Consider the following 71,674-nt stretch of genomic DNA (forward strand, 5'->3'; position numbering starts at 1 on the left):
ATGGTCTTGTTGCTGAGCACCTGCAGAAGCAGGGCTGCTTGATAAGCCTTATTAGAATTTAGTGTGACATTCAAAAGCAGTGCAAAAGCCAAGATCAAGGAATTAATGGCTAAAATCCTAAAACGTTTGGTTCAGAACATGGAGTCTGTTGTAGTTAAAATGGCTCCCAGAGTCACAAGATACAAAGAAACTGATCTCTCTATATTAGGAAAGATGTTTACAAGTCCGGAAATTGACGTTATTAAGTAATATCAGAAAGGAGGGGCAGGTGGGCACCTGACCTGCGGTTAAGTATGATTCATAGATGAAAAAAAAATTAAAAAAAAAGTCTTTCTCCATTGAGTTGTATGGACTGCAAATGCTATATAAGGACTGTGCATCTGAGCTAGAGTCGGAGTCCTTCCCCAACGCGAGTTGGATGACGGCGAAGCTACGGTCCGTTGAACCCAGGATTTGACTGATGTGTGCAATAGCTGGCAGTTTCATTTGGTGAGAATAAAGACTATCTTTATCACTAAACTTCTCCAGTCTCAGTTTCAATCTCTTCCTTCTCTTCAAACTGTTTCACAGAAATACTATACACATAAGTAAATTATCTCTCACTCATAGACTTTATGTGTGAACATAAATGGCCAAAGATTCACCTAGATCCTAGAAGACAGAAAGTTGTGGTCATGGGAATTAAATTTGAACTGCGCCTTCTGTCACCCCCCCTACATCTCCGTGTCCGAAGGCACTCCTTTGGACCCCGATTCATCTCACCGTGGAAAGGGGTTCCGCGGAGGTCTAGAAGAGGGGTGGATAAACCAACTCCTAAAAAAACAATGGGCAGTATTCACAATGGAGAAGGGTAGTTAGTGGGGTTCCTCAGGGGTCTGTGCTAGGACCGCTGCTTTTTAATATATTTATAAATGATTTAGAGATGGGAGTAACTAGCAAGGTAATTAAATTTGCTGATGACACAAAGTTATTCAAAGTCGTTAACTCGCGACAGGATTGTGAAAAATTACAGAAGGACCTGGGTTAATGTAACATCTGTACACGCAAGGGACATAAGATTTCTTGATGAAATCAAGGACAGCTTCATGGAACAGCTAGTTCAGGAGCCGACAAGAGAAGGAAAAATACTAGACTTAGTCCTTAGTGGTGCTCATGATCTAGTGCAGGGGGTAACGATACGAGGGCCGCTTGATAACAGTGATCATAATATGATCGGTTTTGATATTGGCATTGAAGGAAGTGAAACTAGGAAATCAAGTACGCTAGCGTTTAACTATAGAAAAGGTGATTACGACAAAATGAGAAAAATGGTGAAAAAAAGACTGAAAGGAGCAGCTCGCAGAGTAAAAAACTTGCATCAGGCGTGGATGCTGTTTAAAAACACCATCCTGGAGGTTCAGGACAAATATATTCCACGTATTAGAAAAAAGGGAAAAAAGACTAAACGTCAGCCGGCGTGGCTAAACAGTAAGATAAAGGAAATCATTAGAGCCAAAAAACAATCCTTCAGAAAGTGGAGAAGAGAACCAACTGAAAGTAACAGGATAGATCATAAGGAATGCCAAGCCAAATGCAAAGCGGAGATAAGGAGGGCAAAAAAGGACTTTGAGAAGAAATTAGCGTTGGAAGCAAAAATACATAGTAAAAATTTTTTTAGATACATTAAAAGCAGGAAACCGGCCAAAGAGTCGGTTGGGCCGCTGGACGAAAATGGTGTTAAAGGGGCGATCAAGGAGGACAAAGCCGTAGCGGAGAAATTAAATGAATTCTTTGCTTCGGTCTTCACCGAGGAGGATTTGGGGGGGACACCGGTGCCGGAAAGAATATTTGAAGCGGGGGAGTCGGAGAAACTAAACAAATTCTCTGTAACCTTGGAGGATGTAATGGGTCAGTTCAGCAAGCTGAAGAGTAGTAAATCACCGGGACCTGATGGTATTCATCCCAGAGTATTAATAGAACTAAAAAATGAACTTGCGGAGCTACTGTTAGAAATATGCAATCTGTCCCTAAAATCGAGTGTAGTACCGGAAGACTGGAGGGTAGCCAATGTTACTCCGATTTTTAAGAAGGGTTCCAGAGGAGATCCGGGAAATTATAGACCGATGAGTCTGACGTCGGTGCCGGGCAAGATGGTGGAGGCTATTATTAAGAATAAAATTGCAGAGCATATACAAAAACATGGACTGATGAGACAAAGTCAGCACGGATTTAGTGAAGGGAAGTCTTGCCTCACCAATCTAATGCATTTTTTTGAGGGGGTAAGCAAACATGTGGACAATGGGGAGCCGGTTGATATTGTATATCTGGATTTTCAGAAGGCGTTTGACAAAGTGCCGCACGAAAGACTCCTGAAGAAATTGCAGAGTCATGGAATCGGAGGTAGGGTATTATTATGGATTAAGAACTGGTTGAAAGATAGGAAGCAGAGAGTAGGATTGCGTGGCCAGTATTCTCAGTGGAGGAGGGTAGTTAGTGGGGTCCCGCAGGGGTCTGTGCTGGGTCCGTTGCTTTTTAATGTATTTATAAATGACCTAGAGATGGGAATAACTAGTGAGGTAATTAAATTCGCCGATGACACAAAATTATTCAGGGTCGTCAAGTCGCAGGAGGAATGTGAACGATTACAGGAGGACCTTGCGAGACTGGGAGAATGGGCGTGCAAGTGGCAGATGAAGTTCAATGTTGACAAGTGCAAAGTGATGCATGTGGGTAAGAGGAACCCGAATTATAGCTACGTCTTGCAAGGTTCCGCGTTAGGAGTTACGGATCAAGAAAGGGATCTGGGTGTCGTCGTCGATGATACGCTGAAACCTTCTGCTCAGTGTGCTGCTGCGGCTAGGAAAGCGAATAGAATGTTGGGTGTTATTAGGAAGGGTATGGAGTCCAGGTGTGCGGATGTTATAATGCCGTTGTATCGCTCCATGGTGCGACCGCACCTGGAGTATTGTGTTCAGTACTGGTCTCCGTATCTCAAAAAAGATATAGTAGAATTGGAAAAGGTACAGCGAAGGGCGACGAAAATGATAGTGGGGATGGGACGACTTTCCTATGAAGAGAGGCTGAGAAGGCTAGGGCTTTTCAGCTTGGAGAAGAGACGGCTGAGGGGAGATATGATAGAAGTGTATAAAATAATGAGTGGAATGGATCGGGTGGATGTGAAGCGACTGTTCACGCTATCCAAAAATACTAGGACTAGAGGGCATGAGTTGAAGCTACAGTGTGGTAAATTTAAAACGAATCGGAGAAAATTTTTCTTCACCCAACGTGTAATTAGACTCTGGAATTCGTTGCCGGAGAACGTGGTACGGGCGGTTAGCTTGACGGAGTTTAAAAAGGGGTTAGATAGATTCCTAAAGGACAAGTCCATAGACCGCTATTAAATGGACTTGGAAAAATTCCGCATTTTTAGGTATAACTTGTCTGGAATGTTTTTACGTTTGGGGAGCGTGCCAGGTGCCTTTGACCTGGATTGGCCACTGTCGGTGACAGGATGCTGGGCTAGATGGACCTTTGGTCTTTCCCAGTATGGCACTACTTATGTACTTATGTACTTATGTACCTTACGAGACTGGGAGACTGGGCGGCTAGATGGCAGGTGACGTTTAATGTGAGCAAGTGCAAGGTGATGCATGTGGGGAAAAAAGAACCCAAATTATAGCTACGTCATGCAAGGTTCCACGTTAGAAGTTACAGACCAAGAAAGGGATCTGGGTGTCGTCGTCGATAATACACTGAAACCTTCTGCTCAGTGTGCTGCTGCGGCTCAGAAAGCGAATAGAATATTGGGTATTATTAGGAAAGGTATGGAAAACAGGTGTGAGGATGTTATAATGCCATTATATCGCTCCATGGTGCGACCGCACCTTGAGTATTGTGTTCAATTCTGGTCGCCGCATCTCAAGAAAGATATAGTGCAACTGGAAAAGGTGCAGCGAAGGGCGACTAAAATGATAGCGGGGATGGGACGACTTCCCTATGAAGAAAGACTAAGGAGGCTAGGGCTTTTCAGCTTGGAGAAGAGACGGCTGAGGGGAGACATGATAGAGGTATATAAAATAATGAGTGGAGTGGAACAGGTGGATGTGAAGCGTCTGTTCACGCTTTCCAAAAATACTAGGACTAGGGGGCATGCGATTAAATTACAGTGTAGTAAATTTAAAACAAATCAGAGAAAATATTTCTTCACCCAACACCTAATTAAACTCTGGAAATCGTTGCCGGAGAACGTGGTGAAGGCGGTTAGCTTGGCAGAGTTTAAAAAGGGGTTAGACGGTTCCTAAAGGACAAGTCCATAAACCGCTACTAAATGGACTTGGGAAAAATCCACAATTCCAGGAATAACATGTATAGAATGTTTGTACGTTTGGGAAGCTTGCCAGGTGCCCTTGGCCTGGATTGGCCGCTGTCGTGGATAGGATGCTGGGCTCGATGGACCCTTGGTCTTTTCCCAGTGTGGCATTACTTAAGTACTTATATTTGTATTTATATTTCTGGACTCTGGGGCGGATGGAAGCTTTATAACTGCGTCTCTGGTCCATCCATTCCCACACAAGAACTACCTAAGACCATCCCGCTCTTTTCAGTGTATGGAAGTATTCAAGGATATGTAAACACTCAAACGGTTCCCGTGAGCTTACAGATTGGCGATCACAGGGAGGATATCTCTCTATATGTCCTTCCTTCAGCAGTACAGCCCATTGTTTTGGGTCTTCCCTGGCTACAGAGACACAATCCGATCCTGGACTGGGAAAAGGGTGAGATCGTGAACTGGGGCGAGTCGTGACGAAAACTTTGTTTATTCCCTGACACCGATAGTGTGGTTGGTGAACAGCCGGACCAGGACTCAGATGCATGGACGGATATTAGTGACTCCCGGGACTCTACAACTGTTACGAGGGGAATGACCTGCACATGTGCATTACCCCCGATCAGCCAGTGCCAAGCGGAACTTGGTAATGTGCCCGGGCCCCAGGGTCTGGCCAGCAGGAGTTCTAAGACGATGCCTTGGGGCCGGTGGTCCCGCACCTTATGTAAGAAGCCAACCTCAGGCCCATAGGCGGTCGGTGGCCCAACTGTTTGGGGAGGCTAAAGGGGGCGGGGTTAGGGGTGGGGGCAAGGGGCGGGGCTTACATCCATAATTGTCTGACAACACTGAAAAAAATAAGTAAAAATAAGTCACAATTAATACCTTTTATTACATTTAGATATTAAATATGTATCATATGTCAAAGAATAAAGTGGTTGCTCAAAGCATGTACTAACCACAATTGCTCAACTGTAAAACACTATGCACAAATTTATGCAAAAACACACTCAGAACCTTACTGTACCATAACACTGGGCAGACCCTAATAAACCAGTATACCACCCATACGGAAAATGCAGACCGTCAACAATATGAAACAAGGGATCATAATATCTCAATTCTCATGTAGAGCCACAAAACACCCTTTTAGGGTGGATAGTGTTCACAATGAGCTCCTTTTATGAATGACTATATGTAGATCCTTCAAGAGGTAGTGTGTCATGATTTAGGCTCTAAAACCCTTTCTGATGTTTTGGTGCCACCTCAGTGAGGCCAATACACAATCTCTCCACTGCAAAACACTATACACAAACTTGTGCAAAAACACACTCATAACCTTAGCAAACCATAACAGCACTAATTCCAAGGACAGGAAAGGCAGCACTGTAATTACACTGGGCTCTAAAACACCAGTACACAACCTAGTGAAACAAAAAAAAACCCAAAATGGGCTGTAAATACTACACACTAGTAGAATACTGCACCTTGATTACACATGAAAACCACATGACACAACAGATATGAAGGCAAAACTGGAAAGTTACCTCAAGAAGTCAGACTCAGCATGGAGCAATACTAGAAAAATTGAAACTTACATGCAAAATATCACAGATGCACATTTCCAAAAGCTGACATATTCCAGTTAATAAATTCTGAATAAAATACTTTTTTCTACCTTTGTTGTCTGATCATTTAGTTTTTTCTATTCGCTTTGGTCCCAGTGTCTTCTGTTTTATGCAGTGTCTTCTTTCCATTTGATATTTTTTCTCTCACCATGTCCACCATCCTCCTGTGTCCTTATGCGTCCTGTCTACCATCTGTAGCCCTGTCCCTATCCTTCAGTATCCCGATCCAGCTCTTAAATTCAACAGTTTTCCCTCCATCCATATCCAGCATTTCTCCTCACTCCCCTCCATCCATGTGCATATACTTCCCTCCCCTCCATCCATGTCCAGTACCTTCCCTCTTTCTCTCCTACCATTCCATCCAGTGTCATCCCTCTTTCTCTCTCCATCCTTCCACCTATTATCCTCTCCCAATCCTTCCGTCCATTGTCTTCCTCTATCTCCCCTTCCTTCTAGACAGTTCTCTCTCTTGACCCTTTTCCATTCAGCATGTCCTCTCTCACCCCATCCTTCCAGTGTCTTTCCTCTTTCCCTCCCTACCAGTTTCTTCCCTCCTTCCAGCATTTGTCCTCTTTCTTTCTCCCTCCTTTCATCCAGCCAGCATTTCTCAGTCTGACAGCTAGGGTCTCCCCCAGTTTCTCCCCAGCAGCTTCTCTCTCTCTCTCTCCTGCCCATGTCCCCTCTTTCTCTCCCCATCTCTTTTTGGCTCTCCCCTGCTTTTTTCCATGTCCCTGGCTCTCCTTTGCTCTTTTCCATGGCCCCTCTTTCTCTCCCCATCTCTTTCTGGCTCTCCCCTGCTTTTTTTCCATGTCCCTGGCTCTCCCCTGTTCTTTTCCATGGCCCCTCTTTCTCTCGCCTCCTTTTTTCTATGTCCCTGGCTCTCCCCTGCTCTTTTCCATGGCCCCTCTTTCTCTCACCATCTCTTTCTGGCGTTCCCCTGCTTTTTTCCATGTCCCCTCTTTCTTTCCCTATCGCTCTCTGGCTCTCCCCTGCTCTCCTTCTCTCTCCTCCTACCGTTTCCACACGTTCTCTTCTCTCCCTCTGGCCCGGGCTTCTTTACAGCAGCGCTGACAGAAGAAGAAAAAGAAGCGCAGGGCCGCAGCAGCGTTCAGACATGCGCTGTCGGCTCTGCCGGTCCTCTGCTCCCGGAACGGGAAATTGACATCACGGGGCAGAGACCGGCAGAGCCGACAGCGCATGTCTGAACGCTGCTGCGGCCCTGCGCTTCTTTTTCTTCTTATGTTATGCTGGCTCCGAGAGAAGCGGCTGCCGCTGCGCTGCTCAATAGAAGCTGCGGCAGCAGAAGATTTCATCGTCGGGAGTCTGGGGGTACATTTGGAGAGGGAGGCAGGTGGGGCCGCTGTGAAGCTCACAGCTGGGCTGGGGAGGCTTAGCCTCCCCAAGCCTCTTATACAGGGCGCCTATGCTCAGGCCCTAAGCTTCAGGACAATCCGTAGAATCAGAGATCTAAGAATCAGAGGACTAGGTCGCAGCAAACCATGGTCTGTACCTCTACTCCAGCGCTGGGCATTCAACCCAGCTCTGTAGACCAAGCCCCGTCTCGCCCTCAACCAGCCATCTCACATCCCGCACCTAATTCTATGGACGTTGGGGACACGCCTAAACTTGTCAGCCGAGTCCACCAAGAGGATCCTAGGAAATCCAGACCACCCGAGAAGTCCGGGGAGGCCTTAAGAGGGAGGTACTGTCATGGTTGTGCCCAGGTTCCTTGCTTACAGACACCTTGGCCCCCCGTGGTTAAACCTGGCGGGTGCTGGGAACTGATGGCTTACCGTTTCCCATGTTCCAGAGGCGGGATGCACCTGATCCGGTCTGGATCTTCCAGCCTTCCAGAGTGTTTTGGGAGTTTTTTTGAACCAAGCAGTACCCATACTTAGTGAACTCCCTTGTAGGTTGCCTTTATTAACCACCTGGGTAGGTCTCTAGTTTGCCTTGCAACAGAGAGGTGTTTCCTTTGGTGACAGTTGTTGCAGTGCATCTGTCTCCTGGATTATTCTCCTGCCTGCTGCCTGCCCAGACCCGGCTTGTTTCTGGACTATTCTTCTGCCTGCTGCCTGCCCAGACCCGGCTTGTTGTTGGATTATTCATCTGCCTGCTGCCTACTTGGGACCCCAGCCTGTTTCTAGTGTGACCTGCTGTTTGTCAGCTGGCTGCTGTGTCCTGCAGTTCCGCCTGCTTGTCCTGTCCAGTAAGTCCTGCCAGCCGCTTGCAGCCAGGAGCTCAACTCCTGGTGAAGGGCGGCTAAGTGTAGGTGAAGTCTTCCTCCAGTCCACTGTGTGCCAGTTCCGCTTGCCTTGTTTTGTGTTTGGGTGATTCTCCTGCCGCTGCCGCCTCTCAGCAGTGGTCCAAGGGCTCACTATCCAGAGGTTCGTTGGAAAACCTGACACCTGCCCCGCACCCAGCATCAATGTCTCTCTTTCATCCCCCATCTCATTCCCCATCCAGCATCATCTCTTAATCTTCCTCCTCATCCAGCTTCCATCTCCGCTTCCATCATTATCCTGTCTCTCTCTCCACCCCCCCCCAGCATCATTATCTCTCTTCTTCTCATCCAGTATTTCTCTCTCTCTCTCTCTCTCTCTCTCTCTCTCTCTCTCATCCAGCATGGTGAAGTCTCTGCCCCCCCCAATCAAGTATCACCCATCTCTCTCTCTACCTTTACTCTCCCCTCTCTTTCTCTGCTATCCCATCCACCATGGTGCAGTCTCTGTCCCCCCCCCCCCCCATCACTCTCTCATCAAGCATCACCTGAATCCCTTTTGTCTGTCTCTTCATCCCAACATTCAGCGTCATCCCCTTTTGTCTCTTCCCCTTTCTCTCCTGATCATCTTATTTAACGTGTTTCAAGTTCGGCGGAAGAGCAGCATGGTAGCAGTAAAAACTAAGTGAAGGATATGCTGGAATCCAGCCCCCCCCCCCCCCCCCACCGCGTTGCATCTTTCATCTTCTCTTCTGCCTGTCTCTCCTGTCCGCGTGGTAACTTTTTACTTTTCTGAAGCCTTCTCCCTCCTGCGTAGCACTGCACCAGCGATTCACAGTCAGCCTTCTGCCAGCGTCGGTGCCTCTCCTGAGGTGCATCCCGCCTACTGTATTGCAACTTCCTGTTTTCCGCAGAGGTGGGACGCGCCTGAGGAGAGGCCCCGATGCTGGCAGAAGGCTGACTGTGAATCGCTGGTGCAGTGCTACGCATGAGGGAGAAGGCTTCAGAGAAGTAAAAGGTTACCACGCGGACAGGAGAGATGGGTAGAAGAGACTGGAAAAGATTAAGGGCCAGATGCATCGGGAGGGAAGGAACAGATGCAAATATTTATTAGCACAGGGCGCATAGGCGTCATTTTTTCAAAACAGCTGTTTGGGGGAGCGACCGCTCCCCCTGCGCCCCACCTAGCTACGCTTCTGTACAGGGCATATGGGGGAGGTGTACGATTAGCTGCATGTGCACACTGCATCACTCTATGTGCAAGAGCCTGACTGCAGCCGGTTGGGCTGATGGTTTTGCTAAATGAGAGGTAGAGGCAGAGCCTGGATTCTCTGCATGCTTGCTGATGGCTAGGGAAAAATGGGGAGGGGGTCGCGCTGGAGGATGCAGACCTAGGCACAAACTCATGGGCTTCTGCCTGGAAAAGGAGGCTACAGACAGAGAACAAGGTGGGGGCCAGTTGGAGAGATGCAGAGAGTGAGAGGTTTGCTTATCTGTAAACGTGAATGTCTCCAAAACAGGAAAGAGGGAATAGGGGAAGGAGAGTAGGGGGAGGCTACTGCTTAAGTACACACTTTGTTGGATGAGGCAGAGCCAGAATTCCCTATGCTAGAGGAAAGGGGGAGTGGGGGAGGCTACAGACCCCCTATTGATCTCACACAGAGAACAGCTCAGAGCTGGGATTCCATGTATTTAGTTTGCTTTTGCCAGGTTTTGAAAAAAGGGAGGTAAACTGGCTTCTGCCAGTGTGAAAGGTTCTGAAAGTAAAATCAGCTTTGTTAGGATCTCTCTATAAAAAAAGTACATCTGCCTTAGGGCTATTACTTCTTGTAAGTTTGTTGCTAGCTAGGGGAAGGGGAGGGAGTCGCAGGGAGTGGCAACAGACTGATCTCACACAGACAGACAGAACAGCCTCGCTGCTTACTGAGGAAAAGCAAACAGGCTACAGACCCTGCATTTTTAATGTCTCACTGCAGTCGCTTGGGCTGCTGATTATACGGCGGTGTGTGTGTGCACGCGTGCTGTCACACTGTTGTCTCTTGAAAAAGGAGGGGGCTGTGGGTGGATCTATAGTGAGAAGGAGGGGGGCTGTGGATGAATGACTAGAAAGAAGGAGAAGGCTATCGGTGGATAGCTACTACTAGTACTAGGGGGGGGGGCTGTGGGTGGATGGCTAGGGAGAAGGGGTGTGTGGGTGGATGGCTAGAGAGAAAAGGGGGCAGTGGGTGGATGGCATTGTCTGTTTCTGAGGTGATTGTGTCTGAAAGCAAAATCGGTGTTGCTATCTCTCTAGTCCTCCCTGTTATTCTTAAAAGTAGACAATCTAGCTTAAAAAGCTGTCCTTTTTTTTTTTTTTGAAACAGAGCTGGGATTCCATGTATTTAGCTTGTTTCTTGCTGAAAAGGAGTAAGAAACCAGGACATAGTCTCATACAGCTGTGTGTGTGTGTGTGTGTGTGTGTGTGTGTGTGTGGGGGGGGGGTTACTCTTAAAACAGCTTGGCTTTTATCTTTAAAGTGAAAAGGAATTGCTAGAGAAAGCAAACAGCTCCTGAAAAAAAAAAAAGTTTGCTCACCTGTAACTACTTTCTCTAGATCTGAGGAAAAGTTAATCTGCCTTCGGGGTTACTGCTTCTTGGAATGTGCAGAGCTGAGATTCCACTGTAAGTTTTGTTGCTAGCTAGGAGAAGGGAAGGTGGTCATGGGTGGTGGTAACAGACCCTATTGATTTCACACAAACAGTGTGAAAAAGCAAACAGCGGGCTACAGACCCAATCTCACACAGAGAATAATTTGGTTTGGTGGACAAAAAAGCAAACAGCTCCACCATTCTTAAAAAGCACATGATCCAGTTTAAAAAGGTAATTTTTGAAAGAAAAATAACAAATAAAAACAAATGCCTATTTTGTCTGTGGCTTGTTTTTTTTTTTTTTGAAAGAAAAAGAAAAAACAATGTCTATATTTCTTTTCTGTGACAAAAAATGGTTAAGGTACACATGCGCAACTAAATTCTGCCAAGGCTGTAGGGGGGCAGTGTTTTTTTTAATGTCACTTCCTGTCATATGACCCCCATCCAAGATGGCAACTAGTAATGGAAACAGGAAGTGATGTGATGCATACAGTAGTGACTGCCATCTTGAAAAAGGGGCAAGGCTGTAACATCACTTCCTGTGACCACTAAAGGGGTGGAGTTTGGGGGAGGGGCTAGGTAAATAGGACATGGCAAGGGGCATAGCTATGCAAAAGGGGTGGGGCTTGGGCAGGGTCAACATGACATGTGCATTGATATCATCCAAGGGGAAAGGAGCAGGCGTGTTTTGGGTGTAGTTTTGGTGGCGATGTCATCAAGGGGGTGGGAGTAGGCACGCTTGAGCATGTCTTCTTTTCTGATTGGCTGAAAACCCAGAAGTGGGTGTGTCATCTGTCAAAATCAATTAATTTTGATAAATGCCTTTCAGGAGGAAGAAGTGCCAGTTGCCCAGCAAATCTTTTAAAGGGCAGGCTCCCACACACTTGCTTGGGTGGGTACTCTTGCTGACTCTTGCTGCTAGAGGAAAGAGTTTTCATTGTTCCACTGGGCTGATTGCTTTTATTTCCTGTCCTTTTTTGGCATGATAAAAAGGGGGGGAAAAAGAAAGGAAAAACAGTGCTATTGTGCCCAGGGACATAGCTAATGCTTGTCTCAAGGAAGTCACCACAGACCCATTTCCTTGTATCTCTGCTCCCTGCAAAGAATCCTTTCTTCAACAACCCTAACGCCAGGTTTCCAGTGATAAGGGCGTTCTTGTTAAGGGTGCTTTTCTTTGAGGATTGGGATGAATTACCAATAGCCTAATTTAAATGCGATTTTCATGCTATCCGCACTAGTCTTTGGTGTGCTCGTCTGGCGCTAATAGTCTCAAGCGTCCACATTTGCTTCTGAGCATTGGGGTCACAGTAGGGTTACCATACGTCCGGATTTACCCGGACATGTCCTCTTTTTGAGGACATGTCCGGGCCGGTTTTGCCAGTCCGCTCGTTTGTCCGGATTTCTGGACAAATGGGCGGCCGGGTGGCGGGCCTATCCTAGCCTCCCCTCCCCTTTCCTTACTATCTACTGCCCTGGTGGTCTAGTGACCTCTTCGGGGCAGGAAAGAGCCCCCTCTTTCCTGCCCAGAGTGCTGCCTTGCCCTGCATTCTGTTGCTGTGATGGTCACCGAGAGGTGAAGCGACCTCGCGAGACTTCAACTCTCGGTGGCCATTTTGAATCCTGAGACCGTCACAACAGGATGCAGGGCAAGGACAGAGCTCCGGGCAGGAAAGTGGGGGCTCTTTCCTGCCCCGAAGAGGTCACTAGACCACCAGGGCAGTAGATAGTAAGTATGGGAAGGGGAGGTGACGGGGGGGGGGGGGCATGGGAGGTGATGGGGGGCAGGGGAGGGGAATATGTGACGGGGTGGGGTGAGGATGCAAAAGAGGCTGGTAATGGGTGGGGGGGGGGCGGGACATGTGTCCTCTTTTTCAGAGGACAAAATATGGTAACCCTAGGTCACAGTAACCTATGGAACTTTGTAAGTCTAGGCTGCCATAGCAAACTATGGGGTCTTTTTACAAAGGTGTGCTAGTGTTTTTAGCGTGTGCATTAAATATGTGTGCGCTCTATGGGCGTCTCTAGTGTTAGCATGTGCTAAACTCTAGCCACCTTTGCTAAGCACCCTTTCCATTGGCTTCCTTTGCAAAGTGGGCGGGGGGGGGGCGTGTCACACAGAGCGCACGCGGGCTTAATTGTGTTTTGAAAATGAGCCCCTAAGTGTATCTGATGAGCAATTGGAGAATATTTCATCCTTTGGGAGCTGTCGTATGATATCACTTATTTCTTGTCCTAGGAGAACCTCATTCTCCTCCGACCCTCCCATACTCCTCTCAGGTACGTTGCGGCTAGTCACTGGTCATAATCCCAGTCTGGTGCTCCGCCCCGCGTTCATAAACTCCGGCCACCCCTACCCCTTCGTTCTTCTCTCTTTCTACCGAGACGAGTGATCGACATGAGTTCAGTCACTCCTCTACCCATTTTCTCGCACGGCGAGGACTGCAAACCCTGCTGGAAGGGGGCGAGCGCCGGCTACGATGCGACAGACACGCATCTGCAGATCCTGGGCAAGCCGGTGATGGAGCGCTGGGAGACCCCCTACATGCACGCCTTGGCCTCGGTGGCCGCCTCCAAAGGTAAAGTCACTGCGCAAAACTCTTTTAAATGCCTCTTGGGGGAACAATCTTTTTCTTATTCAGATTAAACACTGCCTCCCGCACCTGCAAACTTTCCGCGCACGGGATTGACTTTCTCTCATTCCGGACTTTCACTGGGTTCTTCTCCGTCAAAGGGAACAATCCACAATACACTTTTCTAGGGCTGTGGCGTTTATTCAATATTGGAAACAGTCGAGCACCTATGGGAACCGGTGTGCGCCTTCTCATAGCCAGAACCATAGGGGATTGGATAGGATTTATCTTTAAATTTGTTCACGATTCTTTTTGAAGACGAGTTATGTTCGGATTTAGGAGGTATTTTCTATCCCCGGATGGCTTATAGTGTCTACGTTAAACTTCATGCGATACTGTGTTCATTGGGGGGGGGGGGGAAGAAGTGAATAACAACAGATTGCAAACCATTCCCGCTTTGTGCCGAGGCTGTTTGGAAGTTCTATAATTAACTGTCATTACATAGAGAAACTTTACTTTTTGTTGTAAAGAGATATTATTGGTGCCTTAAGTATTACTTTAACTTTGTCTCCATATCCGTTTGTAGTTTAATCAGGGCCTAGACTTAGTTCAACCACACTCATTGCCCCTGTCAGTAACGTGTTTTAATAAAACAATGGATAGATTTAAATAAATTGGATTTGTATTGCATATACATGTTTAAAAAGTGATGTTACTGAGACCTAGCACAATTGGTGTGTCAGAATGGGACCCCCCCCCCCCCCCACACACACACACACACACAACAAAACAGAAAAATAGACGTGTTAGGTAGAATTTGAATACAGCCAGGGGGAAAACAAACAAACAAGAAGCATCAATTCAGGAAAGCCATTCCAGGCAAGGTGTGTGCACAGAAAATGCAGAGTGTGGCATTTGCAGTGGAGGGCACAGATAAGAGAGCAGCTTGCTTGATTAATGAAGATCAGGAGGGTGGGGGAGAAGAGATGAGTAGAAACTGGTACAATCTCAAAATGACCCTCCTCCACCACTTCAGTTTTATAGTGATCTGGCAAAAGTAGTGAAGGCATTCAGGGAAGGAAAGGAGGAATTTATTCTCTGGCCTGGTGGAGTCAGGATTAGGCTCCTACAGAAGGGAGCAGAGTCCATGCTGGCCCTTGAAACAGCCAGGACCTTGCACCTATGAATGAGATTTGCTAACTATAGCAAGAGCACACCTTGTTGCATAACTCCCTCTAGGGAATGGGACTTTAAAGCCTTTCTGTGATTACAATTAAAGTAGTTTTACTTATTATTATACAGGTACTTATTTTGTACCTGGGAGCAATGAAGGGTTAAGTGACTTGCCCAGAGTCACAAGAAGTTCCAGTGGCAATCAAACCCAGTTTCCCCGATTCTCAGGCAGCTGCATTAACCACGAAGCTACTCCTCCCCTCCTTTGCACTTACATTGCAGATTTCCACAATGATTGGATTGAGAGAGAACTAACTAACTTGTCCCAATTCATGGCCTTATTGACTTTTAATCTAAAGCTTCTGATCTGTATGAACTACACTGTAAGCTCAATGGGGCAGGAACCATTTCTGTGTATGGAACTTTATAGTGTTACAAAAGTGATTGATTAGGTGCAATATTTGTATTAATGTGATGTTGGGGAAGGTATAGTATGTCAGACTATTACATTTTGTTTATTATTAGGATCATTTACTAATAGCACATAAAGTAAAGTGGGATATCTCTGTCAAAGGGAGAGCAGAAAAAATTCTGGACTAGAGTTAAGAATAGAAATGTAAGAGTAGCTGCTGTACTCATGTCACATAAGAAACTTTTCAACAGCTGCTAGTAAACCCATGAAAAAGTATCTTCTCAAGGAAGGCACAGCTGAACTGCAGCCATAACAAGGGACTTCCCTGCACTCATCCTCTGCAGGAAGAATTTAGCCAGGGTCTAGCAGGATATCTCAAATCAATGCGTGCAGTGACCACTACACCTTCCTTAATAAAATTTTTAGATCTTTTGAGGACATCTGGATTGGCAGATAGTATATTCCTTTTTGCTCTCTGGCCAGCCTCACCCGAGCTTGGAGCTTTCATGCAGCCTCATTTGCCTGCAAAGTGCACCTTCACTGTCCTTCAACCCTCTTCACATACTGGCTGGTTTTACCAATAAGAGCTCGGATTCCTTAATGCAGCAAAATGTGAGAATTAATTCTCTAAAGTACTGTTAGTATTTTCCATCACTTCTGAAAAGCCAGAAGCTGAAACTGTGCTCCTGAGTTTAAAAACAGTTTAATAACCACGAGCTAAGCTAGATGAGAGCAGTATTGCCCTTAAGAGGGATAAATTCCACAAAAAAAAAAAAAAAAAAAAAAAAAAAGAAACCCACCAAAGTGAGGCTGTAACTACATTTAAACCACAAAAAAAATCCACTCTATAGCTTGGTAGATTTCTGTTGTAGGTATCCCTCAAAAGGTGTTAAAAAAAAAAAAAAAAAAAGTTTTAGGAAGAGACCACATTGCAATATATATATGGGGAATATGGTAAAAACCACTCTCCCAAAAAGAAACCAAATGGTACTTGTACTTTTTGCTTCTGGATTGGCTTCTACTACATACACCATCATCGGTTACAACCTGTGTGTATATGAAAGCGTTTGGTGAACAAAATAAATGTCCATAAAAAGTCAATTAAGTGTTTATTTGATAAGATTTCCTTGTGGGATATCGTAAAGAACAATCATGTAATGCCAGAGTATTTAATAGCTTCTCAAAGCCAGTCTTGAGTGTATAACATCAGGAATTTGCAAAATACAAACAGGCACATATCTTAGGTGCTCCATTCAATCTGTCCAATCTGAAGGGGCTCAACAGAAACATTTACATTGATTGTAAACCGCTTTGATGCATAGTGAAGGGGTATATCAAATCTAATGTAAATGTATCCTTTTCTTGGTCTTGCATCTTGGGCAGAGGGATGGATAAGATCGCCTTGCTGCCTCCATTGTTTGATCAAAACTACATATTCCAGAAGCAGGAACTTATTGTTTTGCTGTGCCGTATTTGAAATGTTTTTAGGATTAATGAAAATAAAAGGGAAGCCATATTCTACATAACAGTAGTAACCGATATGACTTGTGCTCAAGAGCAGTCAAAACCCACACAGTACAGTGCTGCTTGGTTATTTATTGTTTTGTACCACAGGTGGACGGGTGCTGGAAATTGGATTCGGTATGGCCATTGCAGCCACTAAAGTGGAAGAGTTTAACATTGAGGAACACTGGATTATTGAGTGCAATGATGGAGTGTTCCAACGTCTTGAGGAATGGGCCAAGGAACAACCACACAAAGTACAAGCCACAAATGCCATTTGGTGCTCATAATGTCACCTAGGATTTTTTTTTGTCAGTAATTAATACATATCGCACTGTTGATCAGTATTAACATATCCTGTTACATTTGTTTTCTAGTTAATGAGATCTGCTTGGCTCTTCTTTACCTTTGCCCAGTATAACTAACCCTGCTGGCCTAGCACTAGCCTCCTGCTCTGTCACAGAACCTGCTTCTGCTTAGGATCCAAGCTCTATGTGAATTTCTTCCATGCCTCTCATAGAGGGTAGTAACTTGCCTTCTTTTTGAACAGATTGTTCCCTTGAAGGGATTGTGGGAAGATGTTGTACCAACGTTGCCAGATGAACATTTTGATGGTAATGTAAATAAAAGCCCATACTATATACTTGGAAAAAAAAAAGTAATCCCCCCTGAAAAACAAGAGAACAGAATCTTAAAAGTAATAGGCAATGAACATGAGAAGTAAATCTGTCATTGTGCAGGGATATAGGAAGGAGCAGCAGCCTGGGCAAAGTATCAAGCTGTAGAGGGTTGCAGTATACTAGGTCCCAGGTATAATATGGGAGTGGAAGAGAAGGAAGGATTCTCAGAGTAGAATGTTCCTCTTCATCGTGCGGTGATACTATATAGAGATATGATATAGCTGTCTATTATAGATACAGATATATACAGTGCAATCCGCTTAAGTGTAAGGGTCTGGGACCAAAGAAATGCATGCAGTTAACTGGAGCATGCACTTACTGTTGTGACCCAAAGAAGCTTGACATCTGATAAACATATGTACAGTACATTATAGTACAGTATACAGTCTATGTTAACTGACAGGCTTACTTGAAGTAATCAGTTATAGTCCTCTGTACACTAATGGGTCTGTGAGTTCCATAGACTATGTCTGCCAGACGGTAAAAACTGTCATAGCACTGACATCAAGTGGCCTCCAGATAGGTCCGCACGGTGTTGAGACTCTCCAGTGCTCTTGCAAAAGTGACAGGTGGAGGTTGTTGAATTTCATCAGCATGTGCCTTGCTGCTCATTTCATAATCAGCCGTTGTTGCCTGCGTGTAGGTGCATATCTCTACATCAGTGCTGTCGTCAGCTGTTTGTAGATCATAATCAACAGCTACGTAGCGATGAAACTCCTTCAGTAACACCGGCTGGGATGTCAATAACCTGTTCATCTGACATGTTTGCAACAGCTGCATCTGTTTCATCCCTCTCCACATCTTTAACAAAGCTTGCCCGCTTGTAGCAGTTCACAATGGTTGCCTATGTAACATGATTCCAGGCTTCTTTCTGTATATGTAGGGAATCCAACAGTGATAGATTATGAGCCAGTTCAACACAATTATCCTTGCCTGTCTGGTCATCCATAACGCTCATCAGACGACGTAGCACAAGAGCCTGATAATGTTGTTTGAAATTGGCTATTATGCCCTGATCCATAGGTTGGATCAGAGATGTAGTGTTTGGTGGCAGGAAGACCACCTTGACGTTAGACAGCCTAACATCATCCCTGTGTACAGCACAATTATCACAAAGCAACAAAATCTGACGCCTTTGTGCCTGCATTCTAGTGTCTAACTTCTTTAGCCACTGCTTCCAAATTTCCCCAGTCATCCGTGAATTTGCATTAGCCTCGTATGACATAGGAAGTCGCTTAACTTTCTTGAAGCAACGGGGCTGTTTGCTCTTTCCAATGACGAGGAGGTTCCAACTTCTTACTCCCATCCATATTGCAGCAAAGGAGGATTGTCAGTCGGTCCTTCGACGTTTTACCTCCAGTAGTTTCAGCATGTTTTTTTTTTCCATATTTATTTTTATTGTTTTCAATAATAAATGGAATGACGACAAGAGCATTACTAACATATAAAGCATAATATACAATATCCATTCTTTAACCTATTCAAATGCTCCCATCTCTTCCCTCCCTTAAACTTCCGCCCCTCCCCCTTCACATCTGTGTGTGCCATTAGCCAGAGGTGCCCTGGGAAGATAACCATTGTTCATAAAGATCCCAAGTTTTATAATGTTGCAATAAGTGTCCAGTTCGTAAGGCCGTAAGTTTTGACATCAAGTAGATATAGTCCAACTTACACAGAATCATTCGCCAGTAGAGACCGTTTTTGTCAGCATTGAAAATGTCACGAGGTGAAAACTCATTCAAGATGGTAGGAAGAACTGAAACAACCCAATTTTCAGCACCAAAGTCATCAGCGTCTTGTTTCACACCATGCTGTTTCTTGAATTTTATGTTCCTCTCCTTCCATCTTTCCAACCATCCAACAGTGGCTTTGAATTCAGTTAGTCCAAGACTTTCTGCTAGCTGGTTAGCTTTCTCCATAAGCAATGGACCACTGACAGGAAACTGTCAACTCCTGACTCGAGAAACCCACTGAAGAAGAGCATCTTCTACCTCCTCAGCTTTTCCCGCCTGTTTTCATTTCTGTTGTGGATTTGTATTGTTTTGCCAGTCTTCCAGAAGCTGGTCTTTCTGCTTAAAGACACGTGAAGTTTGACTAGGATTGACACCATATTCTTTAGCAATAGATGCTTGACTTTGTTTTCTAATTTTTTAAGAACTTCTATTTGTTCAGCCAGTGTTAGTCTTACAGTTGCGTGATGACGACCCCAGTGTACACTCTAACAACATTCTTTCACTTATTCTGCCTGTGGCAGCTAAAGGGGTGGTAAATTTGAAATCTCGTTGGTTGTCATGTGCCATCAGCTTGCACTTATCAGTGGCTTAGTAATGTACTGAAGAATCACAATATACCATATTATAATACTTTTTCTATTGCTAAGCTGTTTATGATTAAACCAACAAAGTAAAAAAATATATATATGTATTTTTTTTTACTTTGTTGGTTTAATCATAAACAGCTTAGCAACAGAAAAAAATTTAATAATATGGTATATTGTGATTCTTCAGTACATTACGAAGCCCCCTCCAAGTTCCATCGCAACTGGAAAAATGTTAAGGAGCCTAAGAAATCCCTTCACAAATCAGTCCTACACAGTCCATCAGTCCCAATATTGTTTATATCCACGTCCTAAAGGGCTCCCACACCTTGGTAAATAGCTTGCATTTGACTCCACTAGAGAGCTGTCAGCTTGGTCATCAAGTATATGTATTGCAACTTGGCTGTCACATGAGCCTGGGGAACTATCATTTTTGATGCTACACTGGGCAGAATCATTATGGAACTCCTACCTTCAGGAAAATGAAGCTGAGGTATTAGGGCCCCTACTGGTGTCTACATGAGACTTAAGAGGTAGTAGGGTGTTTTGACTGGTACTGTAGTGGCCTTTGTGCCTATCTCTGGTGGGACCCAGCAGTTGTGGTAGGTGGCTCCTTAACATGATTTTGCCAAGAATAGCAACAGCTAGTGAAGTCCTATATGTCTGGTTTTGGGTTGATAGTTGCCATACATATAACAGCTACTTTTCTCTCTTTCTCTGAGCAGGAATCCTGTATGATACTTATCCTCTCTCAGCAGAGACCTGGCACACTCATCAATTCAACTTTATTAAGGTATACAAAATCTACGTTTAAGACAACTGGGCTGTATGATGTAGAATTTGTTCTCAAGGGAAACGCTTAGTTGCTGTAGTTACCAAGAACTAAAAGCCTAACCACCTGATTTTCAAAACCATGCTGTATGACTGAGAGAGAGAAAAAAAAGAGCTTACACCTGCTCATTTTCTATTGATGAATCCTCACCACCCCATTCCAAGAGGTGTGGGTTTACACTCTCCCACCAGCAGCTGGAAACTGAGAATCACTAGTTTGATGGTATCACCCCAGTACGGATACTGTGCAGTCCGCAGCTAGCCAGTATTTCTGTAAGAAAGTAACAAAAATTCTTCCCCTAAAACCACTATCAAAAGGGCACTGCCCCCTTTAACCATCAGTGAGCGATAATAAACTTTGAAAGAAAACAAAGGGGTCCTGTTGACTAAGTTGCACTATAGGTGCGCTAAAACTTGCAAGTGCTAATAAGAGACACACACATTCTGCTGGGTATCTAGTGAGTGATAATTTTTAGCATGCACTACAGCTTAGTAAACAGAGCCCCAAAAGAATTGTAGTGCTACCCCCACCCCTATTCTTACCACTGCCTCCCGTTTGCTACCTCAAAATGCAGAAGGTTTTGGACTGGCCTGGAGCAATTCAAGGAATGAAAATCTAAACTATGCCGGACCAGATCAACACTCTGCAACTATCCTGAGCCCAAGAAGTTTGCACGCTTGTGAAACGCAGCTGAAGCCCCCTGCAGTAGCACTTGCACACTGTATGTTGAACTACTCATTAGCAGCTGTGGCCGTTGAGATTGCCTCTCCTAGGACCTCTGAACGTGAACAGATGATATGACTTCCAAAAATCTTGGGTCACTCAAGTACCTTCAGTCCGTGTAACTTTCTGCAACCCAAGGTTCTCTCAGAAGATGAAACACCAGCAGTAAGACCAACTTGATTAAGCTGGAAAGGAAATAAGTTGGGCAAAGAACAACCTTTTCCTGTAGGCACGTGGAGCGCTGAGATCCTTCTGGCTGCGTAAATTGCAACCAGAAACACTGTCTTCAGTGTGACATCCTCAAGTGACACAGCCCAGAGAGGCTTGAATTTTATTTATTTGCTACATTTGTACCCCACATTTTCCCACCTATTTGCAGGCTCAATGTGGCTTACATTATATTGCAAAAGATATAGTTATGAACAGAGTAAGAGGTTTGTTCTACTGGCATCATAACTAAAGTGGAGAGTACCAGAGGAAGGTCCCAAGGAGGTACTAATGGCCTCTTGGGGGGCACAAATGCTTCATGCCTTTTACACCTCCAGGTATGCTAACAAGGGATGACCTTGGACAGGATCACTGTAACAGGCAACAGCTGCTACATGCACCCATAATGAGTTTACCAAGCCCTTGACTAGGTCTTCCTCCAAAAAGGGCAAAATATCCAAGAGGAATTTTCAAAAGCCATGGTCCCTATACTGTACCACAAAAATCTGTGAAACTCAACTATGCACAAGGGAGGTGGAATTTTTTTGTTCTTTTTTGTAGACTGTCATACCCTAGTGCTAATTTGGCTGGAGTAACTCTTCCTCACCTTTTGCCATTTAAACAGACAGACTCTGACAGAATGGAGATATCTGGCATTTGGATCAGTCCTCAAAACAGGTAACCCTCCAACTGGGAATATGTCCAAGTATCAAGGCCTCCTTGGCCAATCTGGAACAACCAGAACTACTGGGCCTGGGTGTTTCTCCACCTCCGGAATTACCCTGCCCAGTAATGGCCAGTGTAAGAACTCAGAGCAGCCCAGTCTAGGACCACCACAGGCCCAGACATTGTCCATCTGAATGATGCTGCTTATTACAAAACTTTATACATTACCTTCTCTTGAAAAGAGTTTAAAAATTGATACTGAATAAGATTGAGAGAACACAGAAATGGATGGCTGGAGGCTCAACCATTGACCTCTTCCCCAAACACAGGGAAAAGGCCAGCCTGAGGTGAACCTTCACCATGTTGCCTCTGTTTCCACTGAATCCCTCGAAAGGTGAACTTATACCTGCTCCCTACCAATTTTTTGAAAATGAATATAAAAAATTCTGTATTTATAAGAAATGATATACTGTTCTAACTGAAGGAAGGTTTTGGCCCTCAAAAGCTAGTCAAAAATTTATTTAGTCCAATAATAAAGTTTATCACCTTATTCTCTATATTTTTGTTAACCTTTAGAGTGAACTAACATGGTAACATGGCTCTACATTATTTTATTCTAAACTACTTTTTTTTCTTAATTGGGTTGGTCTTAGTCTCTGGTTCCTGCTGCCTCTGTCTTCCCTTAAACCTCATGCCTGTGTTTCCTATGCATTTTGGGGTTCCCCCCACCCCCCTTCTCCATTCTTCTGTACTTCCTTCAGATTTCTTTCAATGTCCCTCTTTTTACTGTCTAGCTACAGTTTTCCACTTTCCCTCACCGTGGCTCTCCTATTCTCCTTCCTCTTATTCCTCAATTTCTCGCTAACTCTATCCTCTTCCTTCCTCCCTCCATCCAATAATCTCCTCTCTCTTGCCCATCTTTTCCTTTTCCATCCAGTCATTTTCCTCTATCCCCCCCCCCACCCCTTTCCATCCAGCATCCCTTGCCTTGGAACCAGAAGTAGCAGAAGAAAGAGTAAGTCACAATCTTCAGCCTCTATGCACCTGACTACCACAGGGCTACTATACTACTTAACACTTCTATAGCAATACAAGGCATGTACACCATACATGAAAAAAAGACAGTCCCTGCTCAAAGAGCTTACACTCTAAATAGGACAGACAAACAGACAGGGCTAGAACCGACCCTTCCTAAATAGGAAGTCTGTGTCTTGAGGGGGCAGTGCAGACTGCATGCATGGAAGCTGAGGCCCTGTGACTGTTCTGTTTTGCTGCTGAGATCAGCAGTGGCTGTGGCAGCAGAAGGGAGGTACAGAATGTCATGGCTGGGGCTACTAGGTGTCTATGTCCATGCAATTGCCTAGTGAAGGGGCCAGCTCTGTGTTTGGAAGAAATAGTAGGCCTGGTCATGTTTTAAATCTAGTTAGAGAACTCGCCTGCTGAAGATAGTGCCAAAATAGTGAACCCTGCAACACAACGCAACCAAAGCACGTAATGGACATAACACAACTCTTTTGCTCTACGATTCCCTAATGTGTCTGTTCCACATGAACCTTTCCACAACATCACTTTGTATTTGTTCATACCGGAGTTGGCGAATGCCTCTCCGGTACTATGTAAGCCACATTGAGCCTGCAAATGGGAAAATGTGGGATACAAATGTAATAAATAAATGAAATGGAGAGTTATGAGCAACAACATGGTCTACTGTGCTGGAGGAATAAATAAAAGCTAATAATCCTAAGCCCATGATACCTCTGAGGACAGAGTCACCTCACCCAGCCAATACCCCCCCTTTCCCCAGGCTTGCATCTGTTGTGACTGTAACCCCTTCTTGATCCTCCAAATCCACTGGTGCTCAAGCTGTTTTCTTCCTTTAACAATCAGGCCAGGCTCGATCTCCTTTCTTTCCAAAGTAGGATGAACTGCACACCCAAAGGTCCCAAGTCTAAGCTAAGCTCAACCTAGCATGCCATATCTTGAGCTCCTTAGTGGGTGGAAGTAGGTTGAAACTATTTAAGATTCACCTCACTGGGCTAGCCAGGAAGCCCCTCTGCAGCAGTACACAAGCCGTTCTCTGCTTGTGAGATTCTTGATCTTGCTTCAGCATTGGGGGCTCCCTCACAAAGTTAGGGGAGGCATACAAGAGGCACCTCTGCCACTATCCTAGTACCACTCAAATAGGCAGAGGGTAGGAAGAGTTGGGGAGGAGGGACCTGGCATAACTGGGTTCTGCACCCCCCCCCCCCCCCAGGGCATCCAAATCATCACCACCAGGTCATGCTCTCTGATTCCCTAACAGCACTATCCACCACCCAGAATCAAAGTTTCCCCACAACACTTCTATAACAGCCAGACTGTATAAGCTTATGTCCTTCCACCTAACAAAAAAAACAAAAACTGGCTAGTTGTAGACTACACCGGATCAATATCAAACTAGTGTTTTTAGTCTCCAGCTGCCGGTAAGAGAGCATAAGCCTAGACAGTGGACTGGTCCGGAGGGATGATGAGAGAAGATTTTCCCCAACTATCTTCTCTCAATGTCTCAGAGAGCTGGGAACTAATCCTTCCCTCCCCCCATCTTTGCTCCTGCAGGACCATGGTCACCGGCTGCTGAAACCCAGGGGTGTCCTTACGTACTGCAACTTGACATCCTGGGGAGAGCTCCTCAAGACACAATACACAGATATTCAGAAGATGTTTCAGGTAGGTCTGAGATGGAGTTGCACCTGCCATGAACTTGGCTGCTTTTTTTGAGCCATTAGCCTTTCTCTTTTTGCTAGAGCTGCAGGATACAATATGCTAGTATGCAGAGACAATGCCTGTTAATTTATAATAAACATGAATCCACTTATCAGTCTGCAATCTTTTTCTCTCACAGGAGACCCAGACTCCACACCTTCTTGAGGCTGGCTTCAAGAAGGATGCCATTAGCACTACCCTGATGGACTTGCTTCCACCAGCAGACTGCAGATACTATGCCTTCCCCCAAATGATTATACCGACAATTGTAAAACATTAATCAGTTCACAGCATCGAATGAATAATCAACAGAGCAGCTGCAATTCTAGGAAACCATCTGCCGCATTGTAGAATCTTTCTGCACCCACAATGCACTTCTACCTCTTCTCCACCCACCCCACCCCCAATTTACTATTTTCTTTAACGCTCACGTACATTACCAGCTGTTGTCTAACCTCACTCTACAGTGCCTGAAGACAAATTGGTGTGGTGTTTTCAACTTGAAGATGGATGGGAGAACAAGCAGACAGAGTTAGGTGCTTGTCTTTAAATAACTAACATTGCTAGACATGTATGTGAGAAATTCCAATAAAAAAAATAGCATTCACCATCACCTAGAACAAAAACTGTCTTCAGTTTTATCATTAGTATTTTACAAGTTTCTGCAAATCTGCTTTTATTAGAATAAAATTAAAACATTAAGTGTTATTCTTCAAAGTCAGAAGGGCCCCCTCAAGTTATAGGCTCCATCCCTCCTGTAACTGGGCAGACTGAGGAGGAGGGAAATGGTGGTGGATGTGGTAGAGACAAATGGCAAAATAACACAAGACAGCCTGGGCTCAGTAGAGAAGATAACTAGTTCTAAAAAGTAGAAATCAACTAGGATTTTACCAGGAAGGTAGATAAGAGTCTATGAATCTTACATCTTTATTTACAGTCATTTTCTATGCTTTCCCCTCCCACCCAGTAATCCAGAATATGAGTAAAGTAACCATTGATGACAAATTGAGTAGAAGCTGCCATATTACTCTTGTCAAGTATTCTCCTGCTCCCATGGGTGTGGGCCCAAGCATATCACCTCTGCAGTACACCCTACCACAACAGATGTAATGCAGCTTTCCTACAGATCAGCCAGGCCCCAGGAAACAGAATACCTGTTTTGTTTTTTCCCTCAGGCCAAGAAGGAATTTGAAAAGAGCACAGAAGACTCATTCTATGTTCAAAATTGATCATTCTGCTTTATTTATAAATACTTAAAATGCAAAGAACAAAATCTGCCATGTCCTTGTAGTGCCCTGATTTATGAAGTTCACACCCAAGCACTAACAGACTAAAGTAGAAAGGCCTCCAATACGGTGTGTCATGTGAGGTTAACTTTATACCAGCTTCAGTAAGATACCACAAACTCAAACCAACACTATGTGATTTTAGAGTGACCACCCTAGCCACAGTCCCACTATAATCCTGGACTCATTTCCGGTACCAGATTCTCATTTTCTTCTCGCGTTTGATTTTTTTCTGGAGCTGAAGAATTCCATAGAGCAAGGCTTCCGCTGTGGGTGGGCAACCTGTGGAGTACAACTATAGTCTGTAAGCAATCATTCACTGCCACCTCTTCATGCACCATTATCACTCCACATCACACGTATTACCTGGCACATAGATGTCAACAGGCACAATCCTGTCACATCCTCTCACCACTGCATATGAGTAATGGTAGTAACCCCCACCGTTGGCACAGCTAGAGGAAATAAAAATTAACAGTTAGTTTCCTCAGTCCCCCCCCCCCCCCCCAAGAGCATGTTTAGCTACAGGCAGTATTGGTACTAATCCTGCGGAATCCTAAATACACCGAGGATGGTTTACTACATTGTGTGTGCAACTTCTCTATGCACAGAGGACGAATACTGGACCTTTTGCTTTCACACAGAGAATTTCCATCTGTGCCTAGAATGCTAGTGAATCAAAATGCAAAAAGTTTTCAACATGTGGAAAGCCAATCTGTTATATACAATACAAGAAAACCACATCACAATACATATGTAGTAGAAAGGAACCAGCCTGCGATATGACAGAATTAAGCAAAATATCAATAAGCAGCAAGCACAAACCCACATATGCAGAGATAGCCTTTCATATACAAACAAGAAAGTAGAAGGATCTTTGAGCAGCACTGACCTTCCCATGGAAACCACATACCGTGGCTCTGGCATCTGGTCATACACCTGAAAGGAAACGTGTGATGTACAGCTCAAAAATGTGAGAATATATACTACTACTATTAAACATTTCTATAGCGCTACTAGACTTACGCAGTTCCTCACAATACCCAAAGAAAGGTAGGCAGGAGTCTTACATCCAGAACAAACCATTCCGGAACTGGAATTACCTTGTCTATCTTGAACTTCTGAGAAAGGCATAATCTATCTTCCTGTCCCCAGAGGGCTTATATCTAGGTTTCTACCTGAGACAATGAAGGGTTAGGTGACTTGCCCAAGATCACAAGGGCTACTCCACTCCAGAGAACCCCCCCCCCCTCCAATCAGAGCCGTCCAAGAACACATACAGAGTAAACTATACAGAGAAAAAAGTGAACCTTCCACACATGCAGGAAACTACAGCACAAGCCTTCTACATGGATACACCAGGAATGAACCATCCAGAGCAGAAGTGGGCAATACACACAAGAGTTAAACAATAAAGACTAGGGGAGAGCATCGCACACAATGGCAAAGCTCTGTGGGATGACAAATTCAACAGTTAAAACAAAAACATACCTTTCTAAGAGCTGGGGCCATTTTGTTGGTGAGCGTACCAGCAACTATCATCACATCAGCTTGACGTGGACTGGCACGAAACACTACACCAAACCTATCCATGTCATACCGAGGAGCGGCCATGTGCATCATCTCCACCGCACAGCATGCCAGGCCAAAGGTCATTGGCCAGAGGGAACTCTGCAACAGGAAACCAGTGACCAGCAAGGATGAAAGCTATGTATTTGCATTATGCGCTGTCTGACCCTACCACTAAAAATGGATCTGTCTTCTAGTATTATGACCGTTTGGGAGATGATCCTATGCACTCCCACACCGAATACTCAAGCACTGTTCCTACAATACATACTGCATAGAGTTGACAGCTCCTGTAAGACTCTCGATGCTAAGACTGCCAGTAGAAAATGTACTCGGCCCTATGATCAATGTCCTGTATTCTGATGTAGGGCCAGAGCCGAAACTGCCCAGAGTACTAATACACTGCCTGTCCTCAAGGATAGGGCCATATAATTCTCTGTTCCTACAAGCTCAGCTCATGGAACACTCACCCTGCGAGCCCAGTTCACCAGATCATCTAGCTTTGTGATGACATATTCTCCTCTGCTGCTCGGCAGGGCAGACTTCAAGGGAACAACAGCAGGGTTCTTCTGGATGCTGGGAGAGCACAGTCACCAGTAAATAAACACTGTATTTTTTAGACAAGTTTTCAGTTTTATCCAAAGCCTGCTAGTGTCACACTGTGACCACTTCTGAGTCCTGGTTTGTAACGCTCAGACACTGTGTAGCTATGGCCCAGGGTACAGGAAAAGCAGAAAATATTGTTTCATTCCATTAAGCTGCCATATGTGTTTTTCTGGAGCTGAACACATTTCTCTTTTCTCAGTTATGAAACATTCAGATTGCAGTGTAACATCACCATCACTAAACACTGGAAAACATGGGAGCTCATAGGCTGACAAGTCCCTGGTACCTGTATTCCTTCCCAGGATTCTCTAAACCAGTTTTTTTTCAACCGGTGTGGTGCACAGTCTGCAGGGGTGCCACACTGCAGTGCACTGATTTTGTTGCCAATCCTATCTTCCTCCTCCCACCATTTCACCTCAATTCTACAAACTTTGCAGTTGTCAGAAACTACTAGAACAGGCCTTCCTCTGGCCAGCCCTGGAGGATCCTTCTTCTGACATGAATTCCTTTTGCCACATGAGAGGGGCATGGCAAAGTGAGCCTCCAAATGGCCAGAGGAAGGCCTTTTATAATAGCTGCTGGCAACTGCAAAGTTTGTAGAATTGCAGCAGAGAGGACAAGAGAGACCTGAGGGGTGGGAGAAGGAAGGTAGGAAAAGATATCACACCTGCTGGAGGGAATGGGGGTGGGGAAAAGGAGAGAATGAAAATGCTGCACATAAAGGGAAGAGGGGAAGACAGGCTGCGCACAAAGGGGAGGGAAGAGGAGAAGACAGGCTGCACATGAAGGGAAGAAAAAGGGAAAACGAGATAGATTTGAGAAGGAGGCAGAAAAATTGAAGAAAGCTGAATGTGAGAGATAAGTGCTAAACAGACATAGGGCAGGAGGTGAAAAAATAACAAATGGCAAGGAGGCTCTGGAAATATGAGCACAAAGGAAAGCAGAAACAAAGATTGGAAACCAAATGATTGGAATAATAAAAAGCTCCAGACTACAAAAAAGAAAAAATTATTTTCAGTTTAGTGACTAAATGATGTCAGTGTTGAGAAATTACATCTGTTGGCTTTATTTTGCCCTGTACAGGAGGGTATGCGTTTCTTTCTAGTTCTCTGGTGTTGTATGACATGCAAAGTCCGATATCTCTGCATGTTTTTTTTGTTTTTTGCAGTTCCCTTTTTTATATCGGGTGAGTCATGTTCTGCAACTGAGGTGATTCTGCTAGCATGTGTTGTCTGTGTAGGAATCTGTAACAGTACATCTTGCTCCAGTTTTCCAGTGGCAGGTATACTAGTGTTCTAATGTATTTCAGTAGCATAATTAAATGAAATAACTACTTCTGAAGGCTACAGGTGCGGGTGGGGATGGATTATATTCCAGTGGTGTGCCTTGACAATTTTTGCACCCTGTTAAGTGTGCTGTGAGATGAAAGATTGAAAATCACTGTTCTAAATATTGTACAAATTGCTTCCACTTGCATACATTTGATGGGCTTCTGGTCTTTCCCCCCCCCCCCCCCCCCAACCTTTGTTATTAAGCGAAGAGCAATGACAAGAAATTATCACCTGGGAGCATTTTCTGTCAGGAAGTTATGATGCAAGACTTGAGTCTGAACAGCAGCCAGGAAAGTAGACCTATTAAAAAGGGCAGTAACAATGTGAACAGAAATGTACTGTATGAAAAGACAGCTACCGTTTGTACAGACTTACATAATGAGAACTGCAGCAAAGCAGTGTATCAGGGAGAGGGGCAGGGCAGTAGTAAGTCAAAAGCAAACTAGGCACCCGTTTAGGGCCTACATGTTTATTTATAAATCCAATTCATAGTTAGCTTCTCCCCATCAAGCCTGCAAGGTGGTTCATAAAGTAAATACATTCAATACATTGCAATAAAAGAGAAAAACAGAGAAAACATGGTTTTCCACTATACATCATTTCACCAAGATAAGCTGATGAAAGCAGCCACAAATTTACATACCTTCCATAAAGAGAATAATGATTCAGAGTATTCCAGGTTACAGGGCCAATGGATGAAAAGGCTTGGGTGTCCTTTCACTAAAGTATGCCAACAGATTTGGTGTGTGTTAATGATTAGCACATGCTAAATGATAAGACACCCACAGGGATATGATGGGTGTCATTTATGTGCGCTAAATCTGTTAGCATACCTTGGTAAAAGGACCCCTTGATGTTTAGTACTGACCAAGTTAAATTCAAAAAACAAACTGTTGTGAGGACCATAGGAGAAACTGTTGTAACACCAACGTAAAATAAGGAGCTTGTTCATACAAAAACTTGTTGACAAAAGTACATAAGGAGCTCATCCTTGCAAATCTTGTAAACAAGTGATAAAAATTTAGAGTCAGTTTGTTGTTGCAAAGACAATCAGTGCAGAGCATATAAAACAGGATAAATATGAACATGCAGCCTAGTATTGGTTAACAAATGCCCCACTGAATTTTGGATCTGCTGAGGTCTTTGTAGCTGATATTGAGGGAGACCTGGGTACAAGGCATTATAGTAGTTCAAGCACGATAAAACCAACGTCTGGACTACCTTCCCCCAAATAAGGTCAGAGATAACGCTCACTCTCAAGCTGAAAGAAAGTAGGACTTTCCACTGAACTGATTTTTCTCTTTTATGATTAAACGTTAATTCAGCCAAACTCCTAGAATTTTGACCTTAGGGCTCAGGGTGGTATATCAACTCTCTTAAACTATTGAGATCAATACACACCCTCCCACCCTCACCTCAGTGCAGGCAAAGTACATAGATTTTCTCCTCACCCATAACATTTCCACCTTTCCACAATTGAATCTAAATTGTTTGTGAACAAATAAATTGAACATGAACCTTCTCAGACATGCGAATTCAATGGCTCCCAAGGCAGATATTTTGCTCTTGTATGTCAGCTGCTGGTAGACAGAACAGTGAGTGCGTGTGTGTAGGATGGAGGGGGGGGGGGGAGGGCTGCAAAGGTCTGTCTTCTTTTCACACCCCTGCGCTGTTCTTAGTTGGCAGGAATGTGGGGGGGGGGGGGGGGCAGGATTTGCTTAATTTTGCTCTGTTGGTGTCTCATATTCTATACCAAATTCCCAAAATAGATAAGCCTAACCTTAGGGTTCGGTTACCAAAAACTTCTCATTTCAAGAGTTTTCAACATCACAGGTAATCATAGCAAAGCTCAAGATACAAGCATATACCCTGGACTCCAGATCAGCAGCAAAAATAAGAGAAGTACCTACTGTTATTACACACTTTAGAAGTGAAGGTTCTGTAAACTCACGGAATGACAGACTAAACCTTAGTAGCAGAAGAAATATCATCAGTAATTACATCTTTTCTTCAGACATAAGCCACATCTTTAGAAAAGAAATCTGGCCTGAAGGTGAAATTAGGCCTTACCTGCTAATTTTCTTTCCTCTAGACCCTCCAGACCGGTCAAGACGCTTGGGTTATGCTCGCCTACCAGCAGAGGGAGACTGAGAACAGTAAACTTGAAACTATGTACATATAACCTGTGCCTAGCCATCTCTAGCCAGTATACGCTTAGCAAAGCAGAGAATAAAAAAACACAACTCTGAAACTAAAAAACCCCTGTACCTGGAACACCAAAGGACAAATACCAACAGTGTGCTGAAAACAGACGAGACGTCCAAGCGTCCCGCTCTGTAAAGTCTTAGAGTCAAAGAATTCTCTCCGACCCCACAACACCTTAAAGGAATAGTCGTAGCAGAACACGGCTCAAAATACTGCTATTCATAGATACGGCTCAAAATACTGCTATGCATCGACACGGCTGCGGAATACTTCTGATAAAAGACCGGGCGGGCTCTTGACCGGTCTGGAGGGTCTAGAGGAAAGAAAATTAGCAGGTAAGGCCTAATTTCACCTTCCTCATCAACCCTCCAGACCGGTCAAGACGCTTGGGACGTACCAAAGCAGTATCCCAGCTAAGGGCGGGACCTTCGTAAAGCAGAAGACAACACAGCCGCTGCAAACCGAGCATCTTCTTTCGCCTGAACATCAAGTCTGTAATGCTTCACAAAGGAATGGATGGAGGACCACGCCGCAGCCCTGCAAATCTCTTGCGGCAGAATAAAACTACTTTCCGCCCAAGAAGCTGCTACTCCACGAGTAGAATGTGCCTTAAGTAAAGAGGGCACCGGTCGACGCTTCAACAAATAAGCCGAAGCAATAGTCTCCTTCAACCATCTAGCCAGAGTGGCCTTGGAGGCAGCTTCTCCTCTCTTGGGACCTCCAAACAAAACAAACAACCTGTCCGAGGATCGAAAATCTTGTGTTCTGCTCAAATATGACCGCAACACGCGCCGCACATCCAACTTAGCTAAACGACGCTGCGCGAAATCCCCGGCACGATCACCCAACACTGGCAACGAAATCACCTGATTGACATGAAAGGAAGACACCACCTTAGGAACAAAGGAAGGAACCGTGCGTAAAATCACTTTCTCTTTGGCAAAAGACAGGAAAGGCTCTCTGCAAGACAAAGCCTGAAGTTCCGAAATCCTACGTGCCGAAGAAATAGCCACCAAAAAGACTGTCTTCAAAGTAAGATCCTTACACGTAATGGAAGGCAAGGGTTCAAACGGAGGCGCCACCAGAGCCTCCAAGACCAAATTTAAATCCCAAGGCGGAACCACCGGGCGGCAAGGCGGCCGAAGCAACTTCATTGCCTTCAAGAACCGCCCCACGTCCGGAGAAGCCGCCAAGGATACTCCCCGAACTTTACCTCTAAAACAAGACAAGGCTGAAACCTGCACCTTCAGAGAGGAAAGCGAAAGCCCTCTGTCCAAACCATCCTGAAGAAAATCCAACACCTCAACCGCTGACACGCGCAATGGGGCATAGCCCCGCTCTTGACACCAATTCTCGAAAATGCGCCACACCCGCACATATGCCAAGGAAGTAGACCTCTTACGAGACTGCAACATCGTAGCAATCACCCTGGCCGAGAAACCCTTATGTCTTAAACGGTGCCTTTCAAGAGCCAGGCCGTAAGCAAGAATGGAGAGGGGTCGGCCATCTCGATCGGCCCCTGAACCAATCTCACCCGAGGCCCCAGGGGAATCGGATCCTGCACCAGCAACCGCATCAGATCTCCGTACCACGGACGCCGGGGCCAATTGGGCGCTATCAGAACTACTAATCCTGCGTGACGACCGATCCGCTGAACCACTCGGCCCACCAGCGGCCACGGCGGGAACACGTAGAGCAACTGCTGAGTCGGCCACGGAAGGACCAATGCATCGATGCCCTCGGCTCGAGGATCTCTTCGATGACTGAAAAACCGAGAGACCTGCGCATTGGCGGACGACGCCATGAGAGCCAACACCGGCCGACCCCACTGAACCACTATCCGCTCGAACACGGAGGGGTGGAGAGCCCACTCTCCGGGATCCAACGTGTGCCTGCTTAGATAATCCGCGCTCACGTTGTCCACCCCTGCCACGTGTCCCGCCGAGAGACTCTGCAGATGTGCCTCTGCCCACACTAGCAACTCTGCTGCCTCTAGTGCTAACCCGGGACTCTTCGTTCCTCCCTGTCGATTCACATACGCCACGGCTGTGGCATTGTCAAACAGAACCCTGACAGCCTTGCCGTCTATCAGACACTGAAAGGACCGAAGAGCCAACCGAATTTCAACACGCCTCCTCCACTGTCCAACGTCCCTGGGCCACCTGTCCCAGACAATGCGCCCCCCCAGCCCGACAGACTCGCATCCGTGGTCATCACCACCCACTGAGGAGCGGCCAACAGCATGCCCTTTGCTAGGTTCGGAGAATGGAGCCACCAGCTGAGACTGCGACGAACAACCTCTGACAGAGCAAGCCTCTCCTCCAGATCCTGAAGCTGAGGGGACCAACGAGACAACAAAGCACCCTGCAGCTGCCTCATATGCGCCCTGGCCCAAGGAACTACCTCTATCGATTCGGCCATCAGACCCAACACCTGAAGATACTCCCGCGCCGACGGCGCCCTCTGGACTCGGAAAAGACGAATCTGAGCCTGCAGCTTGGACATGCGAGAGGAAGGCAAGAACACCCGGCCTCTCTTCGTGTCGAACCGGACTCCCAGATACTCGAGAGACTGCGACGGCACTAGGTGACTCTTGGCCAGATTGACAATCCAGCCCAGAGATTGCAAAAAGGACACCACCCGACCGGTGACCTCCTCGCTCTCCGCCTTTGATTTGGCACGAATCAACCAGTCGTCTAGGTACGGGTGCACCAAAATGCCCTGCAAGCGAAGAGCTGCTGCCACCACGACCATCACCTTGGAGAAGGTGCGAGGAGCGGTGGCCAGTCCGAAGGGAAGTGCGCAAAACTGAAAATGTCTCCCTAGCACCACAAAGCGAAGAAAACACTGATGCGCCTCCAGGATGGGAATGTGCAAGTAAGCTTCCGTCAGATCTAGAGAAGTCAGAAATTCCCCTTCCTGAACCGCTACAATGACTGAGCGTAACGTCTCCATCCGAAAGGAAGGAACCTTTAGGGCTGCATTGACCTTCTTGAGATCCAAAATGGGACGAAAAGCGTCCTCTTTTTTGGGTACCACAAAGTATATGGAATAACATCCCTTTCCTCTCTCTGCTGGAGGAACAGGAACTACAGCCCCTAAAGCTATCAGACGTGACAGAGTATCGCGGACCGCTCTCGCCTTGCATGACAGGGAGACACTAGGAAGAAGTCGGACAGAGGCCTGTCGAATTCTAGCGCGTACCCGTCTCGGATTATCTGCAGGACCCACTGGTCTGACGTGATCTGGACCCACCTCTGGTAAAACAAGCGTAAGCGAGCCCCCACGCGAACCAGAGACTGGGCCCCCAAACCATCATTGAGAAGGATGGGACGCACCGGACGCTCCCAAAGAGGAACCTCGCCCTCCACGACGGCCACCGCGAAAGGACTGAGTTCTCTGAAAGAAACGACCCCTAGACCCACCAGAATACCTACCAGGCCGATACTGCTTTGCTTCCTGAAAACGACCGCGACCCGTGGATCCCCTAGAAGCCTTGGGGCGAAGTTCCGGAAGCCGAGGAACCTTAGCATCACTAAGACCTCTTACCAACTTATCCAACTCTTCACCAAACAGCAAAGAGCCTTTAAACGGAAGCGAACACAACTTGGCCTTGGACGCAGCATCCGCCATCTAGCCTCGCAACCACAGGGCCCGACGAGCTGCCACCCCTAGAGACATGTTCATCGCCGAGGCCCGCAACAAATCATACAGTGCATCCGCCAAAAAGGAGGAACCCAACTCCAACTTAGCCAGATCTTGAGTCAAAGAGGCTCTGTCCCCTGGCAGGCTATCTAAGAGCCGCTCCGCCCAGCGGAAACAAGCCCGCGCCACCAGACCTCCACAAACCGACGCCTGTAACGCCAGGGCCGACAAATCAAAACTGCGCTTCAGGAAAGTTTCCAATTTTCTGTCCTGAGGGTCTCGCAACGCAGCCCTCCCGTCCACCAGAATCGCCGTGGCCTTAGTCACTGCCGTAACCACGGCATCCACGGTTGGAGGCTTGAGCGAATTTCTATCTTCCTGCGGCAGGGGATAAAGCTTAGCCATGGCCCGAGCCACCTTACACGGCGCCTCCGGCGCCTGCCACTCCTGAGTAATCATTTCTCTCAGATCCGCATTCATAGGGAAAGAACAAGACACCCGTCTGATCCCCTTAACCAACGGATCCTGCTTTCCGGCCTCTAACGGAGCTGCCGCCGGATCAAATTTGAGGGTCGCAGCCACCTGATCAATGAGATCCGACAATTCATCTCGCTGAAAAATGCGCACCACCGAGGGATCCTCCCCAGGCAGCGCAAGCTCCTTATCATATCCAGCCAACGACCCCTCCTCCTCTTCCAGGAGGCTAAAGTCACCCTCCGAATCCGGAGGGGAAAAACCTTCAAACTCCTCAGACCACTCTACACGTGGTCTCTTCGCGCTAGCCCCCCCCCGTTCCAAGACTAAGGGGCTCCGCTCGGGACGGCCCTGCATGCCAAGCCCGATATAAACTCCAAATAAAATCCGGGGGAAAACCGATCCTACCTGAGGCATCACCCCCCGAAGGCGCTGGAAATTGGCTGCCCGGCAGTCCACCGACTCTCTCGGGCCCGTGCAGCGCCGAATCCAAAATGGCAGCGGTTCCCGCCAAAATCAGAACCGCCGCAGGGCCGCTATTCAAAGGCGCCGTAACCTCCGGGACGCTAGCCGCGGGAACCTCCGCCGCCAACACCGGTGGAACGGAGGATTGAGGCTTCGGTTCCCCGCAAAACCGGCAAACGCTCCCCACCGCGTCGACGCCCCGACGCGCACACGACCGGCACCGCAGCGGTTTCCCCGACATTTTTGCAAGCCCATCTGACCGCCAAAACAAGTGCCCCAATTGTAAGTACCAAGAAACTCACCCGAGCAGGAAAATTCAGCGTCTTACTCACAGCTGAACAGCTCCGAGGCTCCGGAGTGCAGCTCCAATAGCTCTCACCAAAGTTTGGGCCTTTCTCGACTTTTTTTTTTTTTCTTTTCAATAAAACTTTACTGCAGCCATTAATTTGAGCCCTGCTGCTGCTAAAACCATCCGGCACTCAAGGCTACAGTATGACAAACTGCAGTCGAGGCACAAAGCTGCCCAAACGGAGAGCCAGCTCGGGGGAGGGACCCGGCCACTCGGGTGTGACACCCCAAAGGGGACAAAGACGGGCCCCAGCGGACCCGCAACCCCTTGCACACCAAAATCTTCCAGGTACAGGGATGCAAAACCAGCACAGAACAAAAGAAAATAATAAAAATAAACACAACAACCTATCCAGACCGGGCAAGCTGCACAGGCTGCCTGTCTACCCTCTGCTGAGACTGAGAAAATACTGGCTAGAGATGGCTAGGCACAGGTTATATGTACATAGTTTCAAGTTTACTGTTCTCAGTCTCCCTCTGCTGGTAGGCGAGCATAACCCAAGCGTCTTGACCGGTCTGGAGGGTTGATGAGGAAGACATACTTTACCGTATTGCAAAAAAAAAAAATTAAGAAACATTGTTCATATACTGTGGTTGTTCCTGGAGATGATATGGGTCTTAAATGATGATCATTTACTAAAATAAAAATCATTTGCTATCTTCTCCAACAACATCCGTCAATGACATGACGGTAGAACGACTATAGACAGCACAAAAGCAGGCTTTGGAGGTGCTCGAGATTGTGCCTATTCCTAAATAAGGAAGTGAGTGTAAGAGTAGCCTAGTGGGTAGTACAGTGGGGAACTGGGTTCAATTACCACTGCAGCTCCTTGTGACTCTGGGCAAGTCTCCATTGCCCCAGATTAAAAAAAAAAAAAAAAAAAAAAGTACCTATATATAATATGTAAACCGTTTTGACTGTAACACATAGAAAGGCAGTATAATCAAGTCCCATCCTCTTTCCCTTTTCCTCTCCTATATAAAGCTATCACTATAACCATGAGCAGAGAAGGACTAATGCTACTTACCGCAAGCTGGAAACTCTGCGATGGGCAAGGCAAGGAACTACAAACAAAATCCAGAAGAAAGTTTATTCTCAACAGAAAAGTTAAAACTAGCCCGTGCAAGTTACAGCACTGCAGCAAAAAGCCACATGGCACTTCTGTGAAAATCTATTATTAATGGTTCATAGTGCTCTAGGTGATGTTTTCCAATTAATGCAAATTGTGCTATATTAACAGCTACTGGTGTACTTTTATTAATGCCGATCCATTTTTCATCAATGTTACCGATTGACAATACATTTCCTAACAGTGAAAAAAAAAAACACCCATAAAATTAATTTTATATTGGTGACGATATCCTGCACAAGGGAGCCTGTCTCTGATGCCAGAGGTTCTCTCAGTCTATGGTATCCAGAAATTGGTTTAGTTTAAATTGAAAACTTGATTAAACAACTTGACAGTTGGGCCTGCCTCCGGTACTTAGATCTCCACTCCCGCATCTGCCAGTCAGATCATATCTGTAGTACCAGAAGCTGAGGGCCTGTCCTAATGCTAGAGGCACCAGCTCCAGGTAAAAGACAGATACAGCAGGATCCTCCAGGATTCGATTTCAAAACCTTTAAAAGTTCATTTTTTTCTTTGCCCAGTTGTTTATAAATGGACATTTTACATATATCCTCCAAAATAAATGTTTTTAAAAGAAGACTGCTGATGTATTTAACGATGAGGATTATTCTCCCAGACTCTCCTATTTCCTTACCAATCTTGTCCTCCTTAAAAGTTGCGATCCCCCGTGCGACAGTAACGTTATATCACAGGGGGCATAACTTAGTGGGGTTGGGCGTTCTCAAGTTTAAAATAAGGTTTAATGACAGAAGGAGTGATGGTAAAATTATGTATCATACCTGATAATTTTCTTTCCATTAATCATAGCTGATCAATCCATAGACTGGTGGGTTGTGTCCATCTACCAGCAGGTGCAGATAGAGAGCAATCCTTTTGCCTCCCTATATGTGGTCATGTGCTGCCGGAAACTCCTCAGTATGTCGATATCAAAGCTCCATCCGCAGGACTCAGCGCTTAGAGAATTACACCCACAAAGGGACACTCTGCCCAGCTCACCACCGCCGAAACGGGGGAGGGGAATTAACCCAGCTCATCTCCACACAAGTGGGGGAGGGGAATCCGTCCAGCTCATCCCCGCGGAGCGGGGGAGGGACACCACACCCGCCGATGCGGGGGGATCTGGCTTATCCTGCAACCGCAACCGCGGGAGGAGCTGACTGACCCTAACACCGCCGAAGCGGGAGGGGTACAAAGCTGCCCTACAGCCGCACGAAGCGGGAGGGAGTGCCGGCAGAATTTAAATCTCAATCCAGCCCCGTAAAACGGAGGGGAGAGGAATGCAGCAGCTCACTGTAACACAAACTCGTCTCAACTCTTGAAGAATCCAAGTGAAAAAATAACTTGAACACGAAGTCTTCCTGAACAGGAACTGAAGACTAAACTTGAATCTGAAATGCAACCAGAATATAAACAGTACAGATATCTGGGAGGGACTATGGATTGATCAGCTATGATTAATGGAAAGAAAATTATCAGGTATGATACATAATTTTACCTTCCATATCATCAAGCTGATCAATCCATAGACTGGTGGGATGTACCGAAGCAGTACTCACCCAGGGCGGGACATAGAAATCCCTGACCGCAACACTGAAGCTCCAAACCGGGCCTCCGCCCGAGCAGCCACAGTCAAGCGGTAATGCTTGGAGAATGTATGGGCCGAAGCCCAAGTTGCCGCCTTGCATATCTCTTCCAAGGAGACGGAACCGGCCTCTGCCATCGAGGCCGCCTGAGCTCTTGTGGAGTGAGCCTTCAGCTGGATAGGCGGCACCTTCCCCGCGGCCACATAAGCCGCTGCAATGGCTTCCTTGACCCATCTTGCCACTGTAGGCTTAGCAGCCTGCAGACCCCTACGAGGACCTGCAAACAGGACAAACAGATGATCCGATTTCCGGAAATCATTGGTCACTTCCAAGTATCTGATGATGACTCGTCTCACATCCAGACATTTGAGAGCAGAGTATTCCTCTGGGTAGTCCTCCCTACGAAAGGAAGGGAGACAGAGCTGCTGATTCACATGGAAGCGAGAAACAATCTTGGGCAGGAAGGAAGGCACTGTGCGAATAGTCACTCCTGCCTCAGTGAACTGCAGAAAAGGCTCTCGACATGAGAGCGCCTGGAGCTCGGAAACTCTTCTGGCTGAAGTGATAGCCACCAAAAAGACTGCTTTCAACGTCAGGTCTTTCAGAGATGCCCTCGACAAGGGTTCAAAAGGCGGCTTCTGCAATGCTCTTAGCACCAGATTGAGATTCCATGCAGGCACCACAGAGTGCAGAGGAGGGCGCAGGTGATTAACTCCCTTGAGAAAGCGCACCACATCTGGCTGTGAAGCCAGGGAAACACCCTTCAGGCGGCCCCTGAAGCAAGTCAGAGCTGCTACCTGGACTTTAAGGGAACTGAGCGACAGGCCTTTCTCCAGACCTTCTTGCAGGAACGCCAACACTGAAGAAATTGGAGCAGTGAAGGGAGAAAGTGAGCCTGCTTCACACCACGCTGCAAAGATACGCCAAACCCTGGCGTAAGCAGTAGAAGTAGAGCGCTTCCTCGCTCTCAGCATAGTGGCGATGACCTTGTCTGAGAAGCCCTTCTTTCTCATACGCTGCCGCTCAATAGCCAGGCCGTAAGACCAAAGGGGGAGGGATCCTCCATCACCACGGGACCCTGATGAAACAGGCCCTGCTCCACTGGCAGCCGCAGAGGATCGCCGACTGAGAGCCTGATCAAGTCTGCATACCAGGGACGTCTGGGCCAATCCGGACCCACCAGGATTACCCTGCCAGGATGCTTTGCCACCCGGTCTAGCACCCTGCCCAACATGGGCCAGGGCGGGAACACATAGAGAAGCTCTTGTGTCGGCCACTGTTGGAGAAGAGCATCTACTCCCAGGGATCGAGGGTCCCGTCCTCTGCTGAAAAAGCGTGGCACTTGACAATTGGCCGATGACGCCATCAGATCTAGGCTCGGCTGGCCCCAGCGCTTCGTGATGCCCAAGAACGCCTGAGCAGATAGCTGCCACTCTCCGGGCTCCAAGGTATGGCGACTGAGAAAGTCCGCCTTGACATTCATGACTCTGGCCATGTGGGCCGCTGACAGCTGTTCCAGGTTCGCTTCCGCCCACTGGCATAGATTCATGGCCTCCTTGGCTAGAGGGGCGCTCTTGGTACCTCCCTGGCGGTTGACATAGGCCACAGCCGTGGCATTGTCCGACAGGACCCGTACTGGCTTCAACGCCAGTACCGGGAGGAACTCCAACAACACCAACCGAATGGCTCTGAGTTCCAGGAGGTTGATAGACCACTTGCCTCTGCAGGAGACCAGAGCCCCTGCGCTGTCCTTCCCAAGCAGTGGGCTCCCCAGCCCATCAAAGAGGTGTCTGTCGTGACGACAATCCATTCCGGTGTCACCAGAGGCATTCCTGCAGACAACTTGTCTGTCTGCGTCCACCAGCTCAGCGCCTTGCGCACTGCTGGGTCCAAGGGAAGGCGCACAGCATAATCCTCCGACATCGGAGTCCAGCGCAGCAGCAGAGATTGTTGTAGTGGTCTCATATGAGCCCTGGCCCAGGGCACTACTTCCATCGTGGCCGTCATAGAGCCCAACAGCTGCACGTAGTCCCAAGCCCGAATAGGAGAGGCTACTAGGAACTAGTCCACCTGAGCCTGAAACTTGACAATCCGATTGTCTGGCAGGAACACTCTGCCCACTTGGGTGTCGAATCGAACTCCCAGATACTCCAGGGACTGAGTCGGGCGCAGCTGGCTTTACTCCCAGTTGATGATCCATCCCAGGGAGCTCAAAAGAGCAACCACCCGGTTCACAGCTTTGCCGCACTCTGCATAAGAGGGGGCTTGGATCAACCAGTCGTCCAGATAAGGATGGACTTGAACTCCTTCCTTCCTCAGGAAGGCCGCGATGACCACCATTACTTTGGAGAAGGTCCGCGGAGCAGTAGCCAACCCGAACGGGAGGGCTCTGAACTGGAAGTGTCGGCCCAGTACTGCAAAACGCAGAAAGCGTTGATGAGGAGGCCAGATGGGAATATGCAAGTATGCTTCCTTGATGTCCAAGGATGCCAGGAACTCTCCTGCCTTCACTGCCGCTATAACAGAGCGGAGGGTCTCCATGCGAAAGTGCCGAACTTTCAAGGCCCAATTGACCCCTTTGAGGTCGAGGATAGGCCGTACAGAACCTCCTTTCTTTGGTATCACAAAGAAAAAGGAGTAACATCCCTTGCCAAGCTGATTTTCTGGCACCGGAACGACCGCCCCCAGGCGGATCAGATTGTTCAAGGTCTGCTGCACTACCACAGCTTTGACCGGAGACTTGCAGGGAGAGAGTACAAACCCGTCTTTTAAGGGTCGGCAGAACTCTAGCTTGTAGCCGTCTCTGATGACTTCCAGCACCCAAGCGTCTGAAGTTATTGTGGTCCACTCGCCCAGAAACGAGGACAGCCGTCCTCCAATCTGCACTGGGGCGTGGACCAAGGCCCCGTCATTGGGTACGAGACCCTGGGGGAGGACCGGAGGGAGCACCTCCAGGACGGCGGTCTCTGCGAAAGGAATGCTGCTTGGGGGAGAAGTTCCTCTTGAAGGAAGAGGGGGCAGAGGAGCCCGACCTGCCCGGGCGGTACCGACGGGCTTCCTGAAACCGTCCTCTGGAGGTACCAGGGCGAGTACTAGCCCGAACCATGACCTCTGGTAACTTCTTGCCCTTAGACGTGCCGAGATCGGTCACGATTTTGTCCAGCTCGACCCCAAAGAGCAGCTTGCCTTTAAAAGGCAATCTAGCCAGGCGGGATTTAGAGGCGTGGTCAGCAGACCAATGTTTCAGCCAAAGCCACCGCCGCGCAGAGATTGTCTGAGCCATGCCTTTCGCTGAGGCCCTCAAGACATCATACAGCAAGTCTGCCAAATAGGCTAAGCCCGATTCCAGGGCCGGCCAATCAGCCCTCAAGGAAAGATCCGAGGGGAAAGCCCGCTGCACCATAGTCAGGCACGCCCTGGCCACATAGGAGCCGCAAATTGAGGCCTGCAAACTTAAAGCAGCTGCCTCAAAGGACGACCTTAAGGCCGCCTCCAATCTTCTGTCTTGGGCGTCCTTTAGGGCCGTGCCACCTTCCACCGGCAACGCCGTTTTCTTAGTCACCGCAGTGATTAAAGAATCCACGGTAGGCCACAGATAGGCCTCACGTTCACTTTCAGGCAAAGGATAGAGGCGGGACATAGCCCTAGCCACTTTAAGGCTCGCTTCCGGGACATCCCATTGAGCCGCAATTAAGGTGTGCATGGCATCATGCACGTGGAAGGTTCTAGGCGGGCGCTTCGTCCCCAGCATAATGGCAGAGCCAACAGGGGCTGAGGGAGAGACGTCCTCCGGAGAGGAAATCTTCAAAGTGTCCATGGCCTGTACCAACAGGTTGGACAAATCCTCTGAGCTAAAAAACCGCGCTGCAGAGGGGTCATCCGCTCCATCCGAACGGGGATCCGTCTCCTCCAAGGAATCCACAAAGGACCGCTGGGAGACCTCAGATACGCTGCCCTCATCTACATTGGAGGAGACAAAGTCCTCCAAGGCCTGGGAATCAACCTGAGGGCGTTTACCTCTGGGAACCTCAACCTCTTTACCAGACGAGGGAGCAGGGGCAGCGTTTTGCATAAGGAAGGCCTGATGCAGCAGCAAAACAAACTCGGGGGAGAAACCCCCCAGACTGTGTACTTCCGCAGCCTGGGCAACAGCCCTAGACGCACCCTCAACCGGCGCTCGCAAGAGCGGGGGAGAGACATGCTGCGCATCCAAAATGGCGTCCGGCGCGACACTCCGCGAAGGAGCCGCACGGGAAGAACGGCGCTTAACTTTAGCCGCTTTTGTGCCGTCGCCCAAATTAAGGGCGTTCATGGCATTAATGTCTCCAACCTCAAGGGCGGCCCAAGAAGAAGCCGTCCGAGCCGCGTAGCCGGCCAAGATGGCGGAGGCGAGGAGCGGGAATGGGCGTTTATGGCGGGAAAAATCGCCACGCCGGAGGAAGGACCGGGACATTCATCGGCCACGAAACTGTCACCCAACAAGGGCGAATCAGGCTTTAAGACCCCCGCATCCCCTCTAGAAGCGCCCAAGCGATCCGGGGAGCGACTCTTTACGCCCTCGCCCTCCGACGCCATATGCCACGTGGAGATAAATCGGGGAACCCCCTGCCCGCTATAAAAAGGTAAAAATTACCTGCTGTCTGCTCCGAGCTGTAACGACCTGGTGTCCCAGTGAGTAGCTGCAATAAACGTTTAAATAAACGTCGAAATAAACGCCTTTAAGGACGTTCAAAATTTTTTTTTTTTTTTTTAACGGAGCCAGCGGGAGGGGGGAGAAAAGGAGGGACCTGGCACCACCAGGTTTGCACTTGCTCAAAAGAGCCCTCAACCCCAGGCACTCAACAAAACCTAAAAATTAGGCTTGGAGGCCTAGCCAGAGCTGCTGCTGTGTGTAACCACCACCTGCTGAGATAGAGAACATACTGAGGAGTTTCCGGCAGCACATGACCACATATAGGGAGGCAAAAGGATTGCTCTCTATCTCCACCTGCTGGTAGATGGACACAACCCACCAGTCTATGGATTGATCAGCTTGATGATATGGAATCTTTGTTTTCATGGCTGCTACTGCTTACAGTATGCAAAGATCACCAGCCATAACCCAGCGCTGCGCAAACCTTCTACAAAGTTAAAACAAGGAGGTGTAATAGACTAGAGTGGAGGTGAGCCTATCTAGTCCACTGTAAGCAAGGAAGCCAATTTGATTAATCTCTATTTCCACTCCCCCACGCAGTCGTCATTACTATTCACTCAAAACAAAGCAAGCAAACCTATGAGCTGCTGCATCTGCATTGTCGTTCTTTATTGTTGATCCATTTGTAACAAGTGTAAAGCTGTTTCAGTTGGATTGGCAGGCCTTACAAGGTGGAGGATGAAAGACATAATTGAATATCATTAAAAAAAGCTTCAAAACTTATTGTAACTGGTAAACAGCAATTATAAACTCTAATTTGTAGTCATTTTTCTTCACTGTTCTTTTGTGCAATACAGATGTCCAGATTCATCTTAACTGTTCATCTTAACTGTTGTTGTAATCTGCCTTGGAAGCCTTGTGTTTCTAAAGATGATGGAATATATTGAAATTAAATGGAAGTAGAATTAAACTCTCCTTTCATTGGGGCACATGGAATCACATATTCATCTGTTTTATACACATTTGCCTTTTAGATACACAAATGGATTATTCTGTTTTGGAACATGTTTCAGGCGCAAGTGGTTTTATAAGTCCATATAAAAATAAATATTTTGTTTCATGCAGATCTCTTTTGTTTAAACATAACTACATGGGCAATAAGCTCCTAATGCAGTCTATTGATTTTCTTATATTTTTGTTCTTCTGATGTCTTATACTGTGCCAAAACTGAAAACTCTTATCTCCTTGAGGTTAAATGAAGGGACATGGGATGAGCTTATCTGGGCCACAGGAGACAGTATGACTATAACGTTGAAGTCGGTCCCCCTGCAGCAGCCATCTCAGTTTGTCAAAAAGAATAGCAAAGTAGATTTGCATTCTTTTGTTAGGGGTTGGGGGTGGAGAAGATCTAAGAGGAGTTGTGGGGGCTGGTAGAATTCTGAAGGGGCTGTGAAGGAGGAGGGTTATTTTCAAAACATTTGTCAGTACTCCAGAAGCTGCTTTGTTATTTTCAGTGCTGTTTTGTGGTTTTCATTGGAGCGCTAGATGCCTGCTTTTTTTTCTTCATTATGACAATAAAGATAGTCCTCTATAAAAATACTTGCAAATGTTTAAATGCCTTTGTGTGTGAATATTTTTTTTGACAGAAATTTCATTTATTGTAAAGCTTCCCCTATGAACATATAACATAAAAATTTAAATCGGCAAAACAGCATTAAAAATTATTGCACTTGCTGGACACAGCAGAAACTCTCTTTGCATATGTCCAAATCTTTCTGGAAGGGCTGCTTACAACTAGATCCAGCTGTATTCATTATCTGAAGGGCAGCATACACCTAGATTCAACTCTGTTTCTCAACAGAAGGGCTGCATACACCAGGATCCTGGTATACTTCACATCAGAAGAGATACATACACCAGGATCCTGCATTATTTCACATCAGAAAGGATACATACACCAGAATGGCAAAAGGTGAAAGATGGATACAGAGGGATCCTCCCGGATTCAATTACAAAACCTTTAAAAGTTCATTTTTTTCTTTGCCCAGTCTTAAGGTAGTACTTAACAGATCCAGGGATCTCGCAGATCTGGCTTTTACACCTTCTCCAGCATTTCTCTTGCACAGATTAAACCTTGGTGTACTGTGCTGCTTCAAACCAATAAGGAAGACACCCTAAGAAGCATTCAAACACTGATAAATAGAAACACAGAAAGCATTAAAAAAATAAAATAAAGCAAAAAAGATGAAAACCATAAACAGGACAAAGGCAATGGAGCACATAATCACTCAGTATTGATGGAGAACAGAGACAGAATTGGAAATGAGAAAAATATGCACAATGTTAGCTGGTTGACAGGGACATTTTTAATGGCATCATTGCACTGATGCACACCCTTTTAGCAGTGCAGAGAGATTCATGTCAAGAAAGGAAAAACTACTGTATCCTCTAAAGAAATCGTTGTTGTCCCATGAAGACAGATAAACCAGAGAATAGATAGTAATGGTTCAATACTGGTTGTCCAATGTAAGAGTGCTATCCAATTCTTATGTGCTTATAACACAAGCAGAATGCTTACATAAAAAAAAAAAGAAAAGATATAAAGCTTTAGAAAAAAAAGAAGTCCATTCTGTACACAATCAATACAACATACATAATACTTACAGACATAACATTAATTTCATCTATGTGTGCTAAGGTGAAATAATTTATATATCTCCACTCCCCAGGAAAAAAAAAGTCTTTCAAAGAACTTTTCATATATAAGAAATGTCTCACAGTACAGGACACTAGCCTAAAATAATAATTTATCGTGTCATTCTGAAATTGTTCAAATGTTATCCTAAATCTTCTACATGGAATAATCCGTCTCACCAAAAAAAAAAAAAAAAAAAAAAGGAAAAAAAATAGAAAAACGATTCTAGCCATTGTTTTTGACACTGTAAAAAAAAAAAAAAAAACAGTTCCAGGTGATCCCCAATAGAATCCTCACACAACCATGATGAGGCAGAGGAGTGGAGGAGTAGGGTAGTGGTTAGTGCTACAGACTTTGAACCTGGGAAACTGAGATTCAGTCCCACTGCAGTTTGTTTTGACTCAGGGCAAGTCACTTAACCCAACATTGACCATGTTTTAAAACAGTTTTAATGTAGTTGCAAAATAAATAAATAAACAACCCCACAGTAAGGCTATATATCAGGTCCCAATTCCCTTCCAGTTTTTTATTTCTAAAAAAAGACAAGACATAAATAAATATCATTAATACGCAGTATCTCTCTATATAAAAAGCAACACCAACATTCTATGAGGCCTCCAGCCGGAAGTGTGAAGGGGGCGAGATATCCGGTTTCCCTATGAGTGTCTGCCCCGCCCTCTCTGTAACACAGTCAGTGAAGGAAAACAGCAGAGCACAAAATCAAATCGCTGGCTCTGTAACAGTGAAGGACTCAGAGGGGGGAGGGGAGAGAGGCCAGAGGGCAGGGACACACACACTCCCACATGCACACAAAAGAAAACATTGCTAGCCCCCCGTTTCATTTGCATCAGAAACGGGGTTTTTTTTACTAGTTGTATAATAATGTATAAATCTCCTTCCACCTTGAAAAATGTTGGTTTTAACAATTGTAACATTTAGGTGTCTTTGTGCAGCATAGATAATGTGCAGGAATTAAATTTCCCCTCCCACAAGATAAAAATGTTAACACCTGTCACATTCCACAAGAACAAAAATATTTGATTGATAGACTGAAATCAACTCACATCTTCAACAACTGAAAATGCATTAAAAAAAATTGGTTACCATCTAGTCCCAGTACACATTGATGCTTATTCTTATTGCACTCATACTTCAAAAGTCCTAAAGTTGGCAGTGTAATCTTTAAAGTATTAGTGCTTTGAGAATGAGGAAATATATATTGTCCTTTGAATGTTTTCCACTCAGCCAGCAGTGGCACATCTTGCAGAGCTGTAATGGTGACAAACAAACATGTGCCATGTTGGAAAACAGTCATAAGACAATATGAATATTCTCCAAGTCAAGTTTGTTACAGCTATCAAGTGGATCAGATATGCAGATCCAAGAGTAATGCACAGTAACTCACCCTTCTGAAGAAACTCCTAAAATCAAGTACCAAACAGTTTGCAGTGTTCCCAATGGATGTAGCAGTACAAAGTTTGAGGAACATGAAGTACAGGAGATTGGAACAACTTCCTATTAATTTTCAAATAAATCAATGTAGGTTAACCTATTAAATATGTGTAATGCAATAGTATCTCTTTTATCCAACAAAATCCTCCAGAAACTGAATTTTCAAGAACAATTGAACAGATTTACATAGTGCAAGTCAGTAATCCACAACCCCCCCCCCCCCCCCACTCTAAAACTGTGGCTGATGTGATTGGTAAACTGCATTGGAGCCAAGCTGACAGCAGATGCAGGCTAATGTTTGCTTAGTTGACAACAGGTCCAAGAAAAATAGTAACAGGGATCATCTTTGCACTGTGATTGGAAGAGTTAAGAAGCTAAGGAACACAATCAGATAGGTATGGAACACTGGTGCCAGACCATGGGTGCAGGGTACTTGCACCTCATTCTGAAATTCTACCTCAGCTCATATCATCCTTCTACTTCCTTCTAGTAAAAATTGGAGACACGACAGTCCATTAGAACTGTATAGATGGCAAATACTATTAAAAAGCAAAAAAAATAACCCTTTTAACCCTCCCATGTCGTACTTTCAACAAGGTGGTTTTGATCCCAAAATACACCAGGACCCTGGTGCATGCAAGCCCTTCTGATCGGATCCTGGTGCATGCAGCCCTTCTGATCGGATCCTGGTGAATGCAGCCCTTCTGATCCAAAATACACCAGGATCCTGGTGTATGCAGCCCTTCTGATGAGAAACAGAGCTGAATCTAGGTGTATGCTGCCCCTCAGACAATGAATACACCTAGATCTAGGTGTAAGCAGCCCTTCCAGAAATGTCTGGACAGGCAAAAAATAGTTTCTGCTGTGTCTAGCAGGTACAATAAATTTTAATGCTGTTTTGCTGATTTAAAATTTTATGTTATATGTTCATAGGGAAAGCTTTAAAATAAATTACATTTCGTTGCTTGCCCAACCAAATGCTGCAATTAGAGTGGAAGGGGTGAGGTTAGGGCATGAGTAGGGAACATGTTTAGAAAGGATGACAGCAACATGATTACACCTGCTAACTGCTAAATTGTTACCACAAATCTTGCAAACGGGGGAGGGGGGAGAAAATGGGAGGAAATACTGATGACAACTGTTACTTTACCAGATCGTAAGAATGTTGTACAATTCACCCTTTTGTATATGGAATGGACTGGATGTACGCATTAAGCTGAGTCATCAATAAAAATTGTTGAAACAAAATAAATTACATTTCTGTCAAATTAAAAAAAAAATCACACACATAGGTATTAAAACTTTTGCAAGTATTTTTATAGAAACTATATTGTCATCATGAAGTAAAAAAAGCAGGAATCTAGCGCTCCAATGAAAACCACAATACAGCACTGGAAATAACAAAGCAGCTTCTGGAGTACTGACAAATAACCCTCCTCCCTCCTCTTTCACAGACCCTTGAAAATTCCACCAGCCCCCACAACTCCTCTTAGATCTTCTTCCCCCCCCCCCCAATCCCCTAACAAAAGAGAATGCAAGGAGATAAGAGTTTTTAGTTTTGGCACAGTATAAGACATCAGAAGAACAAAATATAAGAAAATCAATGGACTGCATTAGGAGCTTACTGACCATGTAGTTATGTTTAAACAAAAGAGATCTGCATGAAACAAAATATTTATATTTGGACTTATAAAACCACTTGCGGGCTGAAACATGTTCAAAACAGAATAATCCATTTGTGTATCTAAAAGGTAAACTTCTACCAAACAGATGATGATGTGATTCCATGTGCCTCAATGAAAGGAGATTTTAATTCTACTTCCATGTAATTTCAATTTATTCCATCATCTTTAGAAACACCAGGCTTCTCAAAGCAGATTACAACAAAAGTTAAGATTAACCCATCAGGAAACAGGATATTCTCACTGAAATCCGGCCATCTGAATTGTATAGAAGAACAGTGAAGAAAAATTAGCACAAACTACAGAAATTATAATTGCTGTTTGTACTAGTCTACTAGCTACAATAATTTTTGAAGTTGTTGTAGTGATATTCATTATGTCTTTTTGCCTCCACCTTGTAAGGCACTACCTATCCAACAAAAAAAACAGTTTTAGACTTCTTACAGATGGACCAACAATAAAGAACGACGTGGATGCAGCAGTTCATAGGTTTGCTTGCTGTTTTGAGTGAACGGCAATGACGGCTGCGCGGGGGGAGTTAAAACAGAGAATAACCAAATGGCTCCCCCACTTACAGTGGACTAAATAGACTCACTTCCACTCCAGTCTATTAAATCTCTTTGGTTTAACCTCCTTTAAGATTCGCCACGGAAAGACAGGAATACAGAACCGCAGCGCTGGGTTATGGCTGGTGATCACTGTGTAATGTAAGCAGCGGCGGCCATCAAAACAAAGAAGCGATCCAGTCTTCAATACTTAACAGATCCGGAAGATCCCTGGGATCCCGCAGATTTGTCTGTTTACACCGTCCCCGAGCTCCACTAGACCGCGGTACCCAGAAATCAGGATGCGTTTCTGGTACTGGGGGGCTCTGACTTTTCCAAGGTTGTGGAACCCTGGATCACTCGCGCCTGTATCAGGGAGTTCTTCCAGGCCATTTTAGTCGGGGTCTGAAGGCAGACATCCAGCACTACAGAAAATGTTGAAGGTAAAAAGGACATGTCAATAACAGACATTTTTCTGTTCTGGTAGCCCTCATTATTTTGGTATAACTGACTAGAGCAGCAGTTGTAGTTCTCTTTTTATGACAGACTGGCTGCTACGGAGCGCTCTCCTCAAGGAGATGGAGGTCACAGGACCAATGCAGCCGTTCTAGACCCTCTCTCCCGCTTGCACGCACTCACCCACCCAGGCCGCCATCTCAACGCAATAGGACAGCAAAAGATCCCGCCTCCGCTAAAAGCGGCGACAACCGATCATCCAGATTGCCTAATAGCCAACCCTAGCAGCAGCGCAATACACTGCCCGACACCTCCCCGGATGTCTGTTCACCTGAAGCGGAAATTATTCTCGCTTCGCCTCTTTGGGCTCATTTTGATGACGTTTACAGTTTAACGAACCAATCGTGTGCAGGAGAGCCTAAGACCGTCGCGGGGTGAACAAGGCGGGGACGGCACGAGCCTAGTCGGCCCATTATCTGGGCTGAATCCAGTGGGCGGAGCTTCTCGCCATATTGGTTAGTCCAAAATAATAGCAGACGTGAGAGGTTTATTAGTTTTATAAGCTTTCTAGGTTTTGCAGTCTCTCGGTTGGGGGTGGGTGTGTGTTTGCGAGGGGTCTGTGAAGGTGGGGGGGAGGGTTATCTTCAAAATATTTCTGTCAGTGCTCCAGAGTTTGCTTTGTTTACCTTTAGATTGTAAGCTCTCTTGAGCAGGGACTGTCCTTCCCCATGTTTAAACTTGTACAGCGCTGCGTAACCCTGACAGCGCTATAGAAATGCTAAGTAGTAGTAGTAGTGAAGGGGTGGAACGCCGGATACTATTCGAATACTATGAATACTACTGACCACCAGAACAACCTCATGTTTTGTGCCTACTGATGGACTCTAACTCTGCTTTTGGTCTTTTTAGCCATACTTTACTGATGCTCTGGACCTTTTGTGCCTTACATATAATAAGCCTAGACTAAGACTAGAACCTGTGCAGTTTAGACTTTTACTAGTAGTATGTATTTGTTAACCAGCAGCTAGATAACAAATTGTAGTAGTCAGCAATTTAGGGCAGCTGGCTCTGCCAGCACAGTCTCGTGATCCCTGCATAGAGGCTGTATTGTGTAAATGTGCTGGAACTTGTGCTGCTTATCAGTATATTGCCTTATATGGTATATGCAATGCCAAATAACTGTGGATAGACTAGAGACCAGTGTTGGAAATAGAGGGTTGTGTGCAAAGCCAAAGATAAGTTTCGTTTCCTGGGTTCTGTGTAAGATCCTCTGTCTGTAACTGCGCATGACTACTGATAAGAGTGTATAAGAACGAGTGTCAGGTGACGCTCAGGGAGCAGTATCCTGAGATTACTCAGTACTGTTCAATTGCTAGCAATAAAAGCTGTCCTGCCTTTGGAACCAAATTTGTCTTTTGTTTTCTGATTTTCGGACCCGTTACATTGGCGACCACGAAGGGACAACAAAAGGGAAATGGATTATATTCTTCCCCCTCCCCACTGCAGCCAGGTCGGCTCATCGACCCCCTCCCGAGAAGATGATAAGTGGCCACCGCTGATTTCAGTGTTCACCTCCCGGCAGAGGGCCGATTGATTCCGGCTGACTGGAAGTGGGGCTGTGAGGTTCCGGCAAGACACCTTTTCTATTTCAGAAAGAAGCGTACGACGGCGCAGCCTGCGACCCCGGCGGACAGGCGAGTATACTCTACGTAGTGACCGGCCCAGTAAGGACCGAAGAAGAGGCGTGATCACCCTCTTTTAGCCAGTGACTAATACGGACTATTGGTATACGACTAGGTCCCGAAACTCACTAGGCTCCGACGACGAAACCGAGCGGCGAACGGGAAGGTTTCTTGTGGCGTATGAAAATGTAGACTCTCAGGCTTCTCTGAACTGCAGATTCCATGACCTTGTGTACACGAGCTGCATGAGCCGTAGAATGGAATGTGTTTAGATAACGTGCTTGAGAACCAGATGAACTGTTCAGCAGCTGAGGAGTGCAGGTTTTTTTGTCTCAGGCTGCTATAGCGTAAAAGCAGTCCAGGGTTTGGGACCCACTCATAAGACCACAGCCGGTGGTGGGGGTGGGCTCGAGGAAATAATTACTCCGGGTGCATGTTAACAGAGTGATATGAGCCTTTGAACTTAACTGTTGCATCATGTTAGAAGTTATTATAAGATACTAGGAAAGAATGCCCGTTTCTGAGTGCAATGAAACGGACGCTAGCAAGGGGCCCCCTCCCTCCGTCCCTCGGAGCTACTCGCGTTACTTGTTCGGGGTTCGCGTTTGCCTCGCATTTCGGCCCTCGAGTGTTATAGCTCCGCCCTCGACGTCATGACGTTTTGACGTGTTGTTTTTTTCATAGAGAGATAAGATTTTGTTTCTCTGAAACAGGAGAACTATGTATTCTATAGCAGACGGTGCAAGCTTTGTATATGCAGCACCAGGATTTCGTTGCTGGGGATAATGTTGTTTATCTTTCTTGAATCTGGTTGTTAAAAAGGGTATGACAATTCATGCTTTTCTTTAAGTCTAATGGGTATAGTATTACGGAGGTTAAATATAAAGCCTCCCTTCAGGAATGCAGCCTTGATGTTCCTCCAGCTGTTTTTGTCACGCTATGTTAACTTTCAACTTTGTGATTTACTGAAAGGTGCATGATGGCATTTTCAGCTCCATGCTGCACTTGGGTTCAAAGCACGGTGCATCTGTTGTAATTTACTGTGAGATTTATGGTATCGTGTTCATTTACTGACCATAGTCCCTAAAGAATGTAAAGAAAACCACAGAAGGTATCCCACACCCCAAAAGCTAAAACATTGGATTTTAAAACTCAGATTTGTAGCTTATGTCAAAGTTACCGAGAGAGCTTGTTGCAGCTTGTTTCCTCCCCACTTCTGCACAGATACATTCAGTTTAAACAAACCCTGCATTCGGAAAAAAAAAAAAAAAAAAAAAAAAAAAAAAGGGTCCAGTTTGTGCTTTTCTTCAGGGACATATCAGCTGCCTGTAGCCATGAGCAGTTGCCTTTTATGCAAACCTTATGAGTCTCGTAGGCAGTGCAAATCACAGCTGCTTAATTGTATTGCACTAAATTTGTTTTCCTCCACTGCAGAGGAGGGATGCAAATTCCTAAGTTATTCATGAGACTTGCAGACTATTTCTTGCCTATGCTCTGTACATACCTCAGTAGGATTTGTACAATAAATGTTTGTCTGGTGAAATATCCCACGTGTATGTTCTGTACCCCAGGTAATTGAGATTTCAGAGAGATAAGGTTTCATGTGGATTTTCAGTGTTCAGTTGTTTGCTTATGACGTCACTCTTCTTTCTTTTATTGATGACTTGCTCCCTCTGCTGATCTTTGTGTGTATTACATGCACAAGTTGCTTTGGGAAAGAAAGAAAGGAAAAAAAAAAAAAAAAAAAAAAAAAAAAAAGAAGACAGTCCCTGCCCAGAGGAGCTTGCGGTCTAGACTAGGGCAGACAGATAAGACTCACAATTACAGACTTTTGTTTTTAATAATGTGATTTATGCAAAGAACCGTTTGTCTACTAAACTACTTAATGTGTTTAATTCATCATGCTTGTGATAAATATATCTGTGTTACTTTACCTTGGGCAATTGTGACTCCAGAGATATTGCCCCCTCTAGGGTAAAGGAATTTAGCTGAATGTTCAGATTAAGAAGTTGTTAATGTACCTTGAATGAGAATGCTTTGTGCTGCTATAGAACATTTCTAGGCACCTGCCTACGTGCTGACATTATCCTTGTTCTAACTTTTCTCCATAAATCATATGTCTCATGATTTTAGCTGGACGCTTAAACCAGGTTGTCCAGAGAGGTGAGGTGTACCATTAATCACATTGTGAAGAAGATGGAAGCAGGTTCCCAGTCATTGAAAGGTTACTGAGATGTTTGAAGCTTGTAAAAGATATACTGCCAATGTGCAAGTTGTGTGAATAGTGTGAATAACCACATGGCAGGAGTACATGATTATGTGCTATGAAAGTACACTTGTAAGTTCGATAGAAGGGTTGTGGAAGTGGATATATGTGGAAGTGTTTCAACAGGACTATACTGTTTGGGGATAGGCCACAGAATAGCAATTCATTTTATTCTGTATTACCTATCAAAAGAAGCATGAAATTTGAGTATAGAAGTAAGCTAATGGCATTTTGTTAAGGGTTTGACCAGATATTGAGGGAATTATTATCATTTATGCCCTGAGGCCTACATAGAGGCCCTGTATCGTTTGGAGTCCTCTTTCTTGTTTTTCAGGTTCATCAAATTGTCCTCTCACCTTAGTTGGCAGGCAGGACGTGACATCATTTGACTGTGATCACTGATGGCACCAGTCTGTGTTAAGGCCTGCTGTCCACCATTCCTGAAACAGACCTGGCCACCGCATTCTCCTCTGTTCTCAGGGTTGTTGCCTATTACTGCAATGAACTTTCTAGAATTGTAACCTTTATATCCCAAAACAACTCTGTTAATGTTGCACCAATGCTGGAAGGGGATTTTGGTTGAACTCATTTTGTTAGATAGACTGCTAAACTCTAGGCCAGCATTTGAACTGGTGGTCCATATAGGAATATTGCTATACATTCTCAATTGTAATGATTTCTTTTTGCTTACTTGGTATAGGCATCATCTCTAACGCCTCTGAAGCCACTGATTGTTTCCTGTATGATATTGTTCCAAGATCGCATGTATTGTCTCATGTTGCAAACACAAGATCCTAAAGTTCATCCAGTGCCACACACACAGTATACCCTATGTAGCTCGACATAGCAACCCGCCAGAGATCTGATGATGTGCCAGATCAAATATGAACCGGTTGTCCAGTACGTTGGTGACCTGTTGATTGTGTAGTGTTCGCCTGAAGGTTCTTGACAGCGGGCTGCAAATGCCCCTGAAATCTGTCACCTGCTTGAAGCTGTGTGGAAGCCAAGAAAAGTCGCTGTGATGCACTGTAGGGCCCACACAGGGAAGACAGATTCCATAGCCCGGGGCAACCGACGTGCGGACGAGGCAGCCAAGAAAGCCTGTCAAGAACCCTACCCTCCTGAACCTACTCCTCATCCATCTCCCTGAAGAAACCCCCGCATTTACAGAAACTCCCCCAACAGGGAGTCTTGAAATTTACCAGAAGTCAGGAATCCCCGAGTACAGGCCCGTCCAAGACTTAAGGAAGGTCAACAACCAGGTGGCCGACATAGTTGCTCTCGTACCGAACCCTTACTCCATTTTAGCCCAAGTGCCAGCCCAGACCAAGTGGTACAGTGTCATTGATCTGAAGGACGCCTTCTTCTCCATCCCCCTCGCCGCCGACAGCCAGAAATTGTTTGCCTTCACGTGGGAAGACTTACAGACTGGTAATAAGCAGCAGTTTACCTGGACACGACTCCCCCAGGGATTCAAGAACTCCCCCACCCTCTTCAGCGACCAACTCGCTCAGGACCTGAAGACGTATCAGGACGAGTATGGGCCGGTCGTTCAATACGTGGACGACCTGTTGGTGGCCCGTGAAACGTTCACCGAATGTGCTGAAGCTACCTTCTACCTCTTGAAGACCCTGGAAGCCCAGGGGTACCGAGCCAGCCAGAAAAAGGCCCAGATATGCGAGATCGAAGTCGAGTATCTGGGGTTTCGCCTCCGAGAAGGAACCCGGAGTCTCGGTACCCCCTCGAACCCAAGCTATCCGCAACCAACCCACTCCTGCAAATAAGAAGGAACTGCGGGCACTCCTCGGAGCCGCTGGATATTGCCGCATTTGGATCATCAATTTTGCTGTCCTGACCCAAGACTTGTACGCCAAACTGAAAGGACCTGAACTCGAGGGCCAAGATCTTCGGTGGGAGAAAAGCGAACTGAAAGCCCTTCAGGACCTTAAGGATGCCCTTGCGGCCCCACCAGCGCTCGGACTGCCAGATGTGACTAAGCCGTTCCCCTTGTTCATCGACGAAAAGGAGGGATTGGCACTTGGAGTCCTCACCCAACTGGTCGGCACCTGGCAACGCCCTGTAGCATATCTCTCCAAGGGAATGGACAACGTGGCACGAGGATGGCCGGGCTGTCTCCGAAGCGTTGCGGCGGCCTGTCTGCTGATACACGAGGCCAATAAACTCACGTTTGGCCAAACACTTTTTGTGACTAAACCCCACACCATCCGCGGCCTACTCGAGAGCCACGGACCCAGATGGATGACCAACTCCCGATTGGTCAAATACCAAGCCCTCCTGTGCGAAAATCCGGAGGTGCGGATCCTGAACACGACCAACCTCAATCCTGCCACCCTCCTCCCGGCCCCTGAACCACCACTCCACGACTGTGAAGAGGTAATGGCCACTGTGCATTCCAGTATGGAAACCGAAGAAGGTAGCTGTAATGCACTGCAGGGCCCACACAGGCCGGATGGACCCTATCGCCTTACATTGTGCATGGAGACCCCAGAGCAGTGGAACAGTGGAGAGAGCTAACCGATCCCTCTTTAACCAACTGGCTACCGACCTCTGAGAGCCTCAAGAGTATCTTCGTCATGGGTGGCCTGTTCTTGTTGTCCTGCTTATTAATACCCTTGTCTCTCCCCTTAGTTTTCAGGTGTCTCCGCTCCACCATGGAAAGCATCGCTGACCGCCGTGCTGCTGCCCAACTTATGGCTCTCCAGATGTACTCCCCCATTCCCCAGTCTGATGAAGCTGACGATGAAGCACCTTGTGGCTGACGTGCACCTTTCACCTCCTGAGTCACTTAATGGGCCAGTACCCTTGTGTCAGCATAAGACCGGATACAAAGGGGGGGGGATTCCACTAGGGGCCCTCCGTCTCAACCCCGGCGAAGCAACCAACGGCTGCGCAAGGGCTTAGGGCTCGCTTGTTGCCTCCCTCTCTAACTATCCTTGTCCTTTCTTTCCTTTTTCAGGGTTCATGGAAGTGATACTTTCCACCAGATGGATGTTCAAGTATCAAAAGGGGGGAATGAAGGGGTGGAACGCCGGATACTATTCGAATACTATGAATACTACTGACCACCAGAACAACCTCATGTTTTGTGCCTACTGATGGACTCTAACTCTGCTTTTGGTCTTTTTAGCCATACTTTACTGATGCTCTGGACCTTTTGTGCCTTACATATAATAAGCCTAGACTAAGACTAGAACCTGTGCAGTTTAGACTTTTACTAGTAGTATGTATTTGTTAACCAGCAGCTAGATAACAAATTGTAGTAGTCAGCAATTTAGGGCAGCTGGCTCTGCCAGCACAGTCTCGTGATCCCTGCATAGAGGCTGTATTGTGTAAATGTGCTGGAACTTGTGCTGCTTATCAGTATATTGCCTTATATGGTATATGCAATGCCAAATAACTGTGGATAGACTAGAGACCAGTGTTGGAAATAGAGGGTTGTGTGCAAAGCCAAAGATAAGTTTCGTTTCCTGGGTTCTGTGTAAGATCCTCTGTCTGTAACTGCGCATGACTACTGATAAGAGTGTATAAGAACGAGTGTCAGGTGACGCTCAGGGAGCAGTATCCTGAGATTACTCAGTACTGTTCAATTGCTAGCAATAAAAGCTGTCCTGCCTTTGGAACCAAATTTGTCTTTTGTTTTCTGATTTTCGGACCCGTTACAGTAGTAGTAGTTTGTTATTTGCAACGATGTATTGTGGATTGCAGTGCTTAGTAATATGCCTGTATTTTTGCGTACGATTACAATAATAGTTCTATATAAAAACAATGGCAAACGCTTATGACTGCCTCCTTGGCTTTATTAAACCACCTTGGGGAAGAGCGCTTTGTGTGGCGTCACTTGTCCAAAAGTAACTGTACACCCCCCCCCCCCTTAAGTAAGTGACGCTACAAGGGGGACGGTGTAAAAGCCAGATCTGCGGGATCCTCGGGATCCTCCGGATCTAAGTACTCGGTTTTTACACCGTCCCCGCTACAAGGAGGTGCTGGCACCGTGGTCCATGCATAGCATAATGTACCTTCCAGAAACTCACCACCACCCGCTTCCCATATGTAGATATAAATATCATTAAATAAAAACTGAATATCACAGCTTTAAAAATTATTGTAGCTGGTAGAAACAGCACTTATAAACTCTGTCTTTTGTGCTCATTTTTCTACACTGTTCTATACAAAACAGATGGTCAGATTTCAGTGAGGATATCCTGTTTCTTGATGGGTTCATCTTAACTGTCGTTGTAATCTGCCTTGGGAAGCCTGGTGTTATAAAGATGATGGAATATATTGACATTAAATGGAAATAAAATTAAACTCTCCTTTCATTGGGGCATATGGAATCACACCTTCATCTGCTTTGTAGAATGTGACATGTTAGATGCACAAAGTGATTATTCTTTTTTGAACATGTTTCAGGGGCAAGTGGTTTTATAAGTCAAAATAAATATTTTGTTTCATGCAGATCTCTTTTATTTAAACATAACTAAATGGGCTATAAACCCCTCATGCTGTCCATTGGTTTTCTCATATTTTGTTCTTGTGACAACTTATACTGTGTCAAAACCAGTGGCGTAGCCAGACAGCCAATTTTGGGTGGGCCTGAGCACAAAGTGGGTGGGCACAAAATTTTCTCTCTTCCCCAGCACTTCCCAATTCAAAATATAAATACTTTAGCAGATGAGGATCCCCAATCTCTGTCAGCTGAAGGCCTCCAGTAAAGATGGCCAGAACTCCTCTCCACCAAGCCCAGTAGGCAGCAGCAACTCCTCGAGCCACTGATGCCAGCACCCATACATGCTTAGTTGTCAGTGGCTCCAGGATGCTGCCCCCATCTGCCAAGCTCAGTAGAAGGCATCTGTGGCCAGCTTCAGAAGAGACCCCAGCTAGTAGGGCTTGGGAATCCCCACTAGCTACAGCAAGGGTCAGGGCTGCCGTTAGCCATGCTGGTGACCAGGGCAGAAAATAAAGCCCCTCCCCCAGTTCCCTCTCCTCTCCAATCTCCTCATCTGCCGTTAAAGTCACACTGACAGACCAAATTGAACTGGGAACCTCAGCATGTACTGCAACACTGGAGAAAAAAAAAAACCCCAAACAAAACAAAAGCGCATTTCCACACAACAGAAAGACATCCACTATGCACATTTCCCAAAGTTAACAAATTCCATTTAAAATACTCAAAGTAAAATTATTTTCCTACCTTTGTTGTCTGGACATTTTATTTTTCCATCATGTTGGTTCCAATTTCTGTCTGTCTTCTGCTAATTCTTCAAGCGGTTGTCCATTTGTCTTTCTTCTCCTGTCGTTTCATTTCCTCACTACACCTACCTCTGAAATATTTATCCTTCCATTTTAGCTCTTTCCTTTCTTTTTTTTTTTTTCTTTTCTGCCTCTGTACACTCAAAATTTCATCCTCTTTCTAAATCTTTTCCTTCTTTTTACTTTTTTGATATCTATCACATTTCCATCTCCTTTCACCCACTAGCTCTCCCATTCTCCATCTCTCTCCGCAGCTTTCCATTCCCTTCCATCTCTCCCATTCCCCATCTCTCTCCGCAGCTTTCCATTCCCTTCCATCTTCGATCTATACACCATTACCATATTTCTACCCCCTGTGATCACTATTCTCTCATTTTTTTCCTTGCCATCTCCACTCCCTGGGCCTCTCCCCCATGCTTTCTACCATTCCCAGTGTCTCCCTCCTGAAGGAGTGGAACGCCGGATACTGTTCGAATACTATGCATACTACTGAGCAACAGGACAACCTCATGTTTTTGTGCCTGCTGATGGACTTATACTTATGCACTCTACCTCTGCGCACACCCTATTACTGCACTGGACATTTGTGCCTTATCCAGTTCTACTGGTTACTAACAAAAGAAGTTTGCTGTTTACTAATGTACAGACAGAATGCAGGGCTATTAGACATATAGCTTGTAACAGTAGTTTGCAAGGCCTATACAAGACCAGCTTGCATGTAGCAACGCCATCTGAATAGACGACCTTGGTGGGTGCTGACACCCCGCCCTGCATTCCTGAGCCGAACGAACCTTATCTCCTGTGCTAGAAAGGAGCATTGTGTGTGTGTGAAGAATAAGCTGCTAAGTTTCGTTTTTCTTGCCAGTATCATTTCAGTGTTATGACGTGTGTACGTACTGGGACTACAATTTTGTACTGTAAGAACTACAAATGTTTACTGCGCATGTCTGTTGTGACGTGTAAGGGGCCAAATGCGCAGGCCCAGTAGGGAAGTATAAATGTAAGTGTCAGATGATTTATGACACACAGTGTCCCGAGACTACTCGGTGCTGTTCACTTGCTAGCAATAAAGTTGCCTTGTTTGGAACCAAAATTTGCCTTTCGTCTTCTGATTTCCCACCTGTTTCATTGGCGACCCAGATGGGACGGAAGTAGAAAGGGGAATCGGATTTTATTCTTCCCCTCCCCCACTGCGGTCGGACCGGGTCATCGACCCCCACCCGAGAAGGTGGTGAGTGGCCACCGCTGATTTCAGCGTCCATCTCCCGAAGGAGGGCCGATCAACTCCGCCTGACTGTAGAGGGGGCTGTGTGGTTCCGGCAAGGCACCTTTTCATTTCAGAGAGAAGCGTACGACGGCGCAGCCTGCGACCCCGGCGGACAGGCGAGTATACTCTACGTAGTGACCGGCCCAGTAAGGACCGAAGAAGAGGCGTGATCACCCTCTTTTAGCCAGTGACTAATACGGACTATTGGTATCCGACTAGGTCCCGAAACTCACTAGGCTCCGACGACGAAACCGAGCGGCGAACGGGAGGGTTTCTTGTGGCGTATGAAAGTGTGTGAATGGGCTTGCAGTTCCAGGCCGGGCGACCGCGTCCTGGTCAGGCCGAGTGTTGACCCTTCTGTGTCTGGTGGAACGAGACCCCTTACTCCTCCACCGCCCCTTTCCCCCTTTGTCCGTCACCTGTCCTTTGGCACTCAGGTTAGGATGGGCGGGGGTGGGTCTTCACCGTTAGATTTAATGACGGAACACTTTAGCGAAGTGTTCGACCTAGATAAATGTAGCAGGGCCGGGATGATACAGAGATGTCAATTTATGTGGCCGGGGCTAGGAATTGCTGGATGGCCCCCGGAAGGGTCATTCGAGTATGCAAAAGTGGCGGCGGTCATGAATATTGTTATAATTGAGGGAAACCCAGGCTGTCCCGGGGACATTCCATACATAGAAGCGTGGTTGGATGTAGTCCGGGATCCGCCGGCTTGGGCCCAACGGAAGGTAGAGAAGGCCGCCCTCATGTTGGTAAAGCAGAGAAAAGGCCGGAAAACTAAACTTAGAACCCTGCCGACCCATGCCTTCGCTCTCCAAAGCTCGGCAACCGCTGCCGTCCCGAAGGCCGCAGGGACCGCCCCCATACGGCCTACCGCCCCTAGCACTGATGCCACTGAGACCACGCCCCCTGCTACCATAGTCAAGGCAGGAACCACGCCCAGTACTACCAACACACTTTCTAGAAAGAAACCCCCAAAGAAAACCGCAGGGAAAGTTCAGGGTTCGCCCGAGAAGAAGCCTCCAAAAGCCCCGATACTTGCTACGGCGGAAGCATACGAAGACGACATTGCGCCGCCGCCATATGCCCCTATATACCCTGACCTTACGGGCCTAGCAGAAGGCCCCGCTGACGCCGAGACTTCCGGGTCAGAGTCGGATGCCGGGGAGACGCCCCACCCAGCCTCACCTGAGTCACCTGGCCCCGCAACCACACGGAAGAGTAAACGGGTTGTGAAGAACATTACTCGGTTCCCCCAATCGAGTCCGCATCAGGCCCTCCCGTCCAGCCGAAAAGGAGGAACCTCCCACTTATTCCCAGTTCGACAGTCTACCACCTATACCCCTAACCCGGCGGAAGGGGGGGGCCAGCCCATTGAATCAACAGTTTATAGCCACGTTCCCTTCTCAAGTGCCGACTTGTATAACTGGAAATTCCATGGGCCGTCCTACGACCAGAAACCCGAGCAGTTGATAGAGCTGGTGGAAGGCATTATATACAGTTATAATCCGACTTGGGCAGACCTTAGGCAGTTGAGCGCCCACATCCTGACCACTGAAGAACGCCGCCTTTTACAACAAAATATGGAGCAAGCCGTCCGGGATACGAATCCGGCCCATGCCAACTTACAGAACCTAATAGAAACGGAGGCGCCCATCGCTGCCCCCACGTGGGACTACCGAACCGCTGAAGGCCAAACCTTTATCCGCCGATACCAGCAGGCGTACCTGGCCGCCTTAAAGAAGGGAAAGCAGAAGGTTACCAACATGGGGAAAATCCACAGTGTGGTCCAACAAAAGGACGAGAGTCCAGGGGACTTCCTTGAACGACTTATGGACGCATTCAGGAGGCACAGCCCGATAAATCCCGAAGACCCTAAGAACCTCCCAACCGTGGTTATGAGTTTTGTTAGCCAGTCAGCACCGGATATACGAAGAAAGCTACAGAGAACGGAGGGGTTCGAAGGGATGAGCCTCAGCCAACTGAAAGCTATAGCTGATCGCGTATTCGGATATCGCGATCAGGAGGAGAAGGTGGAGGCCCGGAAGGAATCGACCAGACGGATGCGGGAGAAGGCAGATGTGTTGGCCACGGTGCTGGAAGAACGAATGAGGTCTAGACCAAGAGGGAGGGGCAGGAGAACAAGAGGAACGCGGTCCCCCATAGGGCGTAACCAGTGTGCAAATTGTCGACAAGAAGGACACTGGTGGGCTGATTGTCCAGAGGAGATACGGGACAGCCCGAGAGAGGAGGAATCATGGGACCGGCAGAGAGAGGAGGAGACAGGCGACCGCACGGGGGCCCCCAGGCGAGGCCGGGGAAGGGGCCGAAGAGAGAGAGGACGGGATGACCGGAGGGAATGGCAGATGGCTGTGGACGCTACCCGAGACAGCACAGCATGAAGAAACCGGGAGGGCAGAGTCCCCACTGACCCTCTGGTGGAAATTCGGGTGGGGACAGAATCTATGAAGGCCTTACTAGACACGGGGGCCCAGCGATTTGTTATCACCACCGCCATAGCCCCATCCACGAAAGAAACTATACCAATTGTGGGAGCCTCCGGGAAATCCCTTGCGGCCCCCCTCCTCAAAGAGCGCCAAGTCCAGATCGGAGGGACGATGGTGTCCCATCAGTTCATACACATCCCTGGATGCCCAGTCCCCTTAATTGGTCGAGACCTACTCTGTAAGCTCCAGGCCACCTTGAAGTTCAAGACCACGGGTGAGGTAGAAGCTCGCTTTGAAGATCGGCCAGTGACACTCATCTGCCCAGTAAGAGAAGAATGGAGACTACACGCTCCCCCAACTGTAGGGCCTGGCAGCTGCCGTTACGACCAGAATACCCCTTTTGCCCAGCAGAGGCGAGCCATAATGGATGAAGTGCCGGATGTATGGGCAGAAGTGAACCCCGGAGGACTGGCCGTTAACGCTATCCCCATCTGGATTGAGCTCAAACCGAATGCTCAAGTTGTCAACCAAGGACAATACCACATCCCCTATGCAGCCCGGCATAGTATGCACACTCATCTACAGAAGCTCCTTCAGCAGGGGGTTCTTAAACCAATCAGATCCGCATGGAATACCCCATTGTTGCCCGTTAAGAAGCCAGGAACATCCGAATACAGACCCGTCCAAGACTTAAGGAAGGTCAACAACCAGGTGGCCGACATAGTTGCTCTCATACCGAACCCTTACTCCATTTTAGCCCAAGTGCCAGCCCAGACCAAGTGGTACAGTGTCATTGATCTGAAGGACGCCTTCTTCTCCATCCCCCTCGCCGCCGACAGCCAGAAATTGTTTGCCTTCACGTGGGAAGACTTACAGACTGGTAATAAGCAGCAGTTTACCTGGACCCGACTCCCCCAGGGATTCAAGAACTCCCCACCCTCTTCGGCGACCAACTCGCCCAGGACCTGAAGACGTATCAGGACGAGTACGGGCCGGTCGTTCAATACGTGGACGACCTGTTGGTGGGCCGTGAAACGTACACGGACTGTGCAGAAGCTACCCTTTACCTCTTGACAACCCTGGAAGCCCTAGGGTACCGAGCCCGCCGACAGAAGGCACAGATATGCGACATCGAAGTTGCGTACCCGGGATTTCGCCTCCGAGAAGGAACCCGGAGGCTCGGTACACCCCGTACCCAAGCTATCCGCAACCAACCCACCCCTGCGAATAAGAAGGAATTACGGGCACTCCTCGGAGCCGCTGGATATTGCCGGATATGGATCATCAATTTCGCTGTCCTGACCCATGATCTGTATGCCAAGCTAAAAGGACCTGAACTCGAGGGCCAAAATCTCCAGTGGGAGAAACACGAACTGAAAGCCCTTCAGGACCTCAAGGAGGCCCTTGTGGCCCCACCAGCGCTCGGACTGCCAGATGTGACTAAGCCGTTCCACTTGTTCATCGACGAAAAGAAGGGATTGGCACTTGGAGTCCTCACCCAACTGGTCGGCACCTGGCAACGCCCTGTGGCATACCTCTCCAAGAGTATGGACAATGTGGCACGAGGATGGCCGGGCTGCCTACGAAGCATTGCGGCAGCCTGCCTGTTGATACATGAGGCCAATAAGCTTACTTTCGGCCAAACACTTTTTGTGACCACACCCCACACCATCCGCGGCCTACTCGAGAGCCACGGACCTAGATGGATGACCAACTCCCGATTGGTTAAATACCAGGCCCTCCTGTGCGAAAATCCGGAGGTGCGGATCCTGGACACGACCAACCTCAATCCCGCTACTCTCCTTCCGGCCCCTGAACCACCACTCCACGATTGTGAGGAGGTAATGGCCACTGTGCACTCGAGCAGACCTGACCTGAAGGACCAACCATGGCAAGGAGGCATCACCCTTTTCACCGATGGAAGCAGCCAGGTGATAGAGGGAGTTCGAAGAGCTGGCTATGCTGTCGTGTCTGAGGACCATGTGATCGAGGCTATGGCCCTGCCGCCCGGAACATCAGCCCAGAAAGCGGAGCTGATCGCCCTCACCCGAGCCCTTCTGTGGGCTGAAGGAAAAGTTGTTAACATTTACACCGACTCCAAATACGCTTTCCTCACCCTCCAGGTGCACGGAGCCTTGTACAAGGAGAGGGGATTTCTGACAGCTGAGGGGAAAGGACTTGCTAATGCCGCTGAGATCTGCCAGTTACTCGAGTCAGTATGGAAACCGAAGAAGGTGGCTGTGATGCACTGCAGGGCCCACACTGGAAGAACGGACCCTATCGCCCGGGGAAATCAGCGGGCAGACGACGCTGCAAAAAGGGCAAGTCAGCTCCCCCACTCCTCTCACCTTTCTGACCCCATACTCGTCGTCCAGCTCCCTACGGAGACCCCTATCTACACCCCCCAAGAAACGGAATGGGCCCAACAAGAGGGTCTACAGTCACGCAGTGGCTGGTGGATACTGCAGGATGGGCGCATATGGATACCCGAAGCCTTGGCCTGGACGGTGGCCAAGGAGGCTCACGACCGCACCCACCTGGGAAGGGACGCCCTGGGGCGCTTACTTGAGAAGACCTACTACATCAACAAACTATCCCTGTGGACAAAAAACGCTTCCAGCCGATGCGCGACTTGTGCCCGGAACAACCCTCGAACGGGGCCCGGCCCTATGCCAGGACATGTTCTTCGAGGAACCAGCCCTTTCCACGTGTGCCAGATTGACTTCACACACATGCCCCCGGCGCGAGGCTACAAAGCTATCCTCGTCGCCGTATGTACCTACACCGGATGGATTGAAGCCCAGCCCACTAGAACGGAAATGGCTAAAGAAGTCACCTCCCTACTGCTTCATCAAATCCTACCCAGATATGGTCTCCCCAAGCAAATAAACTCTGACAACGGTCCCGCCTTCGCTAGCGAAGTAACACAACAGCTCAGTACCAGACTGGGCCTCGATTGGAAGTTGCATTGTGCCTGGAGACCCCAGAGCAGTGGAGTAGTGGAGAGGGCTAACCGATCCCTGAAGAACCAGCTAGCCAAGCTATGCCAAGAAGCAAAAGCCAAATGGCCCGACCTGCTTCCACTGGCCTTGCTGCATCTTAGGTGTACCCCCAAGGCTACCGGCCTTACTCCTTACGAAATGATGTATGCTAGGCCACCACCACTACCCTCCTTTCCCGACTCCTTGCAGATACAGGGTGAGAGTTCCTTAGTGAAACAGATGAGAGCCTTACACCAGGTAGTGCAAGACATCCAGCAGTACACTGAAAGAGTAGCTCCCTTGGTCCTCACCAATCCTACGCACAGGTTCAGGGTGGGAGACGAGGTTTGGGTAAAAGAGTGGGATGAATCTGACTGTCTAAAGCCCAAATGGAAGGGGCCCTCCCTTGTTCTCCTAACGACCTCAACCGCTGTTAAAATTGCAGGAAGCCCAGTGTGGATACATTGGACCCGATTGAAACCTGCTGCTCCCACTAGCAGCACCCTGAAGCGTTGGACTGCGCACCAACATCCTGACGCTCCCTTACGGCTGACTCTAAGACAGACGTGAACCACCAGATTCATGCCTGCTCAGCAACAGGAACTCAGTTTCTGGACCCACTGCGTTTTTGGCTCTCTCTTTATCGCAGCCTTCATCGTGGGCCTCATTATCTTCTTGCTGCAAAAGCTCGGATACCTCCCACCACATATATAATGCTGACCATCTTCTTTCTCCTGTGTGCAGTCCCGAGCTATCCTGCCACTCTGAGCCTGAATTGCACTGAATGTTTGCGCCTTGTGCGCCACCGTATAGAGGGAGGATATCACCTAGTCACTACCCTCATCCACCAGACGCAGCCCCCGGAAGGCGATTGCCGGCTTCTCCCGACTTGTGCCCTCATCACTCCGAATGGCCTCCAACAGTTCCACAGATGCCTCCAAGGAAATCTCACTATCTGCCACAGCCCTACCAAACCAAGATACTACAATGTCACCCTCAGCGTAGGACTCCCCGCGTATGTGGCCGGACCTCCGGGAGTCGAGGGAGATGGCATTCTGTATTACATAAATTCCACTCGCATCCTTGTCGGTGGCATCCAAACTATAGCAACCCTAACCTTCGACGTCTGTGCCGCCATGGACAAACACCCTTGGTCTCGCAAGTGTGGCAGCCAGAGTTGGCGTGAGGCATACGTTAACGACCACAAGTATGTTTGCCCCTTCAGTCCAGACATGAGATGCTGCTCCCCGTGGGTTTGGCTCCCATGCGCCGGCGACACTCGAGCCTCGGGCTGGGACCGAGTATGTGCTTATACGGGAGGAGGATATGCCGGATGCACCGGCCTGGGCGAGTTTCGTCGAGGTTCTGGTAACTATGTGTCCCTTGACTGGCCCATTCGAGGACACGACATGCCCTGGAGAGGGACGTGGGGCCTCGGTATTGACGGCGGAGGAATGGATCCGTTGACATATATTACCATATACCAGAGTCTCGAAACGAAGCCTCCTACGCACTACCAAACTACTGTTGTCGGCTACCAAGACGTATTCGATGAAATTGCTCGTGCCGAGCACACCGAGACTAAATTCCCCATTTCCCCAGAAGCCCGAAATATGTTCCTCAACTTGGCTGAGAACATCGCCCTCTCCCTAGGAATTGCCAACTGTTTCGTCTGTGGAGGAACTGACATGGGTGAACAATGGCCCTGGGAAGCGAGAGAGATCCGACAGCAAACATGGGATGCACTCAACACCACTAACATTACCTTTCCCCTACGGCCGAAGCCGTACGAATGGGCCCTGAGAACAAATATAATAGGTACCCTCTGCGCTAGTCGAGCGCCATCGAAGCGGTACTCTGTACCAGTGGGAGATTCTGCTTGCACGGGGGTCCTTCAGTATAATGGAAGCCGGACGACCTGGTGGCAAACGGATAACCTGCCCGCCCCGGAGCCTATCTGGACAGAACCCACCTTGAACACGACATGGACATACGGAGGCAACGCTTCCCTCAAGTGGGTAGCCCCCGCGGGCTACTACTATATCTGCGGACGCAGGGCCTATGAACAGCTCCCGACCCGCTGGTACGGTACCTGTCTCTTGGGCACTGTCCGACCTAGTTTTTTCCTTTTGCCCATACAAGTCGGCGAAACTTTGGGTATCCCCCTATACGTGGAAAAGGGGCCTGATAACCCTGCCAGACGAAAACGTTCTTTCCCCAACATCAAGCCCAAAGTCCAAATTGGAGACTGGAAAGACAACGAGTGGCCGCCTGAACGCATCATTCATTACTATGGACCGGCCACATGGGCTGAAGATGGTACATACGGGTACCGCACCCCTATCTATATGCTGAATCGTATTATTCGCCTACAGGCCGTACTCGAAATTCTTACTAACGATTCGGCCCTTGCCCTCAATATCCTAGCTCGCCAGAACACTAAGCTCATTACCGCCGTTTACCAAAATCGCTTGGCTCTTGACTACCTCTTAGCCCAGGAGGGCGGGGTGTGTGGCAAGTTTAACCTCAGTAATTGCTGCTTACAGATTGATGACCAGAGCCATGTCATCAGAGAAATAACTGACCGGATGGTCAAACTAGCCCACGTCCCCGTCCAGACCTGGAACAGTGCGTGGGATTGGACTTCCTCCCTCACCAGCTGGCTCCCAACCTCCGGGAGCCTGCATGGCCTCCTCGTCATGGGTGGCCTGTTCTTGTTGTCCTGCTTATTAATACCCTTGTCTCTCCCCTTGGTTTTCAGGTGCTTCCGCTCCACCATGGAAAGCATCGCTGATCGCCGTGCTGCTGCCCAACTTATGGCTCTCCAGATGTACTCCCCCATTCCCCAGTCTGATGAAGCTGACGATGAAGCACCTTGTGGCTGACGTGCACCACCTCCTGAGTCACTTAATGGGCCAGTACCCTTGTGTCAGCATAAGACCGGATACAAAGGGGGGGGGATTCCACTAGGGGCCCTCCGTCTCAACCCCGGCGAAGCAACCAACGGCTGCGCAAGGGCTTAGGGCTCGCTTGTTGCCTCCCTCGCTAACTATCCTTGTCCTTTCTTTCCTTTTCAGGGTTCTTGGAGGTGATACTCTCCACCAGAATGGATGTTCAAGTATCAAAAGGGGGGAATGAAGGAGTGGAACGCCGGATACTGTTCGAATACTATGCATACTACTGAGCAACAGGACAACCTCATGTTTTTGTGCCTGCTGATGGACTTATACTTATGCACTCTACCTCTGCTTTTGGCTGTTTAGCCACACCCTATTACTGCACTGGACATTTGTGCCTTATCCAGTTCTACTGGTTACTAACAAAAGAAGTTTGCTGTTTACTAATGTACAGACAGAATGCAGGGCTATTAGACATATAGCTTGTAACAGTAGTTTGCAAGGCCTATACAAGACCAGCTTGCATGTAGCAACGCCATCTGAATAGACGACCTTGGTGGGTGCTGACACCCCGCCCTGCATTCCTGAGCCGAACGAACCTTATCTCCTGTGCTAGAAAGGAGCATTGTGTGTGTGTGAAGAATAAGCTGCTAAGTTTCGTTTTTCTTGCCAGTATCATTTCAGTGTTATGACGTGTGTACGTACTGGGACTACAATTTTGTACTGTAAGAACTACAAATGTTTACTGCGCATGTCTGTTGTGACGTGTAAGGGGCCAAATGCGCAGGCCCAGTAGGGAAGTATAAATGTAAGTGTCAGATGATTTATGACACACAGTGTCCCGAGACTACTCGGTGCTGTTCACTTGCTAGCAATAAAGTTGCCTTGTTTGGAACCAAAATTTGCCTTTCGTCTTCTGATTTCCCACCTGTTTCACTCCCTCCACCCTTCCAGCCCAGCATCTGTTCCCTCTTTCTACCCTCTTCACCCTCGTAGCCTGATATTTCCCTATCTCTTTTACCTCCCACCACCAGCATCTTCCTGTCCCATCTCTCTCCCCTCCCCCATTGTCCAGCATTTTTCCCTTTCTCTTCCCTACCATCCATTTTCTATCTTCTCTCCCTGGATCCATCCTCCCTCTTTCTCCTCTCCCTTCCACTTCCATGTCCAACACGTTTTCTTCTCCCATGCCCTTTCTCTCCCTCTCCCCATCCCACCCATATCCAACAATTTTCCCTCTCTTTCTCCTTGCAGCATCTCTCCGCCCTCCCCCCACCTACTTCTACTCTGTCTCACAGTCACTCCCTCAGCCCAACAGTGCTCCTGTCTCTCCCTGACCCCCCACCCACCACACACACACACACAGGTTTTTTCCCTCCCTTTCCCCAGCCACAGTCTGGCACGCTGGCTGCAGGCCTTCTTTCCCCTCCCTCCCCTTCGGGCAGCGCCTCAATCTAACGCTACAGCTGAGCAGAGCTGCACGGCACCGGGTCCAACTCCGTCCTGCCGCTACTTCTGCCCTCCGGCTCCGTTGTCATCTTTGTTCATTCTTCTGCTGCTTATCTGCAGCGGTTCCGGATCCGCGCGCTGCCAAGGCTATCTGTATGCCGCCTGCTGCGACTGCTTCCTCTGCGCTGGCCCCGCCTTCTGAAGAGGCGGGGCCAGCGCAGAGGAAGCAGTCGCAGGCAGCATACAGACAGCATTGGTAGCGAAGCAGTCGCAGGCAGCATACAGACAGCATTGGTAGCGCGCAGAATCGCAAATCCGGAACCGCTGCAGATAAGCAGCAGAAGAACAAACAAAGATGACAACGGAGCCGGAGGGCAGACGTAGCGGCAGGACGGAGTCGGATCCGATGCCGTGCAGCTCTGCTCAGCTGTAGTGTTAGACTGCAGCGCTGCTCGAAGGGGAGGGAGGGGAAAGAAGGCCTGCAGTGTGCCGGTGGAGGATCAATTCTTTTTACATCTCTCTGCATCGTTGCTGGGTGGGCCTGAGCCCAAAGTGGGTGGGCCCAGGCCCATCCGTGGCTACGCCCCTGGTCAAAACTGAAAACTGTTATCTCAATCTGGTCAAACACTATCCACCCTAAAAGGTTGTTTTGTGGCTGTACATGAGGAATTGTGATATTGAATAAACAAGTTTATGTCTGTG

General features: G+C 47.2%; 2 protein-coding genes and 1 long non-coding RNA gene across 3 annotated transcripts; 2 read left to right on the forward strand and 1 right to left on the reverse strand.

Annotated features, from left to right (window-relative positions):
* Window positions 1–13,036: 13,036 nt before the first annotated feature.
* On the forward strand, window positions 13,037–25,217 carry GAMT (guanidinoacetate N-methyltransferase). Its single transcript, XM_030217346.1, has 6 exons — window positions 13,037–13,355; window positions 16,549–16,694; window positions 16,988–17,051; window positions 20,160–20,227; window positions 24,458–24,568; window positions 24,744–25,217. Exons 1-6 carry the CDS (start codon window positions 13,175–13,177, stop codon window positions 24,882–24,884), a joined length of 711 nt encoding a protein of 236 aa, XP_030073206.1. The 5' UTR covers window positions 13,037–13,174; the 3' UTR covers window positions 24,885–25,217.
* Window positions 25,218–25,815: 598 nt separating this feature from the next.
* On the reverse strand, window positions 25,816–51,047 carry NDUFS7 (NADH:ubiquinone oxidoreductase core subunit S7). The gene is made up of 8 exons (XM_030217347.1): window positions 50,893–51,047; window positions 37,562–37,598; window positions 29,628–29,696; window positions 27,930–28,035; window positions 27,382–27,561; window positions 26,783–26,829; window positions 26,257–26,345; window positions 25,816–26,172 (listed from the first exon to the last, which is right to left on the reverse strand). The coding sequence occupies exons 1-8, from the start codon at window positions 50,906–50,908 to the stop codon at window positions 26,075–26,077; spliced, it is 642 nt and encodes a 213-aa protein (XP_030073207.1). The 5' UTR covers window positions 50,909–51,047; the 3' UTR covers window positions 25,816–26,074.
* LOC115479447 lies at window positions 29,703–37,100 on the forward strand. The gene is made up of 2 exons (XR_003943696.1): window positions 29,703–31,449; window positions 37,070–37,100. It is a non-coding gene; the product is annotated as an uncharacterized LOC115479447 (long non-coding RNA).
* Window positions 51,048–71,674: the final 20,627 nt, after the last annotated feature.

Source organism: Microcaecilia unicolor, chromosome 11 (assembly GCF_901765095.1).
Source record: "Microcaecilia unicolor chromosome 11, aMicUni1.1, whole genome shotgun sequence".
NCBI classification, from domain to species: Eukaryota; Metazoa; Chordata; class Amphibia; order Gymnophiona; family Siphonopidae; genus Microcaecilia; species Microcaecilia unicolor.

Excerpts from the sequence above, each read along its gene's own strand:
- NDUFS7 (XM_030217347.1), bottom strand. Across the intron at positions 28,036-29,627 it reads CTGACAGAAAATGCTCCCAG|CATCCAGAAGAACCCTGCTG; the intron begins GTGATAATTTCT and ends GTGCTCTCCCAG. Across the intron at positions 26,173-26,256 it reads TGTTGACATCTATGTGCCAG|GTTGCCCACCCACAGCGGAA; the intron begins GTAATACGTGTG and ends TGTACTCCACAG.
- GAMT (XM_030217346.1), top strand. The coding sequence starts at position 13,175 with ATGAGTTCAGTCACTCCTCTACCCATTTTCTCGCACGGCGAGGACTGC. Across the intron at positions 16,695-16,987 it reads CCAAGGAACAACCACACAAA|ATTGTTCCCTTGAAGGGATT; the intron begins GTACAAGCCACA and ends CTTTTTGAACAG. Across the intron at positions 17,052-20,159 it reads GCCAGATGAACATTTTGATG|GAATCCTGTATGATACTTAT; the intron begins GTAATGTAAATA and ends TTCTCTGAGCAG.